This window comes from Globicephala melas, chromosome 10 (genome assembly GCF_963455315.2).
Source record: "Globicephala melas chromosome 10, mGloMel1.2, whole genome shotgun sequence".
In the NCBI taxonomy this organism is placed as follows: domain Eukaryota; kingdom Metazoa; phylum Chordata; class Mammalia; order Artiodactyla; family Delphinidae; genus Globicephala; species Globicephala melas.
In genome coordinates this window covers 60,742,110-60,811,122 of record NC_083323.1, presented here as the reverse complement: position 1 = coordinate 60,811,122, position 69,013 = coordinate 60,742,110, and the positions used below count along the sequence as shown (strand labels likewise).

General features: G+C 52.0%; 4 protein-coding genes and 2 pseudogenes across 5 annotated transcripts; 2 read left to right on the top strand and 4 right to left on the bottom strand.

Annotated features, from left to right (window-relative positions):
• Positions 1–8,532: 8,532 nt before the first annotated feature.
• Positions 8,533–8,983, bottom strand: LOC132598016 (thiol S-methyltransferase TMT1A pseudogene; annotated as a pseudogene).
• A 6,366-nt stretch (positions 8,984–15,349) lies between these two features.
• On the top strand, positions 15,350–28,634 carry KRT7 (keratin 7). 2 transcript variants are annotated; one of them, XM_030866925.3, is made up of 9 exons: positions 15,353–15,783; positions 17,223–17,434; positions 19,751–19,811; positions 21,017–21,112; positions 22,532–22,696; positions 23,812–23,937; positions 26,217–26,437; positions 27,902–27,936; positions 28,308–28,634. In XM_030866925.3, the coding sequence occupies exons 1-9, from the start codon at positions 15,454–15,456 to the stop codon at positions 28,463–28,465; spliced, it is 1,404 nt and encodes a 467-aa protein (XP_030722785.1). In that variant the 5' UTR covers positions 15,353–15,453; the 3' UTR covers positions 28,466–28,634. The 2 variants fall into 2 exon arrangements, with proteins under 2 accessions (XP_069902608.1, XP_030722785.1); XM_070046507.1 differs by lacking the exon at positions 23,812–23,937 and having other exon boundaries at positions 15,350–15,783.
• Positions 28,635–29,385: 751 nt separating this feature from the next.
• On the bottom strand, positions 29,386–34,743 carry LOC115858781 (keratin, type II microfibrillar, component 7C-like; annotated as a pseudogene).
• Positions 34,744–36,961: 2,218 nt separating this feature from the next.
• LOC115858714 (keratin, type II cuticular Hb1) lies at positions 36,962–42,053 on the bottom strand. The gene is made up of 9 exons (XM_070046506.1): positions 41,637–42,053; positions 40,694–40,902; positions 39,833–39,893; positions 38,962–39,057; positions 38,573–38,737; positions 38,185–38,310; positions 37,711–37,931; positions 37,410–37,441; positions 36,962–37,162 (listed from the first exon to the last, which is right to left on the bottom strand). Exons 1-9 carry the CDS (start codon positions 42,003–42,005, stop codon positions 36,963–36,965), a joined length of 1,479 nt encoding a protein of 492 aa, XP_069902607.1. The 5' UTR covers positions 42,006–42,053; the 3' UTR covers position 36,962.
• Positions 42,054–47,183: 5,130 nt separating this feature from the next.
• On the top strand, positions 47,184–53,146 carry LOC115858780 (putative keratin-87 protein). The gene is given in 9 exon segments (XM_030866956.1): positions 47,184–47,268; positions 47,488–47,516; positions 49,882–50,046; positions 50,309–50,434; positions 50,687–50,851; positions 50,853–50,907; positions 51,521–51,593; positions 52,802–52,833; positions 52,965–53,146. Coding segments are annotated over 9 exon segments (912 nt in total).
• Positions 53,147–60,760: 7,614 nt separating this feature from the next.
• KRT85 (keratin 85) lies at positions 60,761–67,371 on the bottom strand. The gene is given in 11 exon segments (XM_030866918.2): positions 60,761–60,816; positions 60,819–60,923; positions 60,926–60,949; positions 61,581–61,612; positions 62,366–62,586; positions 62,994–63,119; positions 63,386–63,550; positions 64,205–64,300; positions 64,442–64,502; positions 65,073–65,281; positions 66,952–67,371. Coding segments are annotated over 11 exon segments (1,515 nt in total).
• Positions 67,372–69,013: the final 1,642 nt, after the last annotated feature.

Below are 69,013 nucleotides of genomic sequence, written 5' to 3'. Positions count from 1 at the left end.
TGTGCTCTAGAGCCCGCGAGCCACAGCTACTGAGCCCGTGTGCTACAACTACTGAAGTCCACGCGCCTAGAGCCCGTGCTCCACAACAAGAGAAGCCACCGCAATAAGAAGCCCACGCACCGCAATGAAGAGTAGCCCCTGCTCACTGCAACTAGAGAAAGCCCGCATGCAGCAACGAAGACCCAATGCAGCCAAAAATAAATAATAAATAAAATAAATAAAATTGAAAAAAAAAAGCACTTTGTGGAAAGACACTTTGGGACCATGTAAGTATCCTGATCCTCACCAAACTTCCTCCACGAGCATCATTGATGTTTCTTGGTTTAATTATTACCATGATGGTTGACAAATCCAGGATTACTTCTACATTTATTAGTTGGCATCTTCTGTAGGGGAAAAAAAAACCCTTTCTCTACTCCACATTTATTTATTTATTTATCTATCTATCTATTTATTTATTTATTTATATTAGTATAGACTCAGGGATCCCTATTTTATTTATTACTTATTTATTTATATTAGTATAGACTTGGGGATCCCTATTTTATTTATTATTTATTTATTTGTTTATATTAGTATAGACTCAGGGATCCCTATTTTATTTATTATTTATCTTGAGGCTCAGATTATCTCAGCTTTGGCCAGTGGGAACCCCTTCAAGCTGGCTTCTGTGTCCTTTTGATATAGTCCCTCCATCCTTTAAGCACTTCCCAACTTTCTGGAACAAGATGGTCCTGACTCATCTTGTGATTTATCTGTCCCAGCCCTAGAATTTGTCATTTCTCAGAGGCAAATTAGTTTCTTTTAGTGGAGGATGGTATCTAGAAACCAAGATCTGGGCAGTAGTTATGCTTACAGCTTTTGAAACGTTGTCAGTGATTTTCTGACTCTTAAGCCAGGAACAGAATGTTACCTTCAAGCTTTAACTTTCTGGACTAGTGACTGCAAAACCTGTTCAGGTGGTGGGCAACGTGGACATAATGAGACTTTTTTTTTTTTTGCGGTACGCGGGCCTCTCACTGCTGTGGCCTCTCCCGTTGCGGAGCACAGGCTCCGGATGCGCAGGCTCCGCGGCCATGGCTCACGGGCCCAGCCGCTCCGTGGCATGTGGGATCTTCCCGGACCGGGGCACGAACCCGTGTCCCCTGCATCGGCAGGCGGACTCTCAACCACTGCGCCACCAGGGAAGCCCCTGGCTCTTTCTTGACAGGTTTCAAATAAGGAGTGTCTAGCTAGGCTGAGGAATTGCTGACCGGAGAAATTCCAGCTAGAATGTTTGGCTGCTGTATGTTCCATGAAGTTAAGGGCATCTCCTGGAGATGGGAATCTATTTTAAATAGTGTGTCTTCATAAATTCACACAAATATTTTGTCTGTTTGATGCATTAAATGGCCAAAGAACAACTTTCATTGGAACTCTATTAAACCAACATCAGTGAGCACCCACTGAGGGTCAGATGCTGGATTAGACAGTGGGGAAATTTGACAGAGTATCACCTGTCCTTACTCCGGCAGGTCCCACTGTCTACTTGGGGGAGTCACCTGTGGAAAGAAATAAATATGGCAGATTGAACACATATATTTACTCTCCGAAACTCACAAAAACTGCAGTGAAGTTTGTTTGGATAAAAATACAGTTGGTTGTTTTGAAAATGAGAATTCATTTCAACATGATTGATATATTATGGAACGATTTGAGCCTAATGTGAATTTCACATTTGCTTTTGCACAATTTTATATGTAAGGCACATGGGTGAATGTGGATAACTGAGCCACGTAGAAATACACAAAACGCACACAACTCAAACAACTACCACCTGCCTCAGTTCACAACCCACACCCATCCACATTAGCTGTTACAACTTTCCATCAAATTTCAGGTAACCCTCCTCCTGCTAATAACATACAACTCACAAGAACTTCACAATAACTCAAGCTGCAACCCTTCCGATGCCCATGTCCACAAGCAAATGTCAAGTCTTTTTCCAGGTAAAATGCTTTATTTATTGTAGTTGTTATGTATTTCTTAGCCATTTAATATGTGTAAAACTGTGCTACTGTTTTTATTAGGCTCCTATCTTTTTATCGAGTCACTGATGACCTTTTTGAGTATTGTGTCCCTAACCCCTTTTCCCCTCCATGATTTTGCACAGTATGGTGATAAAAAAAACCTTTTGTTTAAATTGACGTATGGTTGATGTACACATAGTACTGTGATTTTCAGGAATGTGTATATCATGTTATAGCAGAACTGTTGTGTGTAAGACAAAGAAAACAGCAAGGGTTAAGGCAGAACACTTCTGGAAGCTAGAAAGTAGAACAAGTTGTAACTAACTGTGAGCTAATAGAAAAATAAATATATTGATCTCTGCCCCCCAACCTCCCATTCCTGGCACAGAGCTCCTAAAACCCTCATAATTCCCTAAGTGATAATAGCCTTAGGAGCATCTTTTGTTCTAATATTTGGTCTTTGACGCTGTCTCTGACACAGGGCTGCTAAAACCCTTGTAAATTCCTAAGTGGTAAGAGCCTTAGGAGCATCTTTTGTTCTTTTCAGGAGGCTCTGGGTGAGCTCCATGATGGCAAGCCATGAATAGAAGCTTGGAATTTTTATCTCCACCCCTGCATCTTCCAGAGAGGGGAGAGGGGTTGGAAATGGAGTTAATAATTGATCACACCTATGTGAGGAAGCCTCCATAAAATCCCAAGAGAAGGGGGTTTGGAGAGCTTCTAAATTGCTGAAAACATCCATGGATGGGGCTGGGGGAGTGATGCAACCCAACTCCATGGGGACAGAAGCCCTTGCTCCTGGGACCCTCCCACCCCTTGCCCCATGTATTTCTCATCTGGCTGTCCACTGTATCCTTTATCACATCCTTTAATAAACTGGTTAACGTAAATGTTTCCCCGAGTTCTGTGAGTCACTCTAGCAAATTAATGGAACCTGAGGAAGGGGTCGTGGGAACCTCAGATTTATGGCAAATCAATCAGAAGCACACCTGACCACCTGGAATGTGACTGGTGGCTGAAGGGAGGGGGCAATTTTGTGGGACTGAGCCCTTAATCTGTGGTACCTGACCCTATCTCTAGGTGGATAAGTGCCAGAGTGGAGTAAATTGTAGGACATCTGGATGGTATTGCAGAATTGCTTGGTGTGGGGAAAACTTCCCGTACATTTGGCCACCAGAAGTGTCAGAAGTGAAGTGTTCTGTGTGAGTAGTAAAGGAGACACATGGGAGGAGAACTCTAGGTTTTTAAATACACTATCTTAGACCCAAGAAAGTTGACTCTTAAGCCAGCTGGGAGAAAGAAGGCATCTACAGAGAGAGAGCTTCAGAAATCTGCATGCATTCTCCTTGGGTCCATGGTTGAGTAACCAGTCTTGTATGCGTAGAGTGATACTCCATGAGGTTAGGCAAAGAATGACTGGGGAGTTGTAAGCTGAACGATTTTCAGAGCTCATTCAAGTTAGAACCAATCAGAGAGGAGAGTCCTTAATAAACACCCGGGGCACTCAGCAGAGACCCCAGAAGGATCATGTGCTAGTGGAAAGCCCAAGGTAGTCCAGAGTAAAGACTACTCTGAACTTACCCTAACAGAGCTTAACGCTGGGGCACTTAAGATACCTAATTCCAAGACTTAATATAAAGCTACTGTAATTAAGACAGTATGATATTGGCAAAAGGATAGACACATAGACCAATGGAATGGAATAGAATCTAAAAATAGACCCACACATATATGGTCAATTGATATTTGACAAAGACAAAAAGGCAATTCCATGGAGAAAGAATAGTCTTTTCACCACAGGGTCCTGGAAGAACTGGGTATCCATTAAAAAAAAAAGAATGATGCAGTGCACAAGAACGAACTATAAATGGATCATAGACATTAACATAAAAGGTAAAACTATATAACTTCTAAAAGAAAACATAAGAGAAAATCTTTACAATTTTGGGGTAGACAGTTCTTTGCTAAGACACAAAAAGCATGAAGCATAAAAGAAAACATTTGATAAACCGGACTCCATCAAAATAAAACCTTTTGCTTTTCAAAAGACATCATTAAGTAAATGAAAAGTCAAGTCAGCCTGGTAGAAAATATTCATAGTTTATATATTTGACAATGGACTCGAATGTAGAACACAGAAAGAACACTTACAACTTGGTAAGAAGACAAATAGCCCAGTTTAAAATTAGATTATTTGATCATACACATCACAGAATAAGATGCATGAATGGCTGGTAAGCACATGAAAATATGCTTAATGTTATTAATTATTAGGGAAATCAAATTAAAACCACAGTGAGATCCACCAAACCCCCATTAGAATTATTGATAATATCAAGTATTAGTGAGTGTGTGCAGCAACTAGAATGCTCATGTGTTGCTGGTAGAAAAGTAAAATTGCATAACCACTTTGGAAAATCACATTGCAGTTTCTTATAAAGTTAAACATATATTTACTTATGACCCAGCAACTCCACTTCTAGGTATTTATTTACCCAAGAGAAATGAAAATGTATGTCCATAAAAACGGCATGTAGAAGAGCTTTCATATCAGGTATTCAATATAGCCCCAAATGGGAAAGAACTCAAATGTCCATAAAAGGCATGGATTGTGCTCTATTCATGTGATGGGGTGCTACTCAGCGATAAAAAGAAATGAAGACTTACCCATGCAACAGCATGGATGAATCTCAAAAAATTTATGTTGAGCAAAAAAGCTAGACACTAAAGAGTACTTACTGTATAATTCTATTTATATGAAATTCTAGAAGAGACATCTATTCTGTAGTGACAGAAAAGAGATGAGTGTCTGCTTGGGGACTAGGGTTGTGGGCATTGATTATAAAGAGGCACGAGGAGATCCTTTGCGGGTAACGGGTATGTTCTATATCTTTATTTTGGTGGTGGCTACCCGAGTGTATACCTTTATCAAAACAGATCCAACTGTACACTTAAAATGGATGCATTTTATTGTATGCAAATTGTACTTCAATAAAATTGATTTAAAAAATCTAGAAGATTGGTTGAAATCTATTTATGAGCCATTGGACCTTGGAATCCCCTCCCCTCCTCAGAACAGCCAGACACTGTTCCTCCCCACCTCCACAGAGGACTTCAGTTTTATTCTCTGGAGTTGGTTAGACAGAGGGTCCTTATAACAAGGCACAGTGGGGCATAGACACCTTACTGAAAAGATGGTGAATGAAGTAAAGTTTACAAGCAAGTGCTGAGACCCCCAGCCCTCTTCTCTCATTTGGTTTCCAGAATGATAGAAGTCAGACTTACAGATTCCAGGAAGGGGTTTGGAAGATTTTTCTGACCAGCTGCAAAGGAAAGACCCAAAACACTGTTACTGGAATCTTTCCATGTGAATAGCTTAGCTAGCTCACTCTACAGAGAGCTTAGCATTGACATGCTTCATGCATGCTCATGGAGCTGTTAGTGCTGCCTCTGGAAATGTGAGTAATCAGTCACGGACCGATAGTCATCTGAGAAGAGCCTCCAACATAAGAACTGAAGCTCAGAAAACAAACAGGAAAAAAAATCTGGAGGAAGCAGAGACTAACTAGGGAGATGAAAAAATTAAAAATAAAAATCTCCCTTTTATTAATATTTTCAAAGAAAAAGAGAAGATAGATTATTCTTGAAACAAGAACAGGATACAATAAAAAAATGCCTAGTTAGAAAAAAAAAATCAGCCCTTGGAAATATAAAAACTATGATAGCAGAAATGAAAACTTGTGTAAATTATTTTGAAAAGAATATGAAGGAAGTCTAGAAAATAGAGAAAAAGGGTAAAGATAAGGGAAATAGGACATCAAAGATAAGAAAGTTAGGGAACCAGTTCAAAGAGGTCCAGCATTTAAGTAAGAAGAGTCCCAGAAAGCGAGAACAAGGAAAATATAAGGGGAGGAAAGAAAAAGAAAGAATCCCAGAAAAACTTCCAGAACTGAAGGACATAAGTTTGCAGGTTGAAATGGACCACTAAATCTCCAACAGATAACAAATCATTTTACTGGGAACAGAGAAGACTCTACAAACTTACAGAGAGGAGAAAAAAGTTTCATATACAGAATCTAGAATCAGAATGACTTCAAACTCATCAGCAGTAATATTAGCAGCCAGAAGACAATGAAAACCGTAAAAATTTTGAGGGAAAACATTTTCCAACTCAGAATTCTATAGCTGTACAAACTATGAATTAGTTTGAGCCCGTGTCCCCTGCATCGGCAGGCGGACTCTCAACCACTGCGCCACCAGGGAAGCCCTCAATTACTTTTGAGTATAAAGAATATTCAGACATGCATTTTATCAACACATTTACCTCACCTTTCTCAGAAAGCTGGAGGATATGCTCTATCAAAACTAAGGGGTAAACTAAGAAAGAGGAAGAGATAGAATGCAGGAAACAGGGATTCAAGTGCAAGAGAGAAAATAAGGGGTCCATCCATCTTTTGATCTATCTATATCTGGGGCATACTGGGAAAATGGTGGCTGAAGTGGGGAAGGGAGACTTTCTTTTTCCCATTGTCCTGCTGGGATACTCAACCAATAGGATGAAAAGCTAACCAGCTAGGGCTTGCCTGGTGGCACAGTGGTTGAGAGTCCGCCTGCCGATGCAGGGGACACGGGTTCGTGCCCCGGTCCGGGAAGATCCCACATGCCACGGAGCGGCTGGGCCTGTGAGCCATGGCCGCTGAGCCTGCGCGTCCGGAGCCTGTGCTCCGCAACGGGAGAGGCCACAACAGTGAGAGGCCAGCGTACCGGGGGAAAAAAAAAAAAAAAGTTAACCAGCTAATGAGTGGTTGGGGGAAGTTTGGTTTCTTGCTGGACCCCAGAGGAGATACATCAGAAGCTTTGAGTTCTTTGAGTTCTTAGAACACTAGACCCTGGTGAAATTTCAGAACTTAAAAAAAAAAAAAAAAAAAAAGAGTGAACATCCTAAAAACGCCCAGACATAAAACAATCAACAACAAAAACAGGCTATCTGAAAGGAAAGAGAATTATACTGGCACTGAAGTTATCATCTGCAACTTGGAAAGCCCGAGGGCCATGGAAAAGACTCACAGCTTCCAGGGGGAAGGAATCTTGGCCAAAATATTGTTAAAGTATTAGGGTAGGAGGCAGACATTTTCAGATCTGCAAGATCCGTGAACCATTTCTCAGGAACCTATTCAAGAAGGTAGTTAAGACAAATGAAAATTAAATTTGAATGAAAACAGAGACATCTCAAGATAAAAGAAGACCAAAAGCCTATCAAGCAGTGGAGAGCAATAAATCTAGTAAAATCTATAGCAAGTAAATGGATGACGATAAACTGACTTTTAACTATGTTATAAATTAGAAAAGATCTTTGAAATAGAAGACAAGGGGAAAAATCCTTAGCGGAAAGTTGAAATTAAAATGACAGATTATTTCAACCAACCCCAGGAGATGGGATGGAGAGATGATGGTGTTGAGAGGAAAGAGGGGATGAGGATTTGGAAATAAAAAACAAAATAGGTGGAGGGTGTCACATGACTATATACTTTTGGTATGTCGATGGGGAAGTACTGGTTCAAATATAACTTGAAATCCGAAAGTAATTATTAGTAAACTTGAGATAGACAGAAAAACTGCCAAACACCAGAGAGAACAAACATGAATTAAAAGAAGAAACAACCATAAGGACACCCACTAACATAATGACTTACAGGGACAGGTAAGGGGACTGGGATTTAAGGAAGTGAAGGGAGAACTTTCATTTTTCCCTCTATGTTCTTCTTGAATTTTTGAATTCTTTTAAACAGGTAAGACACATTGATTAATTGCCTTTATAATTAAAGACAATGACGTAAGGAACTCTGAAAAGTTAACAGAGGTCAAAAATCAAGGTGATACCATCTGCAATGTTGTTGGAGAACTGCTCTGCCCTGACTCTCCCTTTCTTTCCCAGCATAGTTGTTCATTTTCTACAAATGATTAATGCCTGTTGTTTGAGGAAAGGGCTAGAGAATGGTATGTAGATAACTCCTGAGGCCCCAAGGTGAAAAATGAAGAATATATGCTATAAATGAAGATGGTTATCTGTGCACTTAACGCGTTCTCATTTGTTGCAGAAGGGAGACGCTCTGGCAGCCCTCCGGGAGATTCAGTATTCTCATCGTTAGAAAATTGGAGTCTGTGATGGGACTTAGGTGACCCCAGGTTGGAAGCCACTAGAGGGATGGCTTGGTGAGATCTCTGGCCTAGGTCTTCTTAACCTAGAAGTTAGGGCACCTGGATTTTTGTTGTGTCTCTGCCATTTTTATGAGCCATCTGTCTTTGTGCGAGTCATTTAACCTCTCTGAGGCTCATTTCTCACCCTGGAAAGACAGTGCTGCTACAGAGTCAGCATTCTTTAAATGTCTGTTGAATAGATCAATGATCAAAGGAATGAATGAAGTGGCTTGTCTAAGGCCCATGGGAGCCGTACCTGAAGCCCACAGGCGTCTATGCAGCCCGATGCTCTAGCGGCTTAACACGCAGTGAAGGTGGTCTCTCCCTACTCACGCCCCGCACTCACCGGCCTCCACACTCTGCACACGTCCTGGAGGATCTGCTCCTGGTTCTTCACGGAGCACAGGACCAGTGTGCAGACCACCACATCCATGGAGTCGTTGGCCACCTGGTGCAAGTCCTCCCCGGCAGCCACCAGGAAGCGCTCAAACTGCAGGTGTCGGTTCTCAGCAATGCTCTTGATCAAGAACTTCTCAAAGTTGGGGTTGGGATCAATGCAGGTCACCCGGCATCCAGGCGGGTAGAACTTGAAGTTGGGCCCTGTGCCACAGCCCAGCTCCAGCAGGGAGAGCTTCCCGGAGGGGCCTGCGAACTCCTGTAGATTGCTGAAGAGCGCCTGCTTCTTGCTCGCCATCTGTTCGTTGTACATCACAGTAAACCTTGCCAAGAAGTAGGGGAGCGATTTTTTGCATATCCGGTTCCGCAAGCCCAGGAAGTCCAGCAGGTACGTGGGAAATGCCAGGATGCAGACGGAAAGAAAGAGAGGGTGGGTGAGGACTGCCAGGGGCAGCGTGCAGGAAAGAGAGCCATGGGGACGGGGGATGGAGGAATGGGAGCGGGGTGGGGGGTGGCGCCGCCCCCTCGGGGAATGGAACACCCTGTAAGCCCCCCAGTAGCACCGAGTCGTCAAATGAAGGACACATCAAGGGGAGTGCTGTCTCAAGTCTCAACCTCCTTGGGCTCCTACCAGAAAAGACACGGTAGGAACCGCCACGGGCAGGTGCTCCAACTCCCGCTTACTGAGCCCTTGAGTACATTTTCCACATTATCTTCTTCAATGCTTGAAAGGACTCATGAGACAGACACTCTTAATCCCCCATTTTACAGAAGGAGGAACTGAGTCTCACAGAAGGTAGCTGCAAGGTCGTGTGGCTGGGAAGCGCAGCGAGTCAGAGTCCCCACCTTTCACCTGGAGCTGCCTGCTTTCCTTGGAGACTGCTGATCTCCTTCAGGGAGAGTCACTGTCACGCGGACTGAGATCAGAGAAAGTGCGTGCATAAGATGATTGGGTAGAGCATTTGGTGAGAAGAGCCCCACAGAATGTTCTGGAAGCAGAAATAGCCATTCTCTTAGAGTCTAGAAACGTCTCTGAACTAGCCTGCTCTGCCCACACCTTGGAATATCTAGATCCTTGTCCACCCTTATCCGATTCCTGCCATAGACGAGGGCGTTTGTCCTCTACGCCAGGGCTGGATACCGCGCAGCCCACTCTTAAATCCATCTTCCACCTCCACCCGCCCCGCTCCCTTAATTAGCTCCGCCCCCCTCTCATACTTAACATCTCTCTTTGCGGCCCTTCTCCTTCTCCTCTGCCAATCTGCCTGCTCAAGTCTCTTATCCTACAATAATCCTTTCCTTGAGTTTTCTTTCCTTTCAAGCTAATTTCCCGTCTCGCTTCCTCTTACTGCCAGGCTCCGTTAGAAACTGTGTTCAGCACTCACAGTTTCCGCGTCCTTACCTCATTCAGACCTCAGCCCACTGACATTCGGCTTCTACCCCTACAGCGCCAATGAACGTGCATGCAGACAAATGGAAGGCCGTCAGAGGGAGGGGAGGGACAGGGGAGAAGGAGAGGGTGACTGTACTAGGGAGTGGTGGCCACGGAATGGAAGCCTGTATTTGAGGAGGTGCAGGACGCTGGCATCCAGGGCGCAGGTGGAGACACAATCTGTCCTCAGAGGCAGAGAGAAAAGATGGGTGCGGAGGTAAGTTCAGGTGGGGGAAAGAAGGTAAGAGAGTTCCTTTTTTTTTTACATCTTTATTGTAGTATAATTGCTTTACAATGGTGTGTTAGTTTCTGCTTTATAACAAAGTGAATCAGTTATACATATACATATGTTCCCATATCTCTTCCCTCTTGCATCTCCCTCCCTCCCACCCTCCCTATCCCACCCCTCTAGGTGGTCACGAAGCACAGAGCTGATCTCCCTGTGCTATGCGGCTACTTCCCACTAGCTATCTATTTTACGTTTGGTAGTGTATATATGTCCATGCCACTCTCTCTCTTTGTCACAGCTTACCCTTCCCCCCCCCCACATCCTCAAGTCCATTCTCTAATAGGTCTGTGTCTTTATTCCCGTATATATGGTAAGAGAGTTTTTAACCAGAGGGCTTTGATTTTCTCAGTGAAGAAGAAGGCTATGATCTATTGCTGAGAACGAGGGTGTAGGGTACAGGGTTGGCGATAGGAAGAGAGTAAAGAAACTTTGCAGCAGCAACCAGGGGGACTGGGAGAAATTGCTGACCGAAGGCAGAGAGAAGCCTTTAGTAGCAAAGAGGATGCAGGTGAGCCTGGGGACTGTGAGTCAGTGGTGACACCGGATCTTGAAGATATGGTTTTCTTCACGAGGCATTGCTGTTTAGAGCAGAGAAGGTCAGCATTTAGGCTAAACAGGGCTGGGGGTCTATCCAGGTGTAGGAGACTGAAGGGTAGGGGCCAGAGAAGGAGGGGTACAAGGAGTCCAAGCTGGAAAGAAAGTGTGAAGGAGGGTAGGGGGGTTAGAAAATGGAATGATTGGGTTCAGGACTGGACGAGCTGGTGTGGCTGAAGAACCCAACGGCTGAAAGTGAGAGAGTTTTGAATGGTACCGTGGTGTGAGATCAGAGTTTGAAACTTCAGAGACGAACCAGTTTAGGGTCTAGAGCGGGGACAAGGGCAAAGACAAGAGAAGAAGGATGAACGTGAAAGTCACTGGAACTGAGGAGCTAAGGAATGATCAGGCTAAGATGCTGAGTGGGTCACGTGCCTGAGATGAGGGTGCCAGGGTGAAGAGGATCACACAGGACCAGGTGCCAGAGTCCCTGGTGAGAGTGAGGGAGTGGCCAGGGTATTAGGAGGTGACTGTGGGGCCCGCAGGGACCAGCCACAGGGGAGGGGATGGACGTGGTATAGCATGAGCCTCCTGGGACATTTTAAAAATTACAGTGATTTTGTACAATCAATATACAATGGTAAAATTTCAATCAGTATATAAAGGCTTTTTTTTTCAATAGATAGCATTCCTCTGAATGTATGTAGCCCAATGCATTGAATCACATCCCACTGATGGGCATTTATGCTGTTTCCTGTTTTTCTCTAGTATAAAATAATGGAGGTACAGACCACATGTATGTGTGCACTTTTGGTGAGAACATCTGTAGGATAAGCTCCTGGCAGTGAATGTACTTGATCAAGGACAAGTGTATTCATTTTATTTGTTTTGTTTATTGAGGTAAAGGCAAATGTCTTTAATTTTGATAGCTACTGCCAACTTGGCCTCTAACGAAGGTGCGCCAATAGATGACCCCGCGCACAAAGGACAGAACGCTCTGTTACCCGCACACTTTCCAGCACTGTTAGCAAACTAGTCTTTGATAATCTGACAGGTGCACATGGCTTTTTATTGCTATTCTGTGGCATTTCTTTAATTTGAATGGAGTATTTTTTTTCATATTCACTATTTGATTTTGTTTCTTTCTTTTCTTTTTTAATAAGTTACCTAGTAGTTCAAACTGCCAAGTTTCAAATCCGGCTTTTCTACGTACTAGCTGTGTGACCACGGGCCATTTCCTTAAATTCGTTGTGTTTCAATTTCTTCTTAAAATGAGATAATAACATACACTATGCGAAGTGCTTAGAACAGGGCCAGGCACATGCTAGGTAAGTACTCTATAAGCATTGGCTGATAATATCCACGTCTGTTGCCCACTTTTCTGCTGCGTTGTCTTTTCCTTATGGATTTGTCTCTTCTGGAAAGCCTGTTGGCTGTCATATATGTGTTTTGGCATTTGACTTTATTTTTTTTTAATTTTTTTGCGGTACGCGGGCCTCTCACTGCTGTGGCCTCTCCCATTGCGGAGCACAGGCTCCGGACACGCAGGCTCAGCGGCCATGGCTCACGGGCCCAGCCGCTCCGCGGCATGTGGGATCTTCCCGGACCGGGGCACGAACCCGTGTCCCCTGCATCGGCAGGCGGACTCTCAACCACTGCGCCACCAGGGAAGCCCCCTTGACTTTATTTTTAAGATATTACATTCCATGAGAAAATATTACATGGCTTTTGTTATGATTGCAATCACTGGAATTCCAAGACAATGAAAACACATTATGCCTTAAATATTTTATACTTTAGGAATTTGAGGAGGTGTTTTGAGGGGTTGGACAACGAGTAATGGAGCCAGAAAGAATGTCTCCCCCACCTCTCCAGAGAGGACCAGCCACTTCCAGCTTTGAGGGCTGCAGGACCGTGGTATCTGGACAGGTTTAGTGACACCAAGCAGGGCTGCGGAACTTGGGCTGCTTGTTTGTTCACAGCTGGGTCCAGAGGTGCAGGGGAGGCCAGGCGGGCAGTGGGAGGACAAGTGATGTGCATGGCGGGTGTGTGTGTGTGTGTGTGTGTGTGTGTCTGTGTGACAGAACACTACAGAGATGGAAGCGAGCCTCTGGATTACGGAAGGACAACTGCGAAAGGCTTTGGAAATGAATTCAGCTCAAGATTATGCCCGGAATCTCCTAACAGGGTCTCTGTGAGGCCAGCAGAGGCATGGGCCGGTGGGTTTAGATGAACCAATGGACGGGGCAGTCTTGTGGGGCAGGAATTTGATCCTCGGCCTCTTGGTGTTGACACTCCTCGTGAAGCCCTCCAGAGGGCGTTTCTGTGGGCAGCCTGGCACCCAGTGGGCTCATGGCGTTGGCCTAGGAATGGAGAGACAGGAAGAGACTGGTGAGGGCTGGAGCCACCAGGAACGCTTGGGGGAGGGGATGGGGAGGCGATGGGCGGATCCTGGGTGGGTCTGGAATGGGGAAATGTGGCCGGAGGCGAGGCTGCATCCTGGGCCTGAAAAGCCCACAGACCATTTCCCCTTTGTAGTGTCCTCCCAGCTCCCTCTCCCCACGAACCTGAGGATTTCGTCTCTGGTGAAGAAGCTGTGGCCCAGGGTGGGGCAGCGACTTATTCAGGGTCACCAACATTGCCCTGCCAGAGTTCCCAGGCCAGGCTCTAGGGAAGCAATGGGGTGGCGGGGAAGGGAGGGATTCCTGGCACGGGCAGGGCATAGCCTCCAGAGGGCAGATCCAGGTTGGGGGGGGGCAGCTGTGGAACTTGGGTGGGTTTAGGGGGTGGAGGGCTAGGGGGCTGGGGTAGGAGGTAGTGGGGAAAAGAGGATGAGCGCTGAAGGGTAAGGACTTTGGAGTGTATGAGTGTGTGTGTGTGTGTGATGTGGTATATATGTGTGTAGGTGTTCATGTGAGTGATGTGGTGTGTGTGTGTGTAAGTGATATGGTGTGTATGTGTATGAATGTGTGGGAGTGTTTATGTATGCATATATGTATGTGTTCATGTGTGTGATGTGGTGTGTGTGTGTCTCTCTCTTTCTCTCTCCCTCTCTCTCTCACACACACACACCCTGCAGCAGACACACTGAAAGGTCTCCTTGGGCATCCCTCAGCCTCTGGCCTGAGCTGTCCCAACACCAATATGGAAGAGAGGGAGGGGAAGGGGCCTGGGTCTCCACTGTGATCCCTGAGAAGGGGCTTCTGTGCGTTAGTCCTCCTTGTCTAACTGAAATGGAAACCAGGAAGGGCATTCCATCCCCAGCCTCCTCCACTCAAGCCCCAAGGGCTTGGTCTGAAGTGACAACCTGGCCAGCTCACTGGGCGGGACTAGAGGTGGACTAAGGGTGACAACAGTCCTGTCGGCTGTCTTTTCCAAAGGCTCCTCAGGCTGCCCCTCTAGCAGAGCTAACAGCACATTTATCCCCATCTTGGGCTGGGTTTGAAACTGCTGGGAATTGTTTGGTGGTGGCTTCAGGTGGGGGAGATGACGAGAGCTGGGGACGTTTAAACAGGCAAGTGGCAGGGGTGGGGAATGGGGAGGAGTGTCTGAGGGCAAATACAAGCACGTTGCACAGACATTCGTACAAAGGCGTGCAAGCGTGTATTCACAGACACACCTATCCCCCTGCCCCCCACCTGAACATAGAAGCCCACTTGTATAAGTACATTCACAAACATGCAGACACATATGTAAACACACATGCCTAGGGTGTGCACACAGCCAAGCCCAGGGCAGGTGCGTACACACAAAAGTGTACAGACATTCACACAAAGTGTCTCAAATACACACAGGTGTCCCCTTCCTCTCCAGGGACAAATAAACTAAGTGGACAGGAACGTGATCTGGGGCGGGGGCAAGTGCAGGCCCAGAGTAACCACCACCAGAAGATGTCTCTACTGGAGTGCGGAGGAGAGGGGCGAGAGTGGGGTCATGCCCCACTTGGCCTGGTCTCTGTATGCAGAGGAGGCGTGGGGACACGTGGCCAGGGAAACCAGTTCACCCAGGCCCACCTTGGGGTCAACTTACTCAGGAGCTGAGCTCTCTCAAGGAGGAGCTGGACTTGGGACGGAGGCTGTCGGGGAACGCCTTTCTGGCTCTCAGTAGCTTGGGGAGGGGACTGGGGGCTGACTCCTGGGCTAGAGCGTTTTGACTACCCCTTCCCCCAATCTTTTACCGCTTGATCTTTCTGCTCTTGTCTCAGGAATCTGGATCTTCTTCACTCCATCCCCAAGCCTCCTCCAGGGAGCCTTCCCTGACTGAGCCCGTTGCAGATCGACTGGGACCGCTGTCTTTCACGGCTCTCTGCGTCCGCCTGCATCAAGGGGTCTGAGCCTCTACGGCCCTCCTCCCCACTCTGGACGGTACAGGCTTGGACCAAAAGCCTGGGCCTCGGAGGGGTGGACGGCGCGATGGCGGAAGCGCGGCCCCGAGAGGAGCTGGCGGGCAGAGAAAGGTGGCCGGCGGCCAGCCCCGCCCCTACGTGTGTAAGCCTATCCGCCCGCGCCTAGAGGATAAAAGCGGCCAAGTCGCCCGGAGGTCAGCGAATTCGGCCCCCTGTCCCCCGCCGCTCGGTCCAGCCCGGCCCAGCCAGCATGTCCATCCACTTCAGCTCCCAGGTCTTCAGCTCGCGCTCCTCCGCCTTCCCGGGGCGCGGCACCCAGGTGCGCCTGAACTCGGTGCGCCCCGGCGGCTTCGGCGGCAGCAGCAGCAGCCTCTACGGCCTTGGCGCCTCGCGGCCGCGAGTGGCCGCGCGCTCATCCTACGGGGGCCCAGTGGGCGCCGGCATCCGCGAGGTCACCATCAACCAGAGCCTGCTGACCCCGCTGCAGGTGAACATCGACCCCTCCATCCAGCAGGTGCGCCAGGAGGAGCGCGAGCAGATCAAGATCCTGAACAACAAGTTCGCCTCCTTCATCGACAAGGTGAGCGGCCCGCGCTGCCCCAAGCCAGGATTCAGGCCCCAGCAGCCGCCCCGCAGCGCACGTGGGCCAGGGGCTGGGAGGGCTGCTGCCTGCTCTCTTTCCGCCGATATCTGGGACTGTACCCTCTCCATGAATCCTGTAGCTATTTTTGTCCCCCTCGGCCTCCAAGCCCTCTCTTGCAGGTAGCTACCCAAATCTCCCTGCTTTTTCCTCCGGGAATGTGTGCGTGGGTCTGTCCGGTTGCCCTGGTGAGCTGTGCCTGTGAGTCGCTGGGGTTCTTGGGCAGCTTTTGTCATCCGAGTCAGGTTGGGAGCTCCAGACGCCAAGGCCAGGACTTCTTTCTCTGGGCCCCCTTCTCTGAGAGGGGGCTGTGTGGAGTCAGAGATGGGGCAGGGTGAGATTCTCCCCTCCCGCCCCACTTATTATCTAGCAGATGCTGGAAATAAAGGGCTGGAGGGAGGCAGGCTCCTGGTCCCATCGGCCCCACCTAGCTGATCCTCCATCCTCCTTTGGGTGGTAGGAGGTGAGGTTATACTTGCCCTTGGAGAGAGCTCATCTGGGGGCACTGAGGGTCACAGGGAAGGGCCATTTAAGAGGTGTTTTTCCTCTTATGTCCCAAAGGGGTGGAGCATAGAGGTGGGGAGAGCGCACTTGTGGGGCTGGACCCAAGAACTAAGGGCTAGCCCCCTGGGCCCCTCTGGCCAGGGCCTCCTCCCTGGGCATAGAGCAGGCTTTCTCTTTCCTGCCTTCGTGTGCCTCTCTGCTTCCCTGGTGCCCCATGTCCTCCTCTCCTTCACCCTTCAGACTGTACACATCCTTCAAGTTCTGGGACAGCCTCCGCAGGAAGCCCCAGGCCCAGGTTCCCCCTGCTGAGGCTCGGCTGCAGCCCCCAGGTCCTGCTGCCTGAGTTGCTGGTTTTGAGGAGGCCTGCTTCCCACACCAGTCATTCTGGTGCTCCTTAGGGACTCATTTTACATTGGCTTGATTATAGCGTCCTGTCCTGAAGCCTTGTGGGAGAAAGAGGGAAGGGGAGAGAGGATACTGAGAGAGGAAGGGATGAGGTCCCAGCCTGAAGGGAGGGGGCCCGAGTCGGGCTCAGGACACAGACAGGAAGTGGGCAGCCCTTCAGACAGGGAGATGGAGGCCATCGCCTGTGATGCGAGGGGAAGCAGAGGAGGGAGGAGACTCTAGAGCACAGCACTGGCACATATCAGTGACCTGAGCCCTGGACACACTCTGAGACAGTTGAGACAGAGAGTCCTGGAGGAGAGGCTTGTTCAGGGTGGGCTTCCTGGAGGAGAGAGCCAAGGGCTAGGGGCCCAGGTTGGGGGAAGAGCCAGTGCGAGCGTGGATTCTGCTGGATGGCTGGAGACCCTCTCAACCGCACTGTGGGTGGCACGGTCTGCCTCTCCTGAGTTTCCTCCTCCCGCCCCTTCTAGGTGCGGTTTCTGGAGCAGCAGAACAAATTGCTGGAGACCAAGTGGGCACTGCTGCAGGAGCAGAAGTTGACCAAGAGGAGCTGCCTCCCGGGCATCTTTGAGGCCCAGACTGCTGGCCTGCGGAAGCAGCTTGAGGCCCTGCAGCTGGACGGGGGCCGCCTGGAGGTGGAGCTTCGGAACATGCAGGACGTCATGGAAGACTTCAAGAACAAGTACTGCCCCGCAGTACGGCCTGCCGGGATCCATGCCCTGGGCCCATGTGCCCCTCTCAGCTCACCCTCTGCAAATCCTCTCTGGGTCAGGGGTCAGGGGGTACAGCTGCTCAGTACAACAACTCCCAGAAGGGAAGACCTTGATTAACACGTTCCCTGCTTCCCCTCTCTCCTATTTGTCTCTGGGGGCCGTTTCCAAGTCGCTCTGGTCCTGTCTTCTGACTTACTCCCAGTGAAATATCTCAGCCCAGCCCTGATCTGCACTGCTCCCTTCAGAAGCCTTACCAAGGCCCAGGAAAGGGCAGGGCAAGAGATGATGTGCTTCAGAACTTGCATGGCCCTCAGATTATTCTAGAACAACTCTGTTTTGTTCCCATGAGGAATTAGAGTCCAGAAAGTTTCAGGGGCTTGTTCAAAATCGCATAGTAGGTCATTGGGAGAGCTGGGGCTTGTTTTCGGGCCCCTGACTCCCAGGAGGAGACCTGGAACCAAGCTGGGAAGGAAAGAAGCAGAGAGCATGATCATCGTGAGCGATGGAAGGGGCTGCGGAGGCTGCGGGTGGGTGCGGCCAGGGCAGGAACCAGAAAGGAGGCTGTGAGGAGGGGCAGGGAGTGGGAGGCTGGAGGCCGGGAAGGCTGGGTCTTGAGGACAGGCCTTTGAGGTGCCTGCTGAACTCTGTTCACATTGAATAGAAACCAAAGCCAGAGGCTGGGCCGGGCATCCCTGCCCAGTGGGCACTCGGGGTAATGAGTGAGTTCTGTGCTCTGCCTGGGGGCGGGTGTATGACTAAGCCGGAGCAGGGACACTGCCTTTGACTGGACGTAGAACAAACAAAGGCCTCTGCAGGGAGTGTCTCTCCATTCCCATCCCCCATCCCCACCCCCAACTTCCCTAGGGCAACAGTCAACAGGATGAATCCCACAGCAGGTGGAAGGCAGGTGGAAGCAGACGGGTGCAGGACAGGGAAGGCCTGGGACAGCCCGCGAGCCCCTGCTGTCAGGTGTGCATGTGTGCACACGTACTCCCCCAGCCCAGAACCCACAGGGCACTTCGCTGGGGAGCCAGGCTGAGCTCCAGGCTGGGGCTGAAGGAGGAACCGGAAGGGGTCCTGAGTGCAGCTGCCCGGGGAGCTCCTATCTGTACATCCTCTGGGCCCAGTGGCGCAGCAGGGGTGGAGAGACGGCCTCGCAGATATTTTCCTAACTATTCTAGAGGCCCTGGGGGAGTGGGACGTTGGGGGTCTGGGCTCCTGGAGGGCCTCTGCCTGCCTGAGTATCCTGCTCCCCACTAAAGTTGCCCCACATTGTTCCTGCTGTTCTCCAGAAGCTCGTGGACACTGCTGGCTTTCTGTTTCTGACACCTATTTTTTTTTTGCGGTACATGGGCCTCTCACTGCCGTGGCCTCTCCCGTTGCGGAGCACAGGCTCTGGACGCGCAGGCTCAGCGGCCATGGCTCACGGGCCCAGCCGCTCTGCGGCATGTGGGATCTTCCCGGACCGGGGCACGAACCCATGTCCCCTGCATCGGCAGGCGGACTCTCAACCACTGCGCCACCAGGGAAGCCCTCTGACACCTATTTTGAATCCTCAAGTAAATACTGGGTCAGGCCCACCTGCCCTCTTGCTCTGTGCCCTGCTTTGCCGGCATCCTCCTACGGGCAGGGGGCTGGCTCCTTGGGAGAAAGAGGATGGAGGGGGGTACTCTGGGAGTAGCGATGGGGGCTTGTCACCTAGTTGGGGGCTGGTTCTTCCTCCTTCCTGAGTCCACAAGGTTCCTCCTCTTCGGGCCCCTTCTTCACCCTCAGCAGGTGGGGTTAAGCAGGTTAAGGTGTGAGCTCAGGCGTCAGATGGCCAGGCTTCAAGTCCGGGCTTTGCCACTTAGCGGCTTGGTGACTGGACAGAGTACTCAGCCTCTCTGTGCCTCTGTTCCTTTCCCTGAGAATCATAGCACCATTGTTACAGGATTGTTGTAGGGATTAACTGAGAGAATGCATGGGAAGCACATAACAGGGCAGGCCCTGTACAGAGTGGTCCAGAAGCAAGGCTGCTATTCGTCTTCTCACTCCCAGTATATGCAGCCTTTGTCCTTTGATCCACGTATGTTCCCTGCTCCCTCACCCCCACGCCTGCCAAGACTCAAAGCCCTAGGAACAGCTGTATGGAAGAGTCAGGGACATTTTGTTTCGTAGCTGACACCTGTGTTTTCAGATGTGTCATTAAGGAGGGGTAAAGGAGATGCACGGCAGACTTTCACACCTGGATTTGGGGGGATGGAGGCAGAGCTGCAGCAACACCGTGCTCCCCTCCTTTACTGCAGGTATGAAGACGAAATTAACCGTCACACGGCTGCTGAGAATGAGTTTGTAGTGCTGAAGAAGGTGAGGGGGTCAGACAGGTAGGGTGGGTGGCATTGTAGGAAGCACAGGGGACAGGGGACCACATGCCTCTCACCTGAGCAGCCAGTAGTGACCTGTGGTCAGGGTCTGGCTGGGTCTATAAGAAGAGAGCGATGGGCTTGGAGAAGGTGAGGTATTGAAGCCGGCCATTTATAAGCCTGCTTCGTGTACGTATGTGCACACATGTGTCTGCATGTCTGTGTGTGTGTATTTGTGTGTAGGTGTGTCTGGCGAGTCACTACACTTGTTTCTGGGCTTTTGGAGGGGTTAGAATTTTGACTACAGGATGGAGGTTAGAAGGGATGATTTCAACCCCAAATAAGGAAGTGCTCTATCAGTCAGAACATTGAATTACAGATGAGGGTGGCACATGGCATGCCTGAAATATTTGCTGAATGAATGGGATGGGGTGCCTTGAGGCAAAGTGAACTCCCTGTCCCTGGAGGTGTGCAAGTAAGGTCAGAAGGCCTTAGGAATATCTTAGAGGGGATTGACTTAATCTGATTCAAAACACACTCACTCACTGTTCCAGGCGCATCCACAGAAGTGTAACCTGCCCTGGAGTGCTGGGCCCTTGGAGATTCAGGGATGAGTGGAAAGGAGCCCTTTCCACAGGAGCTTAACCACAGCAAAGGATGGCTCTCAGGGGACCAGACTTGCAGTGTTATCTGTTGCCCCCCTGCCTCATATCACCCATGCTGCTAGCTACATATTTAGGCTAGGGATTTGCCATCCCTGGGAGCGCTGTCCTGGAGTCTGAATGATTTCATGCTCTCCCGTTGACTGATGAGAAGCTGGGGCCCATAAAGTTGAGGTGATTTGCTCAAGGTCACGTAGCTAGTAGGTGGCAGAGCCGGGGGTGTGTCTAAACCACTAAGGCCTTTAGGAACTGGTAAAGCGCTAGGTTTGGGGCTCCAGGCTGCTGTGGGCTATCAGCGCTGCGTAGGCACCTCCAGTCCTGGGGGTGCGTGGAGACGATGTTCTCCTCGAGCCTGGATGGGTCCAGTGGAGGGAACTTCCCACCGTGGGCGTGTCAGGCAGCCTGGAGGAGCTGTATGTTTCTTGGTAGGGGAGCGGTGATTGGTCCTGGGGGTTGGACAGTACTGGCTTGCTCCCACGCCTGCTAAGTGTTTCGTGAACTGAGGACATGGTGTCCCTCTACCCCTTCTCACCACCACCTCTCCCAGGATGTGGATGTCACCTACATGAACAAGGTGGAGTTGGAGGCTAAGGTGGACACCCTGAAGGATGAGATCAACTTCCTCAGGACCCTCTATGAGGAGGTGAGGACCTCAGGGGTGGGAGATATGCCACAACCTGCATGTCCTAGCCAGGGGGCTATCTGGTCCACCCCCTGCCTCTGGGTCAGCTGGGGTGTGTGTTGGGTGCATGTAGGGGAGTTGACCCCTGAATAAAGACCCCTGCTTGTTATTCTTTCTGGATTCAGGAATCCAGGGTGGGTGAGGAGCTCAGTAGGAGCTGGGGCACCAGGGTGGAGTCAGTCAAAACTGGCCTTCCAGAGATGTGGGATGGTCATTTGTCAGGAAGGGGGATTGGGAGGGGCTGGAAGAAACCAGGAGGATGTTGAGGGATCCGGGCCGTGACAGGGTTCACAGGTGGACTGGGTGGGCTGACAGGGGAGCCTGAGTCAGGAGAGACTGGAGTGCCTGAGGGTTTATACCCACCACTCAGCCACCCTCTCTGCCTGCCCCTCCCATCTCCCCTCCTGCTCAGCTTGCCCTGCCCTGGGCTTCTGGTTCCTTTCCCTCAAGGGGATTTAAAAACCTCTTCATCCCATCTGTGTGAGTCTCTGGCCTTAGGCAGAAGATAGGGTGGTTGATCATCTGGCTAGTCTGGGACATAGGAAAACGTGAGGCAAATTACAGACCGGTTCTCATTTCCCTTCAGTCTGGTCTTTACCTGAACATCCAGCCTCCATTAGCGTCTCCGAGAGAATTTCCACATATGTTAATTTCAGGGGCTGGATCCTTGAGGCTGACTTTGGGTACTTCTGGCCTCAGTGTGGGCCTTCATATGTCTATCACATGTTATATATATGTGTGTGTGTATGTCTATACATGTATATATAATTATTTTCCTCTCATTATGAAATACATACTCATTGCAGAAAATCTAGAAAATTAAGTAAAGCATAAATTGAAAACAAGTTTCCTACACCTACTCTTATCATCTTGATACCTACCTTTTCAGACTTCTTCTCTGCATATACACACATAGAGATATAGAAATACATATATTTAATAAAATAGAATCATACCTTTTTTCATGTAACAGTATACCACAGATATAGTTCCCTGTCCGTAAATATGGCTGTATCAGCGGTGTTAAAGGCTGCAGAGTGTGCGTAATACATGACTTATTCTACCCACCCCCTAGTGATTCCCTTCACAACAGAGCTCAACTCCAGTAGCACCTCGCAGCACCTCACCACACTCTGTCACTTGTTTGTGATCCTGCCAGACTCTTGATTTCAGAAGGTGCTAATGGGCTTTTCTGGGAGCCAGGGCTGATGGAGCTGTTTAGTGGGTGCTGGGTCTGTGCCCCCTGGCTACCTGGTGACTCAATCCCACTCTGGCCTCTTCTCCCTTTTTCTTTCCCTAGTGTGCGGGGAATCCCAGGATGGGCATGGGGACAGGGATGGGTCATGCCCCAAGTCCTGATGTTCTGTCTGGTCCCTACAGGAGTTGAAAGAGCTGCAGTCCAAGGTCTCAGACACGTCTGTGGTCCTGTCCATGGACAACAGCCGCTCCCTGGACATGGACGGCATCATTGCCGAGGTCAAGGCCCAGTATGAGGAGATCGCCAACCGCAGCCGGGCTGAGGCTGAGGCCTGGTACCAGACCAAGGTGTGTGGCCGCTGGAGGCATATTTTCTCTTCCTGGCAGAGTCCTCCGTGGCGGCTTCCCTTACTCCTCACCCTGTCTCAAGCCTTTGGGGCCTGGGTCCCACTGTGCTGACAGGCACCAGGGATTAAACCTGTGGTGGTCTCCAGTGTCCTGGGAATGAGAGGAGGAGAAGGCTAGGTCCTTGCCCAGGGCAAGATTCCAGCCTGATGTGGGGGGAGAGGGCAGAGGAAATGGACATGGATTAATAATTATTATAGCTAAATCTGGCAAGTAAGCACCATGCTAGGCAAAGTTTCAAAGGTTTTATCTGTATTGACTCATATAGCTCACAGAACAGCCCTGTTAGGTAGGCACTAGTGTTATCCCCCTTTTACAGATGAAGAAACTGAGGCATGGAGAGGTTAAGCGATTTGTCTAGCTCTGCACAGCTAGCAGATAGAAGAGCAGGGACCAGATCCCGGGTCCAAGGGCTCCAGAGCAGGTTTAATCGTTATATGCACTGGGTGTGGGCAGGGCAGCTGACAGTGCAGTGCCGAGGGAATGGGTGGGGAGGGGGTGTGCGGGGGAAACCAGTGATCTGGGGGAGGGAGCCTGAGGGTTTAAAAGCAGCATAGAGCAATGTCTCTTCAGAGACAGGGAGTCATCCATGGTGTATGTGAGGACACATGTACGCCAATAAGGACTTACTGTGTGACACTGGGCCAGTGCCTTCTGTTCTCTGGGACTTATTCACCTCGTCTGTAAAATGGGTGGTGCTGACAAAGGGGTTAATAGGTGAGGATCTCAGACTTCCAGTGATTCTCCAGTGTTAGGACATAATGGGAATGGGCAGAGCCCCGAGATCAGTGGAATGGGCCTGGTGGGCCATTCTTGTCCGCCCACCCCCCGCCCCGTCCTGGCTGGGAGGAAACTGAACCCCTCCCCCACCCCACTGTCCGGGAGTCTGGCCTCCTGGTATTGGGCAAAGTTTGCTGGGAGTCAGACTGTCCCTCCCTGGGAAGACAAGCTGGGAGGGCTTGTCACTCAGAACCTGAGGCCTTCCTTGGGTCGGGAGAAGACAAGTCACCTGTAATCACGGTCCACCCTTGCCATACTCTCCTGTGTGGTCCCTCCAGTTTGAGACCCTCCAGGCCCAGGCTGGGAAGCATGGGGACGACCTCCGGCGTAGCCGGAGTGAGATCGCGGAGCTGAACCGGGCCGTCCAGAGGCTGCAGGCTGAGATCGACAGCAACAAGAACCAGGTGGGCGCCAGCCCTCCTCCTTGGGGCATGTGAAGGGCAGCCAGCTGGGACCCTGCCCAGGATGAGCAGCAGGAGGCTGGGGGTGAGGGGGTCACCCCTGCTGCTCTGGGGACCAGGCTGGTGCGGCTCAGGTCTCTCGGGCCCACCTGCGAGCTCTCTAGGACGAAATGTTCTTGGCCAGGTCCTGCTTGACCGAAGGGAGAACAGGAGTCCTAGCTGGGCATGGAGCTTGTGGAAAGAGCCTCGAGCTGGCTGGCTAGACTAGAACCACCATTCGTTACCACATTGGTACTGAGCCCTCTCCTTGCACCTAGCTCTGGGTGCGATGTGTGCCTGGGGGCAGGGGGGAAGGGGGTGGCGGGCCGGAGGTCAGCAGAGTCCCTCACTATGGCTCCCAAGGCCCCGCCCCACCTGCTGACCTCACTCCTCACCACTGCCTCTCCGGCTGTGCTCTTGCTGCTTCCTGGAGCTTATATTTGCCAAGCATCTTCATGCTTCAGGGCCCTTGCACTTGGTGTTCCCTCTACCTGGAATGTGGTTCTCCCAGCTCTGCACATGGCTGCCCCTTTCTCGCCCCTGGGGTTTAGGACAAAAGACCTCTTCTCAGAGATGGCCAGCCACTCTCTCAGCAGTCTGTGTGAGGTTCCTGAAACACCTATCACTCTCTGAAATTTTCTGTCTTATTAATTTAGTATTGACTTATTAGGTAAGTCTTATTAAGTATAAATAAGTATTGTCCCCTACCTCCACTGGGATATTAAAAATGCCTTAAGAGCAGGGGACCCCGTCTGTCTGGTTCACTGTTCCTCCCTTCCCAGCACCTGACACATAGTCAGGGCACAGGTCTCAGATGACAGACTGATGGGAGGAGGTGCTGTGAAGCTGGGGTGGGGGGTATTGATGAGGAAGGGTCCCCCAAGCCCTGACCAAGGCATGGGGGTGCTCGAGGCAGCTAAGCCTGGGCAGGTGTCTGCAGTGGGGAGGGAGGGAAGCTGATGCGTGGTGGCTACTTTCCAGATGAGCCGGGGGATGGGATGTGGGGGTGATCTACCCAGAAATGTCCTCCCCTTGGAGCCCTGCAGGCCTTTTTACATGAGGGTGAGGGTGGAAGCTGCCTCCCGGCACAGATTCAGGGCTGTGAGTCACCGGTGCGGCAAGCCAGCGTCCAGCCCTGGAGGGGAGGCACAGAATAATGAATGGCGGTTTCCCAAACGCCGCAGCTTCTGCCACATCCGGTTCTCCTCTTACCCAACAGGGCAGAGCCAGACCCCGGAGCTGGGGTGTCTATCACCGTCGGGGGGCTCAGAGGCAGTGGCATGGCCTTGCCAAGGGGGCACCAGTGTGACAGGGAGGGGCACTGACCAGTGGATGGGGGCAGAGGGCATCAGCCAGCCTCCTGGGCAGGACTGGGGGTGTTGTGCAGAGAGGAAGAGTGCATGCTCGGAGGGGAGAGGGTCTGAGGGCAGAGCGCGTTTGTGAGAGGGAAGGAGGACCACTGCGCGAGGGGATGGGGATGGTGGCTCTCGGAGCTGAACGAGAAGCGGCTCAGGACTAAATAGGCCCGGCTAGTGAGGGACGGGCCACGAGAGAGGGAACACTAAGGCCAGGCAGGAAGTGGCAGCTGATGGTCACGCCCGTCCTGAATCACGCCACCCCTGCCCAAACCTGGGGTCCGTTGACTCGGAGTCTAGGGGTGCCAAGCAGCGTCTCTGTACTCCAAGTCTCCCTGTTCTGGGCCTGTTCCAAACTGGTTCCTATTTTGACGGTGTTTTTGGTTCTGGTCAGCTGCCTGAAATTTGAGGACTAAACTAGAATCCCATAGCCTTGGAACTCCTCTAGCTAGGGGTCAGGTGTGTGGGCATTTGTAAATCATAATAGCATTTACTCATAATAGTGATCATAATAGCATTTATTAAATGCTTACTGTATACCAGACACTGTGCCAAAGACTTTTGTATGATTTTGTTACTTGCAATAGCTCTCTATACATACTGTGATGACTGCTAGTTTAGAAAAGGGGAGACTTTTGGCTTAGAAGGGTTGATTCATCCAAGATCACATGGCTTGTAAGTGGCAAAGCCAGAAGTGGAAGGTATGCACTGGGTATCAAAACCCATGTTTGAAACCCCTGGGATTCCCTGGTGCTTGGGAGAGGAGGCAGGTGCCAGTGAAGCCACCGTAAGCAAGGTGCCCAGATGCTCACTGCAGCATGGGGAAGCAGGAAGGCAGTGGCTGGTGAGGCCTGCCCCCCCAGCTCAAAGCCCCACTACCCCCCACAGCGTGCCAAGTTGGAGGCTGCCATCTCCGAGGCTGAGGAGAGTGGGAAGCTGGCTGTCAAGGATGCACGGGCCAAGCTGGTGGACCTGGAGGAGGCCCTGCAGAAGGCCAAGCAGGACATGGCCCGGCAGCTCCGGGAGTACCAGGAGCTCATGAGCACCAAACTGGCCCTGGACATCGAGATCGCCACCTACCGCAAGCTGCTGGAGGGCGAGGAGAGCAGGTGAAGACAAAGAATCTGGAAAGGGGATCCTTTGGGGCTCAGTGAGGCCTGGGGCTTGACGTTCATCCATTTGCAAGCATTTCCTGTGCACCCTCTTCTGCAGGGCACTGGGTGTGGGAAGTGCAGGGAGGGTACAGATGATGATTGCTTCTTTGCCCTTGATGAGATGACTTTCGAGAGGGAAAGACCAGATGCTGTAAGCTCAGTGAGAAATTTGAAGTAATAACAGCGCTTTTGCGCGTGCGCGCGCGCGCGTGTGTGTGTGTGTGTGTGTGTGTGTGTGTCTATTAGCAAGCTTATCTTATTTGATCCTCAGAACACATCAGGTAAGCAAGACAGGTATTATTGACTCCTTAGTGTACAGAGGGGAAATTGTGGTTAGTTTTATTAATTGAGGGGACAGGGCCAGTGTGCGGTCAAGCTCTGTTGATTCCTGGTCCAGGCATCTTCCATGGTGACAGGCTGCTTCTCACCACATAATTGAGGGCTAAGTCACGTGGTATTGACTGAGCGTGGTGAGGAGGTAAATTTCTCCTGTCTCCAGAAGTATTTGCATACTCACCTGCAGCCTGAGATGAAGCTGAGTTGGGTTAGTCTTACAGGGAATTCTTCACAAAAAACTCCACATCTATGTCCATGAAGTTGGGTCTTCATTAGTACCTTGATGGCTTGATTGACTCATTCAGTCAACAGACAAGTGGCCTGGAAGCTTTCTAGTGTCCCCATCTCTTGCCCTTGACCTTTGCCCTGCCCCCTGCCAGGATTTGGGGCTGCAGCTGGGCTTCCCTCACTCCCTCCACTAAATTGAGGCCTCTCCTCCTCCCTGCAGAGTAAACTCATTCCCAAGGCCAAGGGCTCGGTGACAGTGAGACTGTGAGTCACAAAGCAAACACCGGCTGTCTCAGATAGATTTTTAATTTCCAGTGTAAGACCTGTTTCAGCCCCACAGCCTGCTTAAAACAACCCCCTCTCCTCCTTCCCCCCTCAGTCCTGGCTGGAGCTGAGTTCACTCAGTCAACGATTCACTAATTATTTCAACACATATTAAATAATTACCGTGTGCCAGACCTCATGCTAAGGACTGGAGATGCAGGAATCAATACAGCCTTCTTTGAGGATTTTATGGTTAAGAGAGGCAGTCATCTATATAAACAACGAGGACAGCTACCATTTACAGACTCCCGTGTGCCCAGGGCTTTAGGTAACTTATGTTATTTAGCCCTCACAAACCACACTGTGAGGTTGGTACTGAGTTAGGCCCCATTATAGGTGAGGAACTGGAGACTCTGAGACATTCCCAAGGTCATGTAGCCAGCAGGCAGGAGGGCCAAAGTGAAAAGGCTGAATGTGCGGGGACAGAGGAAGCAACCTCAGTTCTGCTCGGGGCCTAGACGGAGGGGTGCGGGAGTGCTTCCTCCAGTGCTGAGGAGAGAGCAGCCCTCACAGGTGTCTCCTCTGCCCCAGGATGACCGGAGCTGGAGTGGGAGCCGTGAACATCTGTAAGTCCTTGGCTGCGGGCCCATCGCCTATGCCGTCCAGACTAGGCTGGGTCTATTGGATGGCACATCGGCCTGAAGGCCTGGCCTTCTGGAGGCTGGGAGCCTCCTTCCCTCCAATAGCTTTCAGCAGGGGCCTGCAGCTCCCATCCAGAGAGGCTCAACAGCCCAGGAAAGCCATGCACGAGGACAGGGTGGGTGGGGCCAGTGTGGAGCAGCCCTCACCTCTGTCTGAGGCTCCTTCTGGTTTGGCCCCTGGCTGTTGGGGGGAAGGGAGGTGGGTGGGAGGAGGGAGACGGGCAGCTATGGCAGGAGGGCGGGGGCGTCAGGTAGTGGGCCTCACGCCGATGGAGACCTCCTCCCTTCTCTCTCAGCTGTGGTCGGTTCCACGGGCGGTGCTGGCAGCCAGCTGACCTTCGGGGGAACCATGGGCAGCGATGCCCTGAGATTCTCCAGTGGTGGAGGGCCTGGGGCCCCCAAGGCCTATTCCATTAGGACCACATTTGCCCCCGGCAGGTGCACCCGCAACTGAGCCTCTGGTGTGGGGAGACACATACCCTCTCCTCCCATCGTCACAAGAGGACCTCCATCCCTGGTCCCATCCCTGGTCCCAAGACTGCAAGGCAGTCTGAAAAATGATGTCAGAATAGCTTCCAATAAAGCAGCTGCTTTCTGAGGCTTGGGTGAGCCCATGCCCAGCACCTGGTATCCTGTCTTCATTAGGCTGGGCGGGGAAGGCGGTGGGGAGGGGAGGGCTTGAGAGACCGCAGGGTCTGCCCTGATAACTGGGACAGCACTTTGGTGACATGGGGGTGCTGCTCTATGGAACTGGACTCTTATCCAGAGTGAGGCCTTGACCTCTCCCAGGGCTGGGCCTGATTCCAGCTCCTCTCCTGAAGAAGCCCAGAAGCCCCTGGAAGTTCTGGCTCTGCCAGGAAGTGGGCACTGGAGTCCTCTCCTGCTGAGGGCGTGGGAGAGCCGTTTGCACCCACTCCCTCCCCCAGCCAATGCCCTGTGCTGTCCGAGAACATTCCTCAGTGGTGAGAAGACCACACGTTTAGCTGCCCTAGGCCTGGGTTTGGGGTGGACCAACCAACTGGCAAATCAGTCCTTCCTGGGAGAGAGAGGGAGTCAGGCGGGGCATAAAGTTGTGCCCTGGGAGACGCAACCTCAGTCACTGTGGGAGGGTTTAGGAGGCAGGGGAAGCAGCAGCAGGTCCACACTGGAGGGGCCCTGGGACCAATCTGTCCGTTAGAAGCCACAGGCGTCCAAGCCTCCAGAGCGGCTACAGTCAGGGTTGACTCTTTGCCCAGGGCTGGGGGAAACCAGTCATTCAGACTCTTGGGGATGGAGGGGAGCTGCCAGAGCTGCGGGCGAGGAGCCCTCCCTCCCTGGAGGAAGTGAAGAGACAAGCGGGGAGAGAGATGCAGGAGGAGGCAGCAATTGGGCAGGTCAGGCCGGCTGGTTCCTGCAGCCCTTCCACCGCAAGCCCAGGGGCTCTCCGAGCTCTGGGACCCGCCGCCGGAGGCAGGGACGGCTGGCTCGCAGAGCGGTGTATTTACGAAGCAGAAGCCACCAAGCAAACCACACCAGGTGGCTGCCGCCACCGCTTTGGCCGCAGGGCGAGCACACCGGTGCTCACCCCCAGGTTCCCGCTGCAGCGGGCGCTGCAGACGCTGCCCGTCGCCGGCCGGGAGCCGGACACACAGAGGTCCCTGCAGACGACCCCGCCCCGGGAGCTGCTGACACCTGCGGGGGGCCGGGGAAGGGAGAGAACGGGGCTGAGTCGCCTCGCAAGGTCGTCACCAGCGGCTCCTGCCTAAGGGCCAGAGTCCCCCCACCCCCTCTTCTCTTCCTCAGAGCTCCTTCCCTCTATTTCTATTCCCCCTTCCCCCTCAAACAACCTCACACCTGGGCACTTCTTCCAGTAGTCTAACCTCAAGCATCCCCTATAAACTGTCAGCCCAGGCCCTCCCTATAGGCTGAAATAGCTATTTAAGTTATCATAATCATTCACTGCCACAACCCCCTCCTTCCTTTCAGGGTCTTAAACTGTGCCCCCCGTCCCCACACCCCGGCCCCCGCCTCCTGTCTTTGTAAATAAAACTTTATTGGAAGCCAGCCACACCTATTCCTGAAGTATTGCTATGGCTGTGTCTGCTTTCACATTACAACAAGCTAAGCAGTTGAGCAGAGACTGCGCGACCCGCAAGCCTAAAATATTTACTATTTGGCCCTTTAAGAAAAAGACGGACCACCAGGAGCCCCAAGCTCTTATTTCAGAACCCACAGTATAGATAACTTACAGACATTTACAGCACCAATGCCCTTAAACAACCTTGTGGGGAGAGAAAAGAGTCAAAAATTAGTTGGGGGGAGCAGAACTTGCAAATTCCCTCCTCCAAGTAATCATGATGAAAATTAGATGCAAATAATATGCAAACATGCTCCTAGCTCTAAGCACAGCTTGGAGGATGAAGAGACATCATCCCCACAGATGTGGTCCTCACCCCTGCCCCTCGCCCTCCAGCAGGCGCCTGTAGGTGGCGATCTCGATGTCCAGGCCCAGTTTGGAGTTCATCACCTCCTGGTACTCCTTGAGCAGGCAGGCCATGTCCCGCTCGGCCTTCTGCAGGGCCTCCTCCAGCCCGGCCAGCTTGCAGCAGGCATCATTAAGGGCCGCCTCGCCCTGCTGCTCCGCCTCGGGCATGGCAGCCTCCAGCTTGGAGTTCTGGGGGACAGGGGAGGGTTATTAAGGCTCCTTCTTCTGGATTTAGGGTCAGAGACCAAGTATCCACTGACCATTGACTATCAGAGGAAGAAGGGGGCTTACTCGTTTGTTAGGTCAGGGGTTGCAAATTAGTGCTCTTGGGGAATGTTGGCAGTGTCCTTAATTTTTGAAATTTAATGTAAAAATCCAAATTCCTGGCTTCTCTTGAAAAACCAGAGGATCCGGCCACACTGTACCTGCATTTCTGTAGGGCCTGCCTCAGTTGGTTCTGATCAGCTCTGCCCGTTTGTTTTGTTTTCCAGTTCACCACACCCTAGTGCCTTCGCTACAGGCTGCTTCACTCACTTACTAACCTCTGGGGACATCTAAGTGTGTGGTCAGTGATCTAGAGCAATGGGCCAGAGAGGTGAAATGGCTTCCCCCAAATCACATGGTGAGCTAGTGGCAGGGCTGGTTGGAGAGCCCAGGTTTCCTGCCTCTCAGACTGGTGCTATTTCCTCTACCCCATTCTGCCCCTGGGACCATGAGAGCCCTGGTCATTCCGTTCCCCTCCATAGCCCCCCCCCGCGCCCCCCCATTCAGCGGGGACGGAGAGCGTTCTCCGTGGAGAAGACTTGCCTGAAGTTTGACGTTGCTTCTTCCCCCACACTTTGGCAAGGTGTCTGACTTAAATCTCCCTGCTCGTTGATCTCCTCCTTGGTGCGGCGCAGGGTCTCCCCAGGCTGGATCACCGTGGCCTTGATCTCCTCGCATTGGGGGAAAGCACAGATGCTCATGGGACACAGGATATGCCATCACATTGAGCCCCACGGTTTGCACATCGGCCACCCCATCCTGAGAGCTGCCTGCCCTTCCCTTACCCATCCCACCTAGACAAAGGCCAAAGCCCTTTTAGCATCCCTCCTGCTAATACTTTCAGCTTTTAGCATCCCTGTTCTGGGAAGGGGGCACTGGACCACTCACCTTGCTGCGGTACCAGGACTCAGCCTCGGCCCGGCTGCGGCTGGCCATGTCATCCTACTGAGCCTTGATCTCGGCGACAATGCAGTCCATGTTCAGGTCCCGGCTGTTGTCCATCTTGACGATGGCTGAGGTGCCTGAGATGTGGGCGTGGAGGACCTGGAGCTCCTGCGGGGAAGTGGGGGAGTGGTAAGAGCTTCCTGGACCATAGTCCCACTCCCCGAAGCCCTCTTTCTCATGGTGCTTCCCTGTCCCCTGCCCTTGCTTCTTCCACAGCCTCACTGTCTGAAGCCCCAGTACAAAGGTGACATCTCCCCTTCGACCCTGGAACCTCTCAGTGCTCCTCAGGACCAACGTCCCAAGGCTGAGAGGAGCCCAGCTCGGAGGCTTACTGCCTGATTTCAGTCAGGGCCTCTGAAATCAGGCAGCAACTTACAATTTGTGCCTGATGTGTGAATATACAATTTGTGATAATTATCACCACAGTTGCCAGGGCAACAGCTTGTTTGGGTTTGGCAGATAAGACAAGAAGCTATACTTTTTCATCTTCTGACAGTAAACCTGCCTCGGGTCCCTCGACTCTGCCCTGTGCTCCCCTCACCAGGGGTTTCAGAAGCCAAGTGGTGGAAAGTCCTTTCCAATGTCCAAATACCATCCTCCTTGCTGCCCCACTGCTCTGTGGCCCCTCACCTCTTTAAACAGCTGCTGCAGGAAGTTGATCTCCTGGGTCAGGGCCTCCGCATTGGCCTCCAGGTCTGACTTTTGCAGGTAGCCGCAGTCCACAACCTAAAGGGAGAGGGTGGCACAGGAGTCTCACTGGGGAGACAGCACAGAGCTCTCCCCACCAGGGAGGGGCACCCCATCAGGCTGGGCACACTCCCTGGGCCCTCTTTAGCTGTTCATTCCAGTGCCTGGTGTCATGGTATTGATGAAGTCCTTTACTCAGTTCAAGGGGTCAGAAGCAGGTCTGGGTAAGGGAGGGGGTCCTGGGGTTTCCAGACATTTCCTCTGGTACCCACTAGGATGATCGCTCTAGAATGCACAGCTTGCACTATTGTGAAACTTAGGATCTGGTGTAAATGGCTGTTTTTTTTTTTTTTTTGCGGTATGCAGGCCTCTCACTGTTGTGGCCTTTCCCGTTGCAGAGCACAGGCTCCGGACGCGCAGGCTCAGCGGCCATGGCTCACAGGCCCAGCCGCTCCGCGGCATGTGGGATCTTCCCGGACCGGGGCACGAACCCATGTCCCCTGCATCGGCAGGCGGACTCTCAACCACTGTGCCACCAGGGAAGCCCTATAAAATATATTCCTTATTTTGAGTTGTGGTTATAAAAAAAAGTTTGACAGCCAGTACCCTGAAGAACCTCTTGCCAAAGTACACCAGCAAATATGTACCCCAAAGTTCGGGGCAGCATTGTTTATTATAACCAAAAAAAAAAAAAAGCACACGTATGTATACCCCTAGGAGAATGGAGAATAATTATACACTGGAATACTCTACAGCACTGAAAAATAAAGAAAGCTACATGCATCAAAATGGATGGATCTCACAAATAGAATGTTGAGGGGGGAAAAGCAAGTCATAGGAGCGAACATGTAATTCTATTTATAGAAAGCTTAAAGGCAGGCAAAACTAAACAATTGCTTAGGGATTCATACTCATATGATGCAACAATAAAGAAAATCAAAGGAGTGCTTAACACGAAAACCCAAGATAGTGGTTACCTTGGAGATTGGATGGGGTCAGAGGGGGAGGATGCTGTGCTCAGGAAGGGTCCCACAGGGGGCTCTGAAGGTACTGCTGGGTACACAAGGATTTGTTTTTATTACTGTTGCTATTTAAATCATTAAACGTATGTTGTATATACTCTTGCACGTATGAGAAATTTATAAAACAAAAGAAAATGCCGATCAACTTGTGTTCTCTGATCCCTGTTACTCCTTCAGTTTAGAGTCTTGTCTTACCCCAGATTTCTTACCTAGTCGTGGAAATGGAATCCCCAGCCTCAGTCTCTCTGCCTCCTATCTGTCTTCCACGCTGCTGCCAGACAGGCCTTCCAAATTGCATCATACACCATGCTGCTGGCCTGCTCAAGCACCTTCTGTGGCTCCCATCGCCCACTCCATAAGCCTGAAGTCCTCAGCTCCACACGTTTCCCCCACTTGAAGCACCTTTCCTTCCCCCTCCCCCTCCCCCTCCCCCCCTTTCCTTCAAGTCCCTTTCCAGCCCAGAGACCACCACGTTCCCATCTGGGTTCACAGGATGGCTGCTTCCACACCCCCGTCAGAACTCTGCAGAGATTGGGCTGCAGAGATTGGTGGGAGATGGAGTTTTGCGGTCTCTTTATATCCATTCCCCCCCCACCCCGTCTGCCTTGGAAGGAAATTTGCAGTGGGCTGGCGTGAACAGTTCCTATTCTCTGGGTTGAAGGGTGTGTGTGACTTTATCTGTCCCTCAGGGTATAGAGCAACATGCATGGACTTAAGATGAAGCCTGGCTTAGCCATTGACCGGCAGGGTCACTCACGTCCCTCTGGGTCCCCCTGCCTTGCACAGTGGATGAGCAGCAGCTTTTGCCAAGGAAAGGTAATGGAGAGAGTAACATCTACGTGGCCTACTTTACAGGTGGTCATGAGCCCCAGTGAGGTGGTGGAGGCATCGTGAGAGCGTCGGTCCCTGTGCCCGGCTGGTTGTGTGTTGGCATGTGCAGACAGGATGCGGGAAGGGAAAAGGCCCACTGATTTTGTCCCTTGTAGTCCCGTAGTGTTGTCCCAGAGTGGCCTTGGGTTTGGGGAAGGAGCTGGAATCTGGATCTCCTGTCACTGATTAATAGCCTTCATCAAGTTAGGGAAGTTTCCTCATATTCTTAGCCTTTAAAAAGTATTTTTAGAATTAGAAATTATTGTTGAGTTTTATTAAATGCCTTTTGTATTCATTTCGATGATCCTATGTAGCGAAGGAAGATAATTGATCTCCTAGAGTTAACTACCCTTATTCCTGGGGTCAACCCTGTGTGATCTCAGTTCAAAGACTCAACAGACTGCCGCCCTGCGTTGCTGCCCTTTGTGGCTGAGTTCACGCTACCTTTGGCATCTCCAGGCCTGGTGGCTCACCCACCATTGTGCCAGCCAAGTGCATTTCATTCTCTCAGCAACCTTTGGGGTTAGGAAAGATGATCATCCCCATCTTACAGATGGAGAGATGGAGGCCCAGAGGAGTTAAATGCTCGGTCTTCCTGGCCTCAGTCGAGTACCCTTGCTGCTCTCCTCATCTCCCTGATCCTCTCCCATGCTTGGCTGCCCCGACTCCACAATGTGAGGAGATAAAGATAACGGTGCAGAAACACAGGCAGAGCTTGCGCCACAGCAAGGAGGAGCTGAACAGGCTTAACTAGGCCATCCAGTGGCCGACAGTGGAGGTGAACAGCACCAAGAGCCAGGTGAGGGGTGGGAGTGGGGGCAGCTGGGTGGTGATGGTGGAAGGGCATTGACTATTTAGGACAACTAGGTCTTCACACGGTCTGGACTCCAGACAAGGCCTGCTTCTGAGCTGTGTGGTGTCACAGCACAGAGGGCTGGTTAGAACAGTTGCATGTTCTGGAACTCTCTGAGGGCTCTGTCCTCAGAATTCCATTGGAGGGTGGAGGGGACACATTGGTTGCCAGGAGACCTGGAATTAATCCTATCTTTTAAAAGAGCCAGTGTCTTTTCAGACCGCTCACTTCTGATCTCTCAATATTATCAATTTATTTCTATCACACTTAGAGGTGGGGATGGGCACTTCCATTTCTGCTATAGTTTCCTGGGCCCGGCACTGGAAGTTTAGAGATTCACTCTGCTGTACAGATGTATGTTCAGGGACTTGCCTTGGCCTATAGTGAAGCTGAGGGGCCATCTCTCCACTCCCACCAGCACTTGTAATATCTTCATCAGTGTGGCGGGGATGGTTTCCTGCGTGAAGGAGCTTGATGGCCTGGAAGACGTGGGGTTTTCTTTCTGTGCTTGCAATCTCTGATCATATAAGTGTAATGAGAGGCTGCCCATGGCCCTGATCCCAGGAGGGATTTCTACTTTGTATTCTGCAAAAGAATACTACTGATGATAAATGAATATTGTGATTATTTCGTGGCAGGCACTAAGTATTTTATGTATACGAAATTCCTTAATCCTCCCAACAACCCTAGGAGGTAAAAGAAAAATGCTCTTTTTCTCATTTTCACTTTAGACATATAGAAACGGAGGCACAGAGAGGGTAAGTAAATGGCCCGAAGTCACTCAGCTAGGAACAGAGTTCAGTTTTGGACCCATGCAGTTTGGCTCCAGGGTCTGTGTGCTCACCTCTACACCACATCATCTTCTTGCCACGTGCTGTTTTCTAGCTTTGAGGCAATTTATCAGCTATGGAAGGTCTCCAAACCCCAAAAGGACTCCATTAAAAAAAGACAGCCATGTCAAAGGCTTTTTGAAAGTTTAAGTCATCTTCATGTATTCACCCCTTAAAGAATTCTTGTAAGTTACTCAGGCTTGAGTCTTCCCCACCAAACAGGAGTGATGTTTCCTTAAGCTTTGAGTGACTGGTGCATCTACCCATAGGTTTACAGATGTGCACAGATACGTTCTCTGGGAGGCAGCTGTGGTTTAGTGAAATGAGCACTAAACATGCTCACGGGGTTCAAACCCCAGCTGTGCCACCGAACTCAGGATGGGACCCTGCCCTGGCTACTGCGGGTCCCTGAGCTCTGCAAGAGATACTGTGAAGGTGGTATGGATAAAATTACAGGATGCAGCGGCGTAGCACAATCCTTGGCAAAATCTGAGAGTGCTGTGAGCCCAGGGACAAAAGACTAGTGGAGACCCCACATCTAGGGCTTTTCTGCTCCGTGTGACTTTGGGGACCCTCCCAAACCTCGACCCCTGAGGAAGATAGCAGAAGTGCAGACAAGGCCCAGCGTTGGCTATATTGATTTATTGGAAACACAGATCAAGGAGAGGAACACGGCAGAGAAGGAAGGGGTGATGCTGGGACAGAGTGGGAGCGTTGGCTATTGGCCCCATAGCAGCCCAGGTCCTAATCCTGGTCCCCCCTGCCCCGGAGTCCCCTTCCTGTGATGGCCAAAGAGACTTCTTTCTAGGGTAGCCTTTCCCAGCGTGGGCGGCAGAGCCCGGGAAGAGGGGATCACACACAGGCTTGAGATGTTAGGAGTGGGAGGGACCTTTCAAAGAGCCAGCGAAGTAGCCTAGGGCTTGCTCCGCCCAGAGGTGGGCGGGGCGGGGCCAGGCAAGGCGGGCCCTGCCGGGCTGCGCGGAAGGGTTGCCCGGCGCGGGCCTGAGTTGGGGCGCTTAACATTTGCGGCAGCTGCTGGCGCGGGAGCCCACGCCGCAAGACGTGACGGAGCTGCAGGGGCCGTAGGGCCCACACAGGCCGGTGCTCACCGCCAGGTTCCCGCTGCAGGGGACGCTGCAGACGCTGCCAGTCACCGGCCGGGAGCCGGACACGCAGAGGTCCCCGCAGACGACCCCGCCCCGGGAGCTGCTGACACCTGCGAACCCCAAAGGCTTAGTCAAAATTCTGGGGGGCCAAGTCTCCCGCATCCCCGACGATGCACCTCTCCAAGCATCTTTACTTAACAACTCTAGTCCCAACGAAGTGGTCCTTGCTTCTTGTCTAACCCAAATCCCTCCTCCTGTGATGCCAGCCCACTCTTATATTTAGGTCCAGTGGAACTCCTCCTTCCATCCCTTACAGGAAGAGAGTAAATTCATCCACACAGGGCCTAGGTTACTCACAGACATTCACGGCCCCAACGCCTTCACACAGTCTGAGAGGGAAGAGGAAAAAAGCAACATTAGCGACTGAGCCAGAGTTGCCGACAGAGCTCTACAAATTCCTGGGGTGGGGTTCACAAGTGGTCAGGAAGGAGGGGGCAGAGGGTCAAAAGTAATAGTCCTCACAAACCGCCCCCCACCCCAAAGTGATAAATGATAGGTTTGTCCCAGATCCCTGGCCATTGCTCGGCCAGGATCAAGGGTGGTGCTTGTGGAAAGGGTGGGAATGGGCAGCTCAGGGCCAGGCTGGGATGGGCCCCACCTGTGCTCCTCGCCCTCCAGCAGGCGCCTGTAGGTGGCGATCTCGATGTCCAGGCCCAGCTTGGAGTTCATCACCTCCTGGTACTCCTTGAGCAGGCAGGCCATGTCCCGCTTGGCCTTCTGCAGGGCCTCCTCCAGCCCGGCCAGCTTGCAGCGGGCATCATTAAGGGCCGCCTCGCCCTGCTGCTCCGCCTGGGTCACAGTGGCCTCCAACTTGGAGTTCTAAAGGCCCAGAAGAGAACAAGATGGGTTATGGTCCCTGGGTCTCTGTGTCCACTTCCTGGACGCATCCAGTCTCTCCTGGCCAGCTGGGATCACCCCAGGAACAGGTCTCTCCTCTTCATCACCTGGGTTTCCTTAAGTGACCACAACCTGGGACTCAGGTCATGCAGATGGGCTGGAGAATGAATGGTGAGATCCAGTTGGGTGCACACACTGCCTGTGGGACCCTGGGTGGGCCTCAAACGACCCCTACCTGGCACTTGGCATTCTCGACCTCGGCCGTCAGCCTCTGGATCACGCGGTTCAGCTCGTTGATCTCCTCCTTGGTGCGGCGCAGGGTCTCCCCATGCCGGAGCACCGTGGCCTTCATCTCCTCACACTGGAGGGAAGCAGAGAGGCTCATGAAACTCAGGATGGGACATCCCACCCACTCAGGACACCACAGATGATTTGCAGATTGTACAGTACTCAGCCTGTGCAACCATACGTGGCAGCCATGTCCTGCTACTATAACCTGAGAGGGGTCTGCACTTCTTTTACCACCTCTAGGAATCAGAGTCCCCAGACAAAAGAAGCCTTGTTAATATATACCACCCATCCCTCCCACCATGTCTAGGAGGCAGGTGCCCTGAGACACTCACGTTGCTGCGGTACCAGCTCTCAGCCTCGGCCCGACTGCGGCCGGCAATGTCGTCATAGTTCGCCTTGATCTCGGCCACAATGCTGTCCATATTCAGGTCCCGGCTGTTGTCCATCTTGATGATGACCGAGGCGTCTGAGATGTGAGTGTGGAGAACTCGGATCTCCTGCAGATGGTGGGGTGGGAGGATGCGTGTGGTTTATACCATCCCCTCCCTCACCACAGTGTGTACCCAACCTTCTCAGCCCTCCTTGGTCTCTAGCCCCCGCCCTCTCTGACAGCCTCACGGACTGCAGCTCCTGCCCAAATCCCTGTCCCACTCTGATCCCAGACCAACGCCCTCTCTTCCAGGCCAGCTGCTGGTTTTGTGCCTGGACCACAGCCCCTCACCTCCTCATACAGTCGCCGCAGGAAGTCGATCTCCTGAATCAGGGCCTCTGAGTTGGCCTCCAGGTCTGACTTGCAGAGGTAGGCGCAGTCCACATCCTGGGAAGGTGGGGAATCTTTGAGTTCAGAGGACCTCTGGTGATCACCACCCCACATCCCTCTCTCCCTTCACCCATTACATGGAGGTGAGGGGGAAAGGATTCCCAGTGCTACTATTCCCATGCCATCTCCGTACGCTCTGCCCTTCCCCAGAGGCACCTCACAACCTCCTCCTCTCCTAAGAACAAACGCCTCGTGCCTTGGAGATGGGTCACCAGCCTTTCACTCCTCCTACCTGAGACCTCTTACCTCCCAGCTCTCCTTCTTACCCTCCCCTGTACCAGGAAGCCTGCCAGACTGGCTCCCTCACTCAGCCACCTTGACACTTCCCTGTCCCCCAGCAGTCCTCCAAGACTCCACCTGGCCTCTCCTGGCTCTGCTCCATCCTCCCCGAGATCCTGAGACTGTGCCCCTCTTCCTAATCAGACTTCCTGCAGCAGTAGACAGGACACCGTCCCTTAACAGCGAGACTGGAGCTGCCATGCCTCCATGGGACCCCAGCCACAGACCACCACCTCTGGAGCAGCACAGAACATCCAGAGCTCAACTCAGCCATCCCGCTGCTTCAGGGCAGGGTGCTAGTGTATGCTCCAAGGGTAGTGCCCTTCTCAGAGCCCTACATGGGCCTTTCATGACCTAATCTCTGGGAATTTCCCATCCTGACTTGGCAAGGTCGCTGCACCCCGCACTGAGGTTGAGACCATGGGTCTCCCCAGCAAGAGTCTGTCATTCTGAGATCCCTCGTGTCTCTGCTTCCCGATCCCACGTGACTCACCTTCTTCAGAGCCACAAACTCATTCTCCGCTGTCACTCTCAGAGCGACTTCCGCCTCGTACCTGAGGCAGAAGAGGGCAGAAAGGGAGGTCATGGCAGGGCAGGTCTCCCCAGAACCCCCTCCACTTCATACCAGTGAAGGAGGCAATGTTAGGGACCTGCCAACACAGCCCGCCCCCTGGCAGCCCTGCTGGGGTCCGCTGTGGTTGGATTTGGGATGTGTTTGTGATTCTCTCTCCACTTTGCATTGAGGGGTCCAGGGGGCCACTCTTCTGGGACCTCACAGCCCTGTTCCCAAAGCTGCTCTGAGGTCCTGTCTGGAGAATAAGGACTCAACACCAGCCCCATGCTAGGAGTGGACAGCAGCACATGTGGGGCACTGCAGCCTCCACTCTCCTGGGTGTCCATCCTAGCTCAGCTGTGGGAGGGCCCATGAGTCCCAGAGGCCCTCAGCACTCCGCACCCTAGACGGTGGGACACCAGCAGCCCCAGGACCTGGCAGCCCTGAGTGACACTGGGACTCATATCACGTCCAGGTGCTACAGGTGGGAGCCTGAGAGGCCGGGAGGAGATGGCTTGGGAGACTGCAGAAGCCCCCTCCCCACAGACCGCAGGGCACAGCTGCTGGGTGATCAGGCTCCAGGAAGTGAAGGCTGAAGGAGCAGAGAGAGACCTCCTGGGGAATCACGGCCCTACTCTTAGGCATCTGATCGATGACTGCCTGATGTGAAGATCCTGCTGCCCAGCGCCCACCTGCCCTGCAAGGGCACTGGCCCTTCTCGGAAAGTCTTCTCCAGTCTCATCCAGTAGGCTTTAACTCAAGTCCATCCCTGTGCCCAACATCATCCCTGACCGCACTCACTTCTGCTTGTAGCCCTCCAGCACCTCCTGCATGTGGCTGAGCTCCGAGGCCAGCCTCCCGCTGTCGGCCTCCACGCACTCGGCCTCCCTCCTCAGTGTCTGGATGTAGGCCTGGAACAGGGGCTCCAGGTTGCTCTCGCAGCACTGGCGGTTCTGGTAGAACTGCCACTTGGTCTCCAGCAGCTTGTTCTGCTGCTCCAGGAAGCGCACCTGCCATTTGGGGTGGGAGGACGGGTCAGATGGCTCCCACTGCCCCAAAGCCTACTTGGGGCATGTGGGGATGGGGGAGGGCGCTGATTGCTTTAAGGTAAACTCCCAAACCAGGAGCTCAGCAGGGATTACACAGGGCGCTGTGGAAGACAAGGCAACTTCTGGATTTTGGGATTGGGATTTATGTTTGGATTTTCCAAGTTAGGGGTGAGAGCAAGGGGCTGGGAACGACCAGTCCCTGCTCAGGTGAACTGAGTTATCCTGACGTGCTGAGCCTAGGTGGCATGTGGTCAGGAGCCAAGTAGAGGTCTTTTTGCCTCTGACTCCCCCATCAGTGCCCAGCCTGAATTGAGCATGGGTGGGGTCAGGAAAGGTGTGATCAAGGACACCCACCCCAAGGCTGACCTGTGGTCCTCTTCCTATATCTTATGTGCATTTCTTGTGTCTTGTTTGCATGTATGGCCTTCTTCCTCCGACATGCGGTTCCCAACCTGTCCTTGTCTGTCTGTGGGGACCCTGCCTGTCTGGACAGAGGTTGTGTATAATAACAATTGCCTCATCAGGAGCCCCTGCTCTAGACTCATCTCTCTGATCTTTCTGTGCCCTGGATATGTGTCCGTCTCCTCCATCAGACTCGGGGCTCACCTGGGCCACATCTCTCCTGCCCCCCGACTACCCCTTCAGTGCCTGCCCAGGAAGGGAGGGTTCAGGAAGGTGCGATCAAGGACACCCACCTTGTCGATGAAGGCAGCGAACCTGTTGTTGAGACACTTGATCTGCTCCTTCTCCTCGTGCTTCACACACTGCACGTTGGGGTCGATCTCCAGGTTGAGGGGCGCGAGGAGGCTCTCGTTGACCGACACGGTGGTGATGCAGGGCGGGCTGGGGCCGCACACGCCGCCAGAGCGGTACCCGAAGCTGCGGCCGCAGGAGCCGGTGCGGAAGCCCTCGCAGAGGCTGCGGCTGCCGAAGCCCCCGGTGAGGCCGCGGTAGCAGGAGATGCCGCGGTAGGGGGCGGCCGTGATGCTGCAGCGGCTGGGGCGGGTACCGCAGGCTGAGAAGCAGCTGAAGGCGCGGCCGCCGAATCCTGATCCGTAGGTCATGATGCTTCTGGAAGTTTGGCTTGCGTTGTACAGGATGGGAGAGCTGGAGTCTTGTGGGAACTCTAATGTCCTCCTCTAGGAGCCTGGGTCCTATTTATGCTCGGGTAGGAAGTGCTTGGCTATGCAGACGGGGTTTTGCAATTTGTGCTTTATGGGCTTGGGTGGCTAGCTGGGTCCAACGCCTCTCTAGAATGTGCTTTAATAGTGGAGTGGCCCGCACCCTCCTCTGAGTAAAGAATGCCAACCCCTGGGCTGTAGGGGAACTCAGCATGTTTCATCTTCAAAGTGCCTCGACAGCAGGGCACGCACACATCTGAGAGTACTGGAGAGAGAAGGGCAGGGCAGGGGAGGGGAGAATGGGGCCAAGAAAAGGGGAGGAGAAGGGAAGCCAGATGGGGCAGAAGCAGGCAAACTGTATGTGTGTAGGGTGTGAGTGGGGGACCCAGGAAAGACTGCGATATTTATGAATAACTTCTAGAAGTTTCCATCCCAGTAGTGGCCAAGGCCCTACTATAACATAAAGCTGTATTTCCCCCATCTGCAGAAAGTCCAGTTGGCTGCTGAAATACACCTGACTTCCTGTCATGGCAGCAGCCAGCAGATTATTAAATATTTGTGTTTTATGTCTTCTTCCACTTTTATTATGAGAGTTTTCAAACATATAGAAAAGTTGAAGGAATAGTACCTGTGTAACAAACACCCTGATGTGTTCCACCCAGGTACCCAGATTCAAGAGTTGTTAACATTGTGCCGTATCTGCTTTCACATTTGCCCAATTATTTGACGATTACAGAAAGCATAACATGGAGCCCTTAAATACTTAGGCATATGCATTTCTTAAGAATAAGGACAGTACCATTTTCACATGCAAAAAAAGAACGATAATTCCAAAGAATCATTTACTATCCATTCCATATTAAAATTTCCCAATTGCCCTAATAATTTTTAAAAATAGGTTTTCTTGATTTAACTTATCGCTCTATCTATTGTATTTTCTGTACACTGAAAATTAACTCTTGAGCTAGGCTGTTCAGTATGGTAGCCAATAGACACAGGTGGTTATTTAAATTAGTTGAAATTAAATAAATTCAAAATCTAGTCCCTCAATTACATGCCACACATGACTACTGGCTGCCTTATTGAACAGCACAGCTACAGAACAGTTCCACCATCACACCAGCTTCTATTAGATAGTGCTGGTCTGGAGGCTTGACTGGGTTTAACTGAAACATTTTTGGGCAGAATACGTCATAACTGATGCTTTATAACTCTTACTGTATCACCCCAGGAAGCACAAAATGTCAGGTTGTCCTGTTACTGGTGATGCTAAATCGGGTCACTTGAGTACATTTTCCCCTTTACAATTAGAAAGAATTCCATAGGGCAACATAGGTCCTACTTTCTTTTTATTGGCCACCTACTATGTGACCATCATTATATGCCATAAATGATCTCTAATTCTCACATCAACCCTATGAAATATGTATCATTATCCCCATTTTACAGATGAGGAAACTGAGGCTCAGAGAGGTTAAATAACTCAACCAAAGTCTCCCATCTATTTTTTTTTAAAGATTTTTTTAATGTGGACCATTTTTAAAGTCGTTATTGAATTTGTTACAATATTGCTTCTGTTTTTTAAAAAAATATATATATTTATTTATTTATCTATTTTTGGCTGTGTTGGGTCCTTGTTGCTGTGCGCGGGCTTTCTCTAGTTGCAACGGGTGGAGGCTACTCTTCGTTGCGGTGCTCAGGCTTCTCATTGCGGTGGCTTCTTTTGTTGCGGAGCAAGGGCTCTAGGCACAGGGGCTTCAGTAGTTGTGGCACGCAGACTCAGTAGTTGTGGCTCGCTGGCTCTAGAGTGCAGGCTCAGTAGTTGCGGCGCATGGGCTTAGTTGCTCTGCGGCATGTGGGATCTTCCCGGACCACCCCAAATCGAATCACATCAAAAGGATACAACTACTGCTAGTGTTGGAGGGCCTTCTGCAGAGGTGGGGGGTGGCTGTGGCTCACCGGGGGAACAAGGACACTGACAGCAGAAGTTCTGGGAAGTACTCCTTGGTGTGAGCCCTCCCAGAGTCTGCCATTAGCCCCACCAAAGAGCCGGGTAGGCTCCAGTCTCCCATCTATTAAGTAGTGAAGCTCAGGAGATGCAATGCCTTCTCACCTATAGGCTATGGCAACCCCTGGATTTCCTAATCCCTGCAAACTTTCAAGAGGGTGGAGAAGTTGTTAGAGAGAGGATATCTGTGGATATAGGATTGGGGAGAGTCAGTCTAAGGAAGGTGGGCAGAGTCAGAGGAGGCTGGAATGGTTGCAACCAGGAGGGCCAATGGGCATGTATGTGGCACAGGGCAATGAGAGGCTGGGGGCGGGGTGGAGATCTGCAGGACCGTGTGGCTGCGAACTGAAGGAAGGGGATGGAGAACAGCACTTTTAGTTATTTGTTTACCTCTGGTATATTGTAAGTACCTATATAGGTTATACTGTGTTCTATGTACCCGTGAAGCACCCCATTCCAATAGAGCAGGTCTAGAAAAATGATACCATAAAGTACAGGGGTTTGCATTAAATGGAAGGGAAAAAAAGAAGTGAAACGCCGCAGCTAGCAATCTTCCCCGTCCTCCCCGCCGCCCCCATAGCTGCTGTGTCTTAGGGGCAAAGGCAGGCAGATCAGCTTAGGGCAGGAGGGAGGTGGGGGGGTTGGTGGGCAAAGAGAATAGTGTGTCCGTGCAAAACATCCAGGAGTGGGGCTTGTGACAGGACTGACATGGGGGCACGGACTCCTCCTCCCAGAGGAGGGCGTCATTCCTGATACTTTATGTGTTTGGGGAGCTGGGCCAGCTCTTCTGAGGCCCTTTATGCCCTCATCCGCCACTCTGGGCACTGCCCACAAGGCAGCCGTGGTGCTCCCAGCCAGCCAGCTGGCCGGGTGTCCTGAGGAGAAGCGCTGTGAGTCAGGGTGCAGCTCACACACGCTTTGCCTCTTCTACCAGTGTAACTCCCTATAAAAATGCCACGCGTAAACATGAGCTAATTACTAATGGCTGGTCTTTGCTAAGCAATTTGAAAGGAGCAGCAAGCAATTTAAAACAAGATATTAAAAAAAATTCAGATGTAACATTTCATTTAACGTCAGGTATTATTAATGGCTGCTAATTTTGAAGACCTAAAAAGACATTCAATCTGTAGGTTTTCTTAGAGTAAAAAAGCTTGTGGTGGGGGAAGAGAAGAGGGGAGGGGGGAAGAGTTGGCAGAATGACCACTCCGTGGTCTTGGCTCTGCCAATGGCAGCTTTATGGAAGTTAAAATTGCTTTTATGGTGAAATATACCACCCCCAAAAAGAAAGTGTAGGTGGTGTGCCTACCACCTGTAGGAAGAAATAGAACATATGTGTAACTTAGGGGCTTCCTCTGAGCCTCATTCTCACTGTACCCCCTTCCTTCCTGATCCAGGGATGGCTCCTCTCTGGGATTTTGTGTTGAATCATTCCCTTGCTTTTCTTTACAGTTTAAGGACCAAGGAATGCATCCCTAGACCATATATGATTTAGTTTTCCAGTTTTTGAACTTCATATAAATGGAATCATAATGTGTGTATTCCATTGTTCAATGTTGCTTCCTATATTGTGTTCATTTTCACTGTGGACTGTATTCTTTGTATGAATATGTCACAGTTTACTCATCTTTCCACCCTGGTAGCCTCATGGTTGCCACCAGAGTTTGTATTATGAACAGAGCTGCCATGAACTTTCTTTTCCATGTCTTCTGGTGTATTTGTGCAAGAGATTTTCTAGGGTATGGGGTTATTTAAAAAAAAAATATTCAGGTAGCATATGCTTAGTGTAGAAAACTATTTTATGAATATTCTTCCAAACTTAATAACAACATCTTTTGATGTTCATCTTACTTCATAGTAGATACTATACTGATTGCCCAACTTTCGTTAATGCGTTTAATTTTTACAATTACCCTCTGAGGCAGGTGTTATTATTCTAGTTTTACAGATGAGGACCCTGAGGCCTAGAGGGTTAAGAGATTGCTCAGGTTGTGTAGTTAGAGGCAGAGCTGACACTCAGAGCTTGGTGTGTTTGATCCCAGTGGAAGGGATGAGTTTATCTCACTGCATTCCTATCCATCCACCATCTGTCATCACTAAAGCATCACATGGTAGATGGTGTTTGTATAGGACACAATCATACACACTCGCTAATCCCTTCCTCCAGTACCTCTTCAGGGTCCTTCAGTGTGCTCTCAGGGTTCAGGGCCAGAGGATGAACTCACCCTTATTTGATGTGAACTTCCAGTTCTAAGAGAAAAGCTGAACATATACCTAGATCATGAACAAAAATGCAAACCCTGCCGCACACCAATGGGTACAAATGTTTCGTTCATGGCTATATTCCAAGGGCTTGGCACATAGTAGGTGCTCAATAAATATTTCTTGAGTGAATGATATGAATACCAGCTGCATATTAAGTGCTGAGTAATGGAGCCATAAAAGCTTGATGGTTAATTATGCAAAGCTTTTTGGTAAGATGGGGTGGGGACCAGATGAAGCAGACCCGAGGGCAGCCATTCCTGGGGCTAGGGATGGGGTGGGGAGAGATCCTGGCTGGGGCCTGAAGGAAAGACGCAGTGAGTAGATGTGTTCTTTACCTGAGTCCTTGACCTGAGTGATGATGTGGTGGTAGGGAAAAGCAACCAACAAGGGCAAGAATTCTGAACGCCAGAGGTCAGAGTAGAGGTGGGGTAGGGTTGGGGAAAGAAAGAGAGAAGTGGATGGAAGGTAGATTTCTAGATAAAAGGAGGAAGAAGATGCTTGGTGTTAGACTATTACTCTCCAGGGTCCCTTGGAAGAAGGATGGAGACTGGCTGGGGGTTGAGGAGAATGGGAGGGAGGGGAGATTGGGGGAGACAGAGAGGAGGGGAGGGAAGTGGAGGACAGTGGAGGAAAAGAGGGAGAAGACCCATGGGAGAATGGTGGGGAGACACTCCAGGGGTGGAAGAGCAGAGGAGGATGAGGTTGATGGGGGAAGGGGCACAGCACTGAGGACAAGGTATAGACCTACCTGAAGGGGTGAGCAACCTCGACTCCAGCTCTAAAGAAATAAACCTTCATGGGGCAGAGACGTGGGCTGGGGGAGGTGCAGGGGCTCAGCCTGGTTAGTGGGAATGGACCTCGCCAAGGGTGGAGCTCCTGAGTCAGGCTTCATCCTCTGCCAGACTCTCCAGATGGCCTTTGGCCCTTCCTCCTCCGGTGAGTTCTCATGGATAATTGGCCACTGTCTCGGGCTGTCTTGGTGAGAAGGCAGAGCTCTGGCATGACCTCTTGGATACTGCGAGCCTAGGGTGCAGTTTTGGTATCTTCCAGATGTAGAGTCCACAGGCTGCTTCCCAGCCTCTAGCCGTGGGGCAGAAGAATGACATAGGCCCTGCTTCTGAGGTCTCTGTCTCAACTGGCTCTCTACTGTCACAGCATCTCATGATCCCTTCCTCTTCTGCAAGGTCCCTCAGCTGCCCCTACCATCCACTCTCTGAAATATGTCCATGTACATCTTGTTACCAACACTGTCCCTCCTGCTGCCTTACTGAAGCCAGTCCTCACCCTTTCCAGGGAGCCTTTCTTGCCTTTCTCATCAGACCAGCTGTATTTCACATTGCCTCAGCATGGGCACTCTCAGTAGGCCTTGCGCTCCTGAGCATCTGATGGTGTAGCTAAAACCCAGCCCTCTTCAGACTTCTGGACTTTCTCAGGAACTTCTGGGTCTGTCTTCCTCATCAGATCAGGAGCTCCAGAATCCATGTCTCCTTCCTCTCAGTGTTTTCCTGCCTCCCTCCAAAATTAAGACAGGGTTCAGCATATTGCAGGGACACATCAATCGCAGAATCCCCGAATCCCGCAACAAGATGTTACCTTGTTTAAGCCATCATCCATTTTGGGGAATCTGCCTTATAACATCCTCCAGAGGAGCAGGATGGACTGAAGGGAGTCTTGAACAAGAACTTCTCAATGTTAAAACCACCTGATTTACCCCTTCTTTCCAGGCAACCCTTGAAACAAGATCTACTTGGGCTAAAAGAAGAGGCTGTCATCTCCAGATATGAAGGTCTTTTGGTTCGCCCTGTCTCCACAAACGTGATAGCCACTCCAGAATAAACAGTGTTTCTCTTTACATAAAGCTTCCCTAAATGGGAGACATAATGCAAGCTCCTTAGGAAATCATGACTACTTGACCCCCTCCGGCAAGTCTTTCCTCAAATCCAACTTCTGTCTTTCCAGTCGCAGCGAAAGCCTGACTTCTCTTGCTCTCTTTGGAATTCCATTATACTCGGATGGATTATCAATGGCAAATCCCCCACTCTCAACCCCATGGTATCCCTGGGCTACTGACCAATCAGGAGTTTTCAGAATCAGGCAAAAAAGCAAGATGAATGAGCATATCATTGATTTATGGCTGAGGACTTCCCATAAGGCCAAATAACACACACACATTTATCAGTTACTACAGAGAACAAACTTTTTGGACTGTCCAAGCTTTTCTTTTCATTCAGTAGTGTGGTTGCCCAAGGATTGGTGACATTTTCCCTTTGCCTAAGAGGAGAGATTCTCATTGGGCCATCCCTGGGGCAGTTGGGTTTGAGGATGGATGTTTGATTTGGGGTTCTTTTCCAGGATAAAGGAAGTGACGATGGTCAAAGGTGTCCAGTCCTCCCTGCCCCTTGGACTGACCTCCATGGTAGAATAATAGTTGATAACATTTATTGAGCACTTGCTATGTGCCAGGTGTTGAGTTAAGCATTGTCCATGTATTTTTAAATTTAATCCTTCTATTAGTCTTTTCAGATAGGCACCATTAGTGGGAATCTTACATAAGTGGTTTAGGAATGTGGGTAGGTATATTCCATCACACCTGCTGATACATCCACAGCAGCAGCAACAATAACACGTATCTCTGTCTCCGCGTCCAACCTGCCACTACAACTACAGCAGCAGCACCAATACCGACCACTAATATGATTACATACTTAGAGTGTGTCAGGCTCTGTTCTAAGTGCTTGACACCGATTAATTCTTTTAATCCTCATAAGAACTTTATGAGGTGGGTACTATGATCCCCATTTTACATATCATGAAATGAAATACGGAGAGGTTAAGTAATTGCCTGAGGTTACACAGCTAGAAAGTGGCAGAGCAGGACTTTGAAACTAGGCAGTTTGGAATCTGGGTCTGTGTTCTTAACTGATAAACCATGTACTTAAACGTTTTAGTTTCAACTATATTAAGAAATAACTTTGCATAATGACTAAGTACACCCATACATACATATCACACGCTATTGAAACAAAAGATCCTGAAATGTTACTTTTACTACAGAAGTTACACTGTAACATTTTCTACTGCATTCTACTCTACTTGATTTTGTCCTAATCTGTCTCATTAAAATTCTGGTCGTTCCTATTGGTGGGTCACAGTGTGAACTCTGAAAAAAGAAATGCAGTCCCAGAGCCTGCTGCTTCTTAATGATTACGGTAAACACATCTGCTCTGTGCTCTGGGTCTACTGAGCATGTGCACATTTCTGTAATACTCCACGGCAGCACTAGGAAGAAGAGGCTTAATCCATTTCCCAGAGGAGTGAACTGCTTTGCCCCTAGATCACACAGAGCTATTCACGGCAGAGCCTTGGTTCCTACCCAGCCTTTTACCGTTCAAGGCCCAACCTATCCACGCTGGATGGATGGCACAGACCAAAATGGATGTGTTCTGACATCTTCCAAGGCTACCGACAAACTGGAAGCTTAGGTCTCTCACTGTGGTGGGGGAGGGGATGGTGTAAACCACACGCATCCTCCCATCCCACCATCTGCAGGAGATCCGAGTTCTCCACACTCACATCTCAGACACCTCGGTCATCGTCACGATGGACAACAGCCTAGACCTGAACATGGACAGCATTGTGGCCGAGATCAAGGCGAACTATGACGACATTGCCGGCCGCGGTCGGGCCGCGGCTGAGAGCTGGTACCGCAGCAACGTGAGTGTCTCAGGGCACCTGCCTCCTAGACACGGTGGGAGGGATGGGTGGTATATATTAACAAGGCTTCTTTTGCCTGGGGACTCTGATTCCTAGAGGTGGTAAAAGAAGTGCAGACCCCTCTCAGGTTATAGTAGCAGGACATGGCTGCCACGTATGGTTGCACAGGCTGAGTACTGTACAATCTGCAAATCATCTGTGGTGTCCTGAGTGGGTGGGATGTCCCATCCTGAGTTTCATGAGCCTCTCTGCTTCCCTCCAGTGCGAGGAGATGAAGGCCACGGTGCTCCGGCATGGGGAGACCCTGCGCCGCACCAGGGAGGAGATCAACGAGCTGAACCGCGTGATCCAGAGGCTGACGGCCGAGGTCGAGAATGCCAAGTGCCAGGTAGGGGTCGTTTGAGGCCCACCCAGGGTCCCACAGGCAGTGTGTGCGCCCAACTGGATCTCACCTTTCATTCTCCAGCCCATCTGCATGACCTGAGTCCCAGGTTGTGGTCACTTAAGGAAACCAGGTGATGAAGAGGAGAGACCTGTTCCTGGGGTGATCCCAGCTGGCCAGGAGAGACTGGATGCGTCCAGGAAGTGGACACAGAGACCCAGGGACCATAACCCATCTTGTTCTCTTCTGGGCCTTTAGAACTCCAAGTTGGAGGCCACTGTGACCCACGCGGAGCAGCAGGGCGAGGCGGCCCTTAATGATGCCCGCTGCAAGCTGGCCGGGCTGGAGGAGGCCCTGCAGAAGGCCAAGCGGGACATGGCCTGCCTGCTCAAGGAGTACCAGGAGGTGATGAACTCCAAGCTGGGCCTGGACATCGAGATCGCCACCTACAGGCGCCTGCTGGAGGGCGAGGAGCACAGGTGGGTACAGTAGCCAAATTTCTCTCTCAGCCCTGCCTGGGTTCTCAGTGTGCTGTCCCTCACATTCCTACTTGACTCCTGTTTCCAAACCTCCCCATCCTGCAACTGGAAAGGTAATTTGAGTTATTCATTAGGTATGTTTCTAGCCCCATTTGAGTCTCTCATGCCCACTTAGGTGCCGATCTGAGATTGGTGCCTTTTGCAAATCTGTTTCTCAGAGCCCGGAGTCAAGGCCATAGTCATTGCTTTTCCTGAGTAGCCCTGTCTGGGCTGGACCACCTTCCCTCTATAGTGCCTCTTCCGTCCCGGGCCCTCGTTGCAGATGCCCCTCAGGGTTCCAGCTCTCTTTTCAAGCCTGGTCCTGGCCCCAGCCCTGGGAGTTCAGATTTCTCCCCAAATGACAGCTTCAGTAGGGGGTTTTATCAACACACACTTATATATTTTAACCACAGTGAGCACCTCTAAGTGGTCGTCCATTGCAGCAAGCGGGACTAAGGATAGACAGACACAGGGACTGGTCTCTTGAAGCAGCTGCCCTGGTCGGGGCATGTTTGCTTGTTGCTTGTTCTGAGGGCGTGGGGAGACCCACTGGTCTTCAGCCTTCTGTGTTCAGCTGGAGGGGGGCGGCTGAACAGCTCCTATGAGGACAAGAGTCCCGGGGTGTTGCCCTTTGGTTCTTTCCCCAGGTTAGTCAGGTGCTCTTACCCTGAGCCTTCCTCTTCTCACGTCCAGCCAGGCCCTTGGTCCTGGGCAGAGTAGAGTGAGGATGCAGAGGGAGCGTCCTGTGTATTGGGGAAATGAGGACACAGGTTTGGTAGCTGGAATCAAAGCGATCACATGTGAGACTTGCAACAAACTCAAGTAATTGCCTTGGAGATTTCAGAGGCACTGGGGCTCTCTGGGCCTGGGTAGGTTCATTGGGGCAGAATTCTAGGAGGGAGAATTTTTCAAGACTGAGTTTGAATGCTGGAGAGACACTGGAAACAGTAGCACTGGAAACAGAGAGGTCCACCCCTTTGCCACAAAGCACTCTTGGAATGAACTCCGAAGCTTTGGTGTGGGTTCCCTAGGAAACCTGGGCATGGGACGGTAGATGGTGGGCTGCGGATTCTCCACATTTCTGAAGCTGATATTGACAACCCTTTGCCACGGTCTCTCAGAGGGACTCTGTGTGTTTTCCTTAAGGAGAGAGCGTTGTGTGGGAAGGAAACACGGTCTGGGTGGAGTTAGGTGGCAGGAGTGATATCCCTGCCTCCGGCACTGGTTATTTCCTCTCTCTGGGCCTCAGTTTCTCCATCTGTTAAGTGAGGGAATTGGTGTAGCTAGTCTCTGAGCCTGCTCTCAATGGGTTCTAACATCCCATTCATTCATGCAAGTTATTTATCGAGCCAGGCATCGTTTGGGGCACTGTCTGCAATGGGGAAAAGAATAGACAAAAAATTCTGTCTTCCCGAGACTCACATTTTAGTGACACCAATCAGACCAGATTCAGGAATTTTAATTTGCTGCACCTCAGTTGCATTTACAAGTCCATAAGAACCGAAACAAAGAGTAGCAGCTACCGTTTTTGAAGTGCTTACTCTGTGGCAGGCATTGTGCACTTGTAGGCGTATTCTGAGTTCATTCTCACAACAGATCAGGGAGTAGATTTTCCCCAGGAGGAGTCAGGCTGAGGGAGGGCATTTCTGAGGTCGCTCAGCTAATAAGGGGTGGAGAGCCAGCACACCAGGTGATCTGTTTCCAGAACCCGTACAGTGACCCGGCTACCGCTAAATCGCCCCTTCCCCTGGGCAAGTGCTCAGAAGGAAGGTGGGGGACCTCACCCTTCACCTTGGCTGTGTGTGGTCCAGCGGCTTTTCAGGGCACTGACCTTTCTCTTTTCCTTTCCCCGCAGGCTGTGCGAGGGCGTCGGGGCTGTGAATGTCTGTAAGTAGCCGCCCCGCCCCCTTCTCCAGCTGGGTGGTCACAGTGCCTTTGGGGAGGGGGCATTTTCGCTGCCCCGAGCCGCCTGGCTGTAGCAGTGCCTGACCCGCGTCTCTGCCTGTTCCCCCATCCAGGCGTCAGCAGCTGCCGCGGTGGCGTCGTCTGTGGCGATCTCTGCGCCTCCGGCGCTGCCCCTGCTGTCACCACCAGCGTCTGCAGCGCCTCCTGCAGCGACAACGTGGTGGTGGGCACCGCCGACGCCTACGGCCCCTGCTCCGGGCTGGGCTGCAGCATCGTGGGCTCTAAGAGGTGCTAGGGTCGCCCTCCGCCCAGCCAGGACCTCTTGCAAGCGGAACGCCCCTTCCGTGGCCCCACGCGCCGCCGGCTGCTGGCCTCCCGAGAACAGGCTCCAGATGTGTACCTTTTGCCTCTCCTGCTCCCTAGCTGCTCCCTCTGTGTGCCATCCCCCGGCACCTGAGCCCCACTGAGGCTGGGGCGCACCTTGGCTTCCTTCTGTAGTCTTTCCTAGTAGTCGTTTTGTTGTTCTGAGGATTCATCCTTTCTCCCGCCTTCTGTTTTTTGCTGGATTCATTGATCTTGCCTGATCCCTTCATCTAAGCTTGGAGGAACAGGACAGGCCCCAGAATCTCCCCATCTGTGCACCCTGGGGAATCTGCCAGTGTGCTTGTACCTATGGAATGGAGGTAAAGAACACTGATGGTGGTTTTCCTGTAACTCTGTGAGGGATGCGACCCATTGGAGGGGAGACCATCACCTTCCAGGGATGCCTGCAGAGGCGTCTATAAAAGCCGGTGAGTCAACTGCCTGCAAGTTTGTTTGCCTTTATTTCACTCTTTGTTTCCAATAAACTAATTGTAACTAATCCAACCTGGTGCCTCAGAATCTTGCAAACGCCAGGGCCCTCCTGTGATAGGTGCTCCCTGCCAGAAATTTCTTCAGGACCTCTCATGCACTTAGTTATTTTTCAGTAGGTGAAAATGACTGCAGTAGAAGCTGCCCACCTGGCCTTGAGCAACCTGAGGCTTGGAAGAACAAGGGAAGACCCAGGGAGGCAGGGAATCCCTCCCTGCCTTGTGTGGTTATGGGTTTCTATAGACCAAGGTTTCTCAACTTCAACACTATTGACATTTTGGGCTGGAGACTTCTTTGTTGGGGGGTGAACGTCCTGTGCATTGTAGGATGTTTAGCAGTAGCAATGGCCTCTACCCACTAGAAGCCAGTAGTACTCCTCACCTCCAATTGTGACAACCAAAGGTGTCCCTAGACATGGCCAGATGTGCCCTAGGGCTTCTCAACCAGGGTGATCGTCCCCTCCACCCTGCTGGGGACATTCCTGGAGGGGGAAAGTACATGAGGAAATGGGTGAAGGAAGGCATGTGGGACGACAGTGTGAGGGAGACGAAGAGCTTTGGGTCAGGAGAACCAGGCTTCTAGTTCAGAGTCCCGATTCTGCCATTTCTTAAGTGGGTGACTTTGGGCAAATTGCTTCCACCTTCTGAGCTTCAGTTTCTTTGGCTATAGAATGAGGGATGTTGGACATTATTCCTAAGGTCCCTTCTGGCCGCCTAAGTGAGATTATGTATTTAAAAGAGTTTGGTTAATACAAACCTATGTTTGAATGTTGGTTCAGCCACTTACTAGTTCTGTAATTGTGGGCAAGTCATTGATCCTCACTGAGCTTTAGCTCAGTGGAATAATGGAATAATGATACCTCCTGGGGTGTAGGGAGGTTTCAGATATCTATTGCACATAACGAATCACTCCAAAGTTTAGAGGCTTGAAACAATAATGCTTTATTATTTCTCATGATTTGATGGGCTTACTGGGCAGCTCTTCTACTTTATGTGATGTTGTTTGGGATGCTAGGATGTCTGGACGGTCCAAAATGACCTCATTCCATGGAGCTGGACTTGGTACTAGCCACCAGCTATGAGTTCAGCTGGAGCTATTGGCCAGGACGTGTCAGTCAGGGCCTAATCAGGAGACGATAATTTGAACAGATGAAGTTTAATATAAATAATCATTAACTATAACAGGGGATTGAGTAATGAGAGACTGGCTAGTAAGAAGCAAAAAATCTAAAGCATACAGGAGCTGCTGGACTTCCCTGGTGGCGCAGTGGTTAAGAAGCCACCTGCCATTGCAGGGGACACGGGTTCGAGCCCTGGTCTGGCAAGATCCCACATGCCGCGGAGCAACTAAGCCCGTGCGCCACAACTACTGAGCCTGCGCTCTAGAGCCTGCAAGCCACAACTACTGAAGCCCGCGTGCCTAGAGCCCATGCTCCGCAACAACAGAAGCCACGGCAATGAGAAGCCTGCGCACTGCAACGAAGAGTAGCCCCCACTCGCCACAACTAGAGAAAGCCCGCATGCAGCAACAAAGGCCCAATGCAGCCAAAAATAAATAAATAAAATAAATAAATTTATTAAGAAAAAATAAAGCATACAGGAGCTGCAGATATAAGGAGCAGCCCCTACCCCTAGGCCTGAGAGAGTGCACCCAAGGAAGTGGACCCCCTGTGGCCAAGATCTGGACCTCAGATCCAGGGAAAGCTAGGGAAACCTGTTCAAGAAGACATGTCTGCACCTCAAAACCACCTGAGAAGGATATTGGAAGCTGCTGGCCCCAGGATACTGCTGACTACTGTGCACTGCAGCAGTGAAGCCACTGCATGGCAGGAGCAGTTCTGGAGAAACTGTGGGTGCGGCCAGAATGTGCCGGGAGGAACCTGGAACCAGGAAGGAAAGCCCCTTCCTCCTGCAATCTCTCTCCAGCGTCCTCTACTGACAAAGCTTAATATTGTGCCAGCGAACAAAGGAAAATATTGAAAGAGCCCCTCTAAACGTTCACAGAGCCGGCAATGACGGGTGAATCCGGAGCTGAGAGAAAATACATTGACCTTTGGCATCCAGAGACTTGGTTGTCCTCCATATGAGCCTTTCTCATGTAGCTGCTTGGGCTTCCTCACAGCCTGGTGGCTGGGTTCCAAGAAGAAGGAAGGTGGGAAGCAGAAGCAGCCAGTCCTCCTTAGGCCTGAGCTCAGACGTTCACTTCCACCAGATTCTATTGGGCAGGGCAGTCACCGGGCCGGCTCAGATTCAAGGGGAGAGGAAACAGGCACCTCCTCATGATGTGCAGAGAGGGAAGGAATTGATGGGGCCACGTGTGGAGACTAGATCCCACAGTGCACTCTCTGGTCACAACAATTCATGTCCCTCCCACAAACAACATATGCTCACCCTTCCAGAGACCCCCCCCAGATTTCTCCCCATTATTATACCAGCTTGAATTTGAGGATCTTGCTATTTGGATTCAATCCAGTTACACGTGAGGCTCGTGGGATAGGGTTCTTTTGTTGCAGCTCCCCCATGAGGGTCTACCTCAGTCTGAAGTCCTGTGAGTTAAATGGAAATTATCTATGTCCACCACACCTATCATGCAATGGTGAGATGGGATAGGATAGCCATAGTCTGCACTCTCATTTATTTTTTTAATTTTTACTTTTATTTGGGCTGTGCCACATGGCTTGTGGGATCTTAGTTCCCTGACCAGGGATTGAATCCGGACCCACGACAGTGAAAGTGCTGAGTCCTAACCACTGGATAGCCAGGGAATTCCCACACTCCCGTTTAGAAAGAGGAAAAGCTCGAGGCACTTGGAAGTCCCTGATTCATAACAACTCTAAGTATAGTCAGGCACCCACTGCAAACTCCTCCTGTTGTAGTGGCAGAGGGACTATATCTGATTCACACATGCCTCTTATGTGGGGATCCAGAATTAAAACTCAGACTTCTGGTGGGAGGACATGTGCCCTGATGGCCTGGACAGAGACAGTTGATTGGGGACCTCTGTCTCCGGCATATTCTTGAATTGACAGTCCTCAAGAAGTCCCACCAGGGAAGTCTGTTCAGAGTCCCCTCAGATGCAAAGGATGTCCCCCCTGGATGTGATAAGATGGAGAGAGGGGTTTCTGGTGGACAACATTCTTTCACTTGTTTTATAGGAAAAACTCTTACTTCTCTCACCTTATGTTATTTGGGATTTATAAAAAGGGATAGCACAGGGAGATCAGCTCGGTGCTTTGTGACCGCCTGGAGGGGTGGTATAGGGAGGGTGGGAGGGAGGGAGACGCAGAGGGAAGAGATATGGGAACATATGTATATGTATAACTGATTCACTTTGTTATAAAGCAGAAACTAACACACCATTGTAAAGCAATTATACTCCAATAAAGATGTAAAAAAAAAAAGGCCTGATTTGGTAGAAGATATTTTGTCACAAGAATACATATTTGATCTGAAGATATAGAAAAACCTTTGAGTAGTTCTCCCTGGCAATGCCAGGGTTGACTTCAGAAGGTGTCCCCAAGGGGCACATTGGTCCCCTGGGACTCTGGGATCTTTCTCCAGATCTTTCTTCATGTGGTGTCCACCTAGTCTCTGCCTCCTGGGCTTAGAGGGTCCTGCAGGGGCTGCATCTTGGGCATAGCATGGTCTGGATTCCACCAAGTTTGAGCTGGGGAGAAAATCAGGTTCAAAAGGCCGCTAGATCTGCTCTGCGGAGGGAAAGATGTTGTACCAGGATGGAGCTGGGGAAGGGGGGGGGTAGAAATGGGGGAGGGTCTACCTCTCCTTTCTGATGGTGGTGGTGGAGGGTGTGTATATGCATGTTTGTGCCGCTAGTGTTTCCTCCATATTTAATGCAAAAGCTCACCTTCTGAATGCTCCCTTGACCCGCTCCCTTCCCTGGCTACTTGCCTGCCACCACCGCTCTTCAGTAGCACCAAGGGTATAAGAGCGGGGTAGCCAGACAAGAGGTGATTCCCAGACTGCCATTTCCAATGTCCCTGTCCATTCCAAAGAGGGTTACACTTTGTGATTTCCTTGATCACGTGATTACCTGCATTTCTCACCATGCTTGGTTCCGGTGGGTAACGGCTCCAGTCTGTACTTCCCGAGATCCCGAGGACTGAAGCAGGGAACAGTTGGCAACAGCAGGGCCGGGAGAAGGAGAAGCCTGGGTGTGGGTGTTTGTGAGGATGGTCCAAAGCAGAGGGCATTTGAGACTTGCTGGAAGAGCACTTGTGGCCTCCGAAAGGAGCAAAGAAGACCCCAAAGCCCGAGCTTACCCGATTTTTTGAAAGCACTATAATCCACACTTCTTTATCCTTTGCAGATCCTGTGTATTTTGGGGAGGGGCATTGAATGTTTGCATAGGAGTAGAATGTGGATAGAAGGTCTGATTTTCTCTCGATGGGGGTCTCAGCTTGGTTTGTGGAGTTTCAAAAAAAAGAGCCCAGGAAAGAGCCCTGGAGCCACCAACGTGGGCCTCATTGTCTGGGCCCCTCGCTCTCCTGGCCTGTTCTTGACTGAGAGATTCAGACCACTTGTCTTCTCCTTAAAATTTTTGTTTTTTCGAATGAAACTTTAATCCTCAGTTACTCTCGGAGCGTGCCCTTGGCTTTCTGCAGGGAATAGCTCTTTTCTAAGGAGAGAGCTGTGGGAGACCCAGAGTCCTTTGCAAAGAGAAGAGCTTGCTCTGCATTTTTGCTGTTGGCTGCAAGGAGGGTGGTGGGGAGAGGTTTCATCTTCATAAGTCGATGGCACCTTGGGCTGCCGTGCACGCAAAACATGGAAACTTATCAAAAAGCTTATCGATATCTCCCAGCTCCTGGTTGTTTGACTTTTCCATGCACGGTGTCATATTTTTGGATATCAGATTTGGCATTTTAGTTATGCTTGGCCCAGACCCAAGGTAACATCAAGGTGTTTTCCCCAAGCACAGACTCACTGCACAGGCCCCCAGGCTGACGCCCAGAGCATGGAGGCCACTTCCTGCCCAGCGTCTCTCTGAGACATGGCAGAGCTGATGCTCAAATTCTGATCTCCTGACGTTTCAGCCCTGGAGACTTAACCTTTCCTGTGGATGAATGATGTGCCTTAAACTGAACGTTGGCCTATTGTGAGTGTGACCATGCCCTTGAAGCCCAGAGAGATGGTAGAAAGAAGGAGAGGGGGCCAGAAACTTGGAGGAGGCCTGTCTGGCGTCAGCTGGCAAACCTCAGACAGCAGCAGACTGAGCACTCGGGAGAGGCCTCCAGTGGAGTCACAGTTCTTTGGGTCTGAGATGAGGATTCATCAGAATGCACAGGCCCTTAACATCGCCTCCCAGGGACAGGCTGGGGGATGGGGCAGCAGAGGAGGCCGGCAGGGGGACATCTGCCTGGAATAGCGATGGCCAGTCTGTTCTCCTAATGGAGAAATGGAGGCGAGCCCAAGAAGGCTGATGTCTACACCTCCTGCCCTACCAGCTGCCTGAGTTCATCCAACCATCTCAGGCCTGACACGTTCTGGAGCCCCATCCTGGGACTTGGTTGGGGGTCAAAGCCAGGGGGAGACACTTCCTACTCTCCAGGAACTTCCAGCTTGATCCAGTGTCCAGACATACGCAGTGACATCCCTGGCCATGAGCCACAAAGAAAGAACCAGAGATCCTCAGGGTCTGAGACACTGTGGGGCAGGAAGCGGGGGATGTGTGTGTGTGGGGAGGGAGGGGAGGGAAGGGGGGCAGAGGGAGTGCTGAGCAAAGGCAAATGGGAGGAGGGGTGTGGGGTAGCCTATGTGTCCACGTGGGATAGAACTGGGAGGCCTCAGGCGGCGGACTTGTCTCCATTGGGTAGAGCCTGCATCTGGGAAGGTGAGCGTCTGGGTGGAGGGGTTGCACAGGGCTAACAAGCAGCTGGGGAAAGAGGAGATGGAGGAGCCTGTGTCTGACATAAGGAGCGCATGCATATGCTGGGAAGTGGTGTGAACCAGGCAGTGGGGGATGAGAGCTATGAGTCTGGGATTCTGGCTGCTGGGGAGGGGGTTTGTGGGGTGGGGAGAAAGAGGTCATGTGGGGATCTGGAGCTGTGGTCCAGGCCTGAGGGGTCTGAGCTGGAATCAGGCTATGGAAGTGGACAGGAAGAGGCAGAATCACTGGAGGGCTGGGAAACACTGCATGGGGTTGGAAAGGACTGGCCAGCTGGAGATGGGGCCAGAGGGCTCCGAGTGTCGGACTTGTTGCAGGTATAGAGACAGTGTTGTTCACAAGATCCCATGTCTTTGCATAGCAGCAGCATTTATTGAAACAAGGCTTGAGACAACCCAGAAGGCGAGGCATCCAGAGACAGTCATAGCAAGAGGGAGACCCAGGTAGTGGCCTCACCTGCTCCATCCCACCCACTCAGCACTGGACAGATCCCTCCTGCACCGGCAGGGGGTGACCTTGGAGCAACCATGGTGTTTTCTTTGAAATGTATAAAGGTGTATTGAATAGCAAGACCTGTCCGAAGTCAGAAGAATTTCCCCCATAATGGGCCCCTCAACTGGGAGGTCACAGGAGGAGTTTGGCTGAAACAGGTTAACCCAGAAGAAGGCAGTTGGTTAGAGAGACAAGCAAAACACAAACAAAAATGACCAAGGGGCAATTCTTTCCTGCAGAGACCTTCCCGGCCAGGAGAGGGGAGCTGCTGGAAGTGGCGGGGTGCTGCTTCCTCTCTGATTCTCAGGCTGTGGGAGACCAGGCTGTATAGTTAGGCTTATTCCTTGTGCCAGGAGAAGGTCAAATTTTCACAATGTCCAGCAGCCCTGGGTGATGGGTAGGGTCCCAGAGAGCCTGGTGAATAATACAAATTGGCCACTGGTATTTAGGAGTCAAATCGGAATTGAGTAAAAGGGCTGGGAATGACTCTCTCTAACGGAAGCCTGTTGGAGAACCAGGAAACAACTCCCTAAAATGAGAAGGTGGTGGAGAGCAGTGGAGGGTCTTTCCCTTGGAGGAACACGTGGAGGATTCTGGCAGCAAGCACACATTTTCCATTCACACACCATTCCGTGCCCGGGGGACGCAGGCGGGGCCTCGGACTCTAGGGAAAGCGGATGGACCTGCTCCCGCAGCGGAAGCTGGAGACGCGAGGCTGACGGGGGCGCAGGACTCGGGCGCCATCACTGTGATGCTGCCCCCAGTGGCCACGGGGCCAGAGGCAATCTGGCAGCCCGGGGTGGTGCTATACATGAGGCCCCCCAGATGACTCCACCGCGGGAGCTGCTGACGCCTGTGGGAAGAGAGGGGACAGGAAGGGCTGAGTGGCCTGTTGTGATGTCACCAACCCCAGGACAGGCCCTAAGGGCTTCTGCACCGCAGGAGCTTCCTCCTCCTCAAAGGGGTTTAGTGGTTCATAACTCAGACCCTGTTCTCCTCAGCATCTCAGCCTTCTAGGGCAGGGGTCCCCAACCCCTAGGAACCGGGCCACACAGCAGGAGGTGAGCCGTGGGTGAGCAAGCGATGTTTCATCTGCTGCTCCCCACATCACTCCACCATCATCCCCCCGCACCCCGCCTCCATGGAAAAATTGTCTTCCACAAAACTGGTCCCTGGTGCAAAAAGGTTGGGGACCGCTGTTCTTGGGCACCTGGGTGAGAAGGAATCGAGGACCCCTACACTCAGAGGGGCAAAGCTTCTGTGCCCTTATTATCCTGGCCTGCAGTTCACATCGCCACCAGTGGATGGCGCTCAACTATGCCTTCGTTTAGTGCCTCCAGGGAGGAGTGGGGCGGGAGGGGGGCATGAAAGTCCCCCTCCCTCCCAGGCCCGGAACATTCCAGGTTTAGTGGGTTAGGCTGTCAGGTTCAGATCTGCCCATCCACAAAGCCATTTTTCTAGGGGTGCTTCAAGCGGGTACTTACAGATATTCACAGAGCCCACACCTTCGCACAGCCTAAGGGGAAAGAAAACTCCGTTAATTCTGGGCACTGAGCTGGATTCCTTGAGGCAGATGGTTGCTTGGCCACAGAGAGGGCCTTCCTGTGTACAGATCCAACCCCCAAGAGGCAGGAAGTGCTCCCCCAAAGTCTCTATTAAATGCTCACTCTCTTTAACTATTCTCTGACCACAGAGACAAGGCCTTCTGATCTTCAGCAGAGGTGAGTGAGTTTACGAACTCCACCCGTGGCCTCCAGTCTGAATGGCGTGGCCCACCCTGGGTAGTGCCGATCAGGCTCAGAGAAAGGAGAGTCGAATTGAATGCAGCAGCGTGTGTGAAAGGGCTTGATGCCAAGGAAGAGCTACAGCCACAGGGTGCGTCATCCTTATAATGCACCCGCCTCCGGGGCAGGCCAAGCTTCAGTCTCCTTTAGGAAGCTACTGGAAGACAATGGATTTTAGAGCCACATGTCTTGGGTGCAGGTCCTGGCTCTTGTGCTTGTTAACCGTGTGGCCACGAGAAAGTCACTGAACGCTGGGCCTTCTTTCCTTATCTTTGGATGGGAAAAATGATACCTACCTCACTGGGAGGATTAAAAGGAGCACCTAGCACAGGCCTAATAAGCATTCAGTAAATTATCATTATTATTGAAGCTTGAGCTGTGCTAGCAGTGGGCAGAGATACAGCTCACATTTGGGCTCAGCGGAATTCACTGCCAGAGGACCAGGGCCTCCCCCTTCTAGACCCCGAGGTCTCCCTTAGCCCCACCTGTGCTCCTCGCCCTCCAGCAGGCGCCTGTAGGTGGCGATCTCGATGCCCAGGCCCAGCTTGGAGTTCATCACCTCCTGGTACTCCTTGAGCAGGCAGGCCATGTCCCGCTTGGCCTTCTGCAGGGCCTCCTCCAGCCCGGCCAGCTTGCAGCGGGCATCATTAAGGGCCGCCTCGCCCTGCTGCTCTGCCTTGGGCACGGCAGCCTCCAGCTTGGCCCGCTGTGGGGAAGGAGATGTGAGGACGAGCAGGAGAGAGAGAGAAGGTGCAACTTGGCTCCCCTGAGCGGAGGGAGCTGGGGCAAGGGTCCCAGAGAAAAGGTAGGTTAACTACCTATAAACAGGTAGTTAATGGGACTATGAACACGAGGGAGGAATGGGCACTTTTCACCACCTCTCCTTTGGTGGTGTTGCAGGGTGGCCAGGGAGGGGGAACATCAGTGATACGGCTCATGCCAGCTCCGGTGCTGCGTGATGTGCCAGGGGCCCTGCCCTCTCTCTGGACCCCTGCTTCCTCACGGGCACACTCTGAGGCCTGATTAGGGCCAGGCCTTCACTCTCCTGCTGGCAAAGGGCCCGGTGCTGCAGTCTGCCTGTGCTGGGTATTCAAGCTCTCCCGGAACCCCTACCTGGCACTTGGCGTTTTCAACCTCGGCCGCCAGCCTCTGGATCATGCGGTTCAGCTCGCCGATCTCCTCCTTGGTGCGGCGCAGGGTCTCCCTGTGCCGGAGCACCGTGGCCTTCATCTCCTCGCACTTGGGGGAAGCAGAGAGGCTCCTGAGGCTCAGGATGGGACATCCCATCCATTCAGGACAACACGGATGATCGTGCAGGTTGTACAGTGCTCAGCCTGTGCAGCCAGACATGGCAGCCCCACCCTGACGCCCAAATTGAGATCTGTCGGTCCTTTTCTTACCATCCCTAAAGATCAAAATCCCCAGACAAAAGAATCCTTTTCTAATATACACCTTGCATCCTTCCCAGTGCCGTGTCTAGGAGGCAGGTGTCCTGGGCCACTCACCTTGCTGCGGTACCAGGACTCAGCCTCGGCCCGGCTGCGGCTGGCAACATCATCGTACTGAGCCTTGATCTCGGCGACGAAACAGTCCATGTTCAGGTCCCGGCTGTTGTCCATCTTGACGAAGACTGAGGTGTCTGAGATGTGAGCGTGGAGGACCTGGAGCTCCTGGGGGGCCGAGAGCCAACGCATTTGGTTCTGGTGCCTTGTCTGGGCCACGTGCTCCACCCCTGGGGGCCATGTCCACTCCCTGGAGTGGGCGCTGGTCATGTATGATACATGACTCCCACTCCCTTTCATTCACACACAGGTACATCATAAGACAGTAAAGCTGGGAGGGGCTTTGGGGGTCAGCTGGGGGCAGCCCACGACTTAACAAAGGGGAAACTGAGGCCCAGCATTTGAAAAAGGCCTGACTCAAAGTCATTCAGCAAGAGAGCTGGGGTCTGAATGCCGGGACTAGTGATCTGTCCGGGAATTAAGACTCTCTCTCTAACTGGAAACCCACCCTTCCCCCCTCCCACATACACTCTTTCATATCCATGTAGAGACCAACACGCACAAAGGCCAGCACACAGGCACACACGCTGCAGCACCCAGGGGCTCACCGGCACAGACAGGCCCAAGCACACTCGAGCGCCGCCGTCCTTGGGGCTTACCTGCTCGTGTCTGTGACAGCTCCACGACAGGCCCCTCTTGCCTGTGCGTGCACGTTCATTACATGCTTCCATCACTCAGGGGGCAAATGTGCACACAACACCTCCCCCCAGTCCTCACGCCTTCCCTCCCTGCTTCCTGGCTGGTTGGCAAGGGCCTCCTCACCTCGTCATAGAGGCACTTCAGGAAGCTAGACTCCTCCACCAGAGCCTCCACGTTGGCCTCCAGGTCTGACTTCCGCAGGTAGGCGCAGTCCACGTCCTGGCAGTGGGCCGAAGAGGAGGGGGTGTGCATGTGGGAAGAGGCCCCCGGAAGGTGCCTCTGGGTCGGTGTGGTGACCCACCACGGTGCAGGCTGCACAGAGGGTGCCCCTCCCTCCCTGCCCTGTGACCAGCCCCTCACCTTCTTTAGAACCATGAACTCGTTCTCTGCTGTGGCTCTCAGAGCCCCCTCCTCTTCATACCTGGGGGTGGGGGACACAGGGGCTGGAGGTGAGGGGTCGGGGCTTGGCAACCATCTCAGCTCCTGGCCAAGCTCTTCCGGGGCTCAGAAGGGATGAACTGCAAATGTCATCCTGTCCTCTCCTTGGTCTATTTGGGGCATTGTTCGTGGGCTAGCCCTGTCCCAGCCTGGCTTATTCCACCCTGCTCCTGCTGCCTCTGGATGAGTAACACTCCATCCCCCAAATCTAAAATCATCTGTGCATCCTAGATCCAAAGAGAGGCGGTGCCGCGGGCAGGAAGGGCACGGAGCCCGTGTCATGAAGGTGAGCGGGAGTGGAGGAACGAGAAAGCTGTAGAACCCCAGAGTGGGTTTCCTTCCTCCCCTGAAAACGGCTCTGAGACTCACGGGCCTCCACGGGGTTGAGGTGGAGACAAAGAATCTGAAAAAACCTAGGCTCCTCCTGACCATCCCCTTGGGTCCCAGGCAGCCCCTGTTGACAGACAGGCAGGAACCTTAATGAAGCTGCTTCAAGAGGCTTGTGGGTGGAGCTTTCCCACTGCCCCTGTTATTCTGGGTCGGGCGCACTCACTTCTCCTTGTAGCCTTCCAGCACCTCCTGCACGTGGCTGAGCTCCGAGGCCAGCCTCCCGCTCTCGGCCTCCACGCGCTCGGCCTCCCGCCTCAGCGTCTTGATGTAGCCCTGGAACAGGGGCTCCAGGTTGCTCTCGCAGCACTGGAGGTTCTGGTGGAACCGCCACTTGGTCTCCAGCAGCTTGTTCTGCTGCTCCAGGAAGCGCACCTGACGCCCAGGGTGGGAGAAAGAGACTCAGGAGGAGGCTGGGGAGATGCCTGCCTCCCCAGAGCTCTCTCTCCCTCTGCTCTGATGTTCTCTGAACAGCCAGGGCCAGGCGAGGGCTGAGTCGTGGAGTGTCTGCGACTCAGCGGGCCTTGCTCCCAGCCCCCAAGGGAGGCACTGTGGGTGTGAGTGCCCCCGGCTTGAGGCTAAGGGTCTGATTCAGCTCCCAGGTCTGCCACTGTAACAGCAAGTTGTCTAACCTCTGGATGCTTGGTTTTCTCATTTCCAAAACAGAGATGATAATAGTACCTTCCTTAAAGTTGTAAAAATTGAACAAGTTACTATATGTAAAGTGCTTAGAACAGTTTCTGAAACACAGTAAGTGCTCAGTCAGTTGAACTATGACTTGTTAATTACAGTCATTCTTCATGTATTCATTTATGCAACAAACATTTATTGAATATTTACTATGTGGTGCCAGGACTTGTGCTAAGATACACACACACACACACACACACACATCTTTGTCTATGTCTGTACCTATCAATCAATTTTATTCAATTCTCACGACGCTTTGGGGGCAGATCTTATTTCTCCTATAGTACAAAAGCGGAAACAGAGACCCCAAGGTATGAAGTGACTAACTGATTGTCTCATAATTAGTAAGGAGTCAGGATCTCATGTCCCTTGAGTCCCCTTCACTTGCCTGTCACCATAGTCTGTCTAAGCTGCTCACTAAACTCTCAGCTTCAATTTGTTATTCAAAAAATGAAGATGATAATATCTACTCCATTGAGTCATGTTGAGGATTAACTGAGATCACTAAAGAGAAAGGGATAATAAGAAGGTACCCCTGTTGCCCCCGATCCCAGACCCCAGAGCCTGGTCCTCCTTCCTCAGCTGGAGTAAGGCCTCAACGACACAGTAGGAGCCGACATGAGGGGAGATGCAGAGGTGGCCTTTCTGAGAGGCAGCCTCAGGGCAGTTCCGGGTTTCTCACGCTCTGCACTGGTGGGCCTCCTCCCGCCATCCTGGCGGCCTTGCCTTCCCCATTCCCAGCTCTGCATCCACGAAGGAGGCTGCCAAGCCTGCTTGGTTAACTGTTACACCTCCTCGCCCACTACTGTCCTTGGAAAAGAATGCTAACAGCTAACGTTTATCAAGCACTTATTGTGTGCCAGCACTGTCCCTGCATGAACCCCGTGAATCCTCACACCAAGCATGTGAGGCCAGACAAGCAGCCCGCATGAGGACTCGCACGGCGGAGGGGCAGAGCGAGGGTGGGGAGGCAGCGTGGCTCCGAGCAGCACCCTAACCACTTCCGGAGCTGCAGCACCATAACCACTTCCGGAGCGGCCCCACCGCAGGAGTCTCCTCTCCCCACTGTCTCCCGCTCTTCCGGTACCCAGCGCCCTGTGTTTCAGCAGCAGCTCTGATATTCCCATGCTATCTTGTCTCGGGAAACACACACACTTTAGACTATAGGCTCAATTTCTGGACCACAATGGGTGTCCGATATACTTTGCAGGAATTAAACGAGAAGACGGATCCTTCCGCGCATTTTGGTCTGCATTTCTCTCCCGCTGCTGGCTGCCATGCTGGCTCCCCTACAGATCCTCCCGAGGGGAGGGCAGGGCTGGGGCCGTCTCTGGACCATCCCAGGCCTCACTGACCTTGTCGATGAAGGCAGCGAACCTGCTGTTGAGACACTTGATCTGCTCCTTCTCCTCGTGCTTCACACACTGCACGTTGGGCTCGATCTCCAGGTTGAGGGGCGCGAGGAGGCTCTCATTGACCGACACGGTGGTGATGCAGGGTGGCCTGGGGCCGCACACACCGCTGAAGCGGTACCCGAAGCTGCGGCTGCAGGAGCCAGCGCGGAAGCCGCCCCCCGCTATGCAGGGCCCACAGGAGCCCAGGGCTGAGACGCTGCGGCTGCCGAAGCCCGTCAGCCCCCGGTAGCAGGACACCCCTCGGTAAGGGGCAGCGCTGATGCAGCAGCGGCTGCCAGTTTTGGGGGCCACAGCTGAGCACGAGCTGAAGGTCCTGGTGACCCCACATCCTGGGCTGATCCTGTAGGAGCGGCAGGTCATGGTGTGGGTCTGAGCGGATGGAGGCTGAGCGCGCTGGGGTGTCGGGGGTGGCGGGTGCACTGCTTCGGATGCTTCTGGCTCCTCTGATCCTGGTCCTTTTATTGGTGGGGAGAGCTGGGCTCGGCTGCATGAAAGGAGTGAAAAGTCATTTTATGTTGTTTATTGGCTTGGGGAGTTTGCCAGCAACTCCCCAAGGACTCATCTTAAAGGTGAGCTCAGCGGTGACTCTGGGCCTCCCTAAAAGTATTGAAGATGTTATTAGGGATACCGTGTGTTTGCACTTTTCATCTTCAAAGCTCGTTTACATACATTAGGTAATGAATTTTCTCGCAGTCTCCCTGTGAGATGGCCGTCACCCACACCTGGAGGCGGGTTTGAACTCCACAGCAGTCTGAGGTGGCTGGGCATAGAGTAGGGGCTGGGACCACTGTCTCCAGGGAGAAGTTCTAGGGTCCCAGGTTGGGTGAGACCACCAGCGGTCATCACCTCTGTCCTCTTGGCTCCACACTGAACACATTCTCAAGTAAATCGATGTGTTTCAGGGGCTGATAGATCAGGTGAGTCAAACCCACTCAGGCAGCGTTGCTTGGAGGTGGTTCAGGTCCAGAGGGGCCATTTTGACCATGCTCCCTGCAGGACAGAGGGCTGGAGCACGTGGTCCCTTAGAACCTTCTGGATTCCACCCTAGCAGTTTCTGTTCCAGAGCCTTCATTTCTCACCCGCAGAATCGCAACTCTCAGTGGCCACAGTGACGGCCCCTTGTGGATAAGGGGCGCCTCCCTTTAGCCGCTTTCTCCCACTTGGCTGAAAGGATGGCAGAAGCCGGGATAACCTCGCTGCTACGGACTTGCTCTGGACACTGTCCCTGGGTTCTTTAAGAAGAAACAGGTCCTGTGAGTCTCACTTCCTTCCAAGACCACCAGCCAGGGCAGGGGCAGGGGCTCAGCCTGTCAGCCCCAGAATTGTCGCCCCTAGAAGAACATTCAGAGACTGCTCTGCACAGAGACGGGGGCGGGAAGGTGGCTTATTTTTTGTCCAAGGACACTGTGATTTCTGGCTCCTGGGGGATCTGAAATCGTCGTTCCTGCTAACATCCCTGCATCCCTGCGTGTCCCGGGGCCATTTATTAGGATAATGATGGGTAGTCTTTAATGTTCATTGAGCACAGACCTAGGGATGTGGTCTGTGCTGAGGGAGGATAGCCAGGCCCCTGAGGGGTCAGGAACTTCAGGAAGAAGAGCTGAGGAACTTCTTCTGAGGGTGACAACCCCTCCAGGGAGCCTCCCAGAACCGAATGCTGTCCCTGTGCCACGGTTCCCTGAATCCTCCCTCAGATGCCCCACGTTCTGTCCTGGGTCTGCCCTTGTCTTCACAGCCAGATCCACTGCAGGTCTTTGCCCAGCACCAAGCTGACTGGTTTCTATCTCCACATCCCACGCCTGTCCTTCCAAGTAGGGCAGAGACTTTGGGTGGGCAAGGAGCAGGAGACCCCAATAGCTGGCCCTAAATAGTCTTCAGATCATACAGTCACCTACGGTGAAGCCACTGGCATTTAGCAATCTGGGCAATGGAATCGAAACTGGAGGACCTGGTATAAATGTCAGCTTGGACACTTCCTAGCTGTGTGGCTTTGGGGAAGCTC

What these genes read in the sequence shown, in the direction of transcription:
- KRT7 (XM_030866925.3), top strand. Translation starts at nt 15,454, where the DNA reads ATGTCCATCCACTTCAGCTCCCAGGTCTTCAGCTCGCGCTCCTCCGCC. An exon ending in AGGCCTGGTACCAGACCAAG is followed by an intron (nt 22,697 to 23,811) that starts GTGTGTGGCCGC and finishes TGGTCCCTCCAG; the next exon opens with TTTGAGACCCTCCAGGCCCA. An exon ending in TCGACAGCAACAAGAACCAG is followed by an intron (nt 23,938 to 26,216) that starts GTGGGCGCCAGC and finishes TACCCCCCACAG; the next exon opens with CGTGCCAAGTTGGAGGCTGC.
- LOC115858714 (XM_070046506.1), bottom strand. Translation starts at nt 42,005, where the DNA reads ATGACCTACGGATCAGGATTCGGCGGCCGCGCCTTCAGCTGCTTCTCA. An exon ending in TCGCTGCCTTCATCGACAAG is followed by an intron (nt 40,903 to 41,636) that starts GTGGGTGTCCTT and finishes CCCAAATGGCAG; the next exon opens with GTGCGCTTCCTGGAGCAGCA. An exon ending in CGTTGGGGCCGTGAATGTCT is followed by an intron (nt 37,163 to 37,409) that starts GTGAGTAACCTA and finishes TGGGGTTCGCAG; the next exon opens with GTGTCAGCAGCTCCCGGGGC.